We start from the raw sequence: 71,621 nt of genomic DNA on the forward strand, positions 1-71,621 counted from the left end.
TGTACCCAATGCTGACGTGCTGCCTGCACTCTCCAGAAGGAGCTGGCCGCAGCAGTATGAAATCTGCAATAATGATCACAGATCCCCTGAAGTGAGCCGCATGCCGCCGCGTCCATGCGATAAGTTACAGGTGCCCAGACAGAAAGCGGGTCCTCCTCAGACACACTAATTTTTGCATATTCGCTGCCTGACCCATAAAGGAAAGAGTTTGCTCTGTTTAACAAGAACAGCGCCGCACCCCCGTGGGTAGATGAGCAATGCCCCTGGAATGCAGGGGGTCAAACTTGGGAAGGGAGGAAAATAGCTGGTTACAGTCTCAAGTGATAAGCAGCCTCAGGCTAACCCGGGACCCTTGTTCCCCATGGCTGGATGCATCTAAATGCTGTGACAGGGTCCCTGGATTCTGCAGTGCTCAGGTGTAGCAGGTTGGAAATCAGTCAGCTGCTTCAGTCATGTTTTACTGAATTCAGAATGAAGGGGGGAATGGTGTGATGCTTTTTTAGTGGTAACGTAGAGGCTGGAGCACAGTTCTGCAGTAAGGCGAGGGCAGGGGCTGGAGTCTCTGACTATAGAAGCAGGGAATACACAGGGACCTGGTCATTGCCGTGGTAATCTTGGAGATTTTTCTTTGTCTGGGTAGGGGAGGGGTTGAGATTAATGGGAGCAGGATCTGGCCCAATATTTGTACAGAGTACAAGTTAAAACAATCCTTGTGCCATGGGACCTGTCATCTGTGAAGCCACTTAGAATCATAGAATATTAGGGTTGGAAGAGACCTCAGGAGGTATCTAGTCCAATCCTCTGCTCAAAACAGGACCAACACCAACAAACTCATCCCAGCCAGGGCTTTGTCAAGTCAGGCCTTCAAAACCTCTAAGGATGGAGATTCCACCACCTCCCTAGGTAACCCATTCCAGTGCTTCACCACCATCCTAGTGACACAGCGTTTCCTAATATCCAACCTAGACCTCCCCCACTGCAACTTGAGACCATTGCTCCTTGTTCTGTCATCTGCCACCACTGAGAATAGCCGAGCTCCATCCTCAAACACTGAACTAGCAGAAATCTTTCTGGTTAGGATGCAGAAAGAATGGGATGGTGAATAATACCAAAAAAAAATTATAAATGCTTTTATATACATCCATGCTGCGGCCTCTTCTGGAATATCATTTTCAGTCTGGATCACCTGCTTTCAGAAAGGATATTGTGGGGTTCAGAGAATAGCGATGAGGGAGATCAAGGTCATTGAAAAACTCTACTAGGAAGAGAAATGGAAAAGACTGGGATCGTTTACCTTAGAAAGGTGATTGAACAGGAGGGGACATGTAAAATACTAATTGGTCTAGAGAAGGTAGATTGGAAACTTCTGTTCTCCCTGTCATACAACATGAGAACAAGGGGAGATTCAACTCAATTAGAAGGTGCGAAATTCAAACGGATAAAAGGAAATACTATAACATAATGTGTGGTTAAACTGTGGAACTCACTGCCACAAGAAATCAGTGCGGGCAAGAGCATAGAAAGATTAAAAAAAGGATTGCGTATTTATAGGGACATCAAGAATAGCCAGAGTTATCCGAATTTTATTAAAACACTTGGAAGTGCATAGCCTCAAGTGTAAGACAATCTAATTAATAGAGCAGCATGTGCAAAACAATTAACAAAACCAGTTATAAAAACATGGTCCTTTAGAGAGGCTTCAATCCTGCAAATGCTTAAGCATGTGGTTAACTGTACACTAGGTGACTTCAGCAAGGGGGCCATCTGAACCCACGGAACAGCAATTCACATCAGATATGTTTCCATTTCCTCTTTGACTGACAAGCAGCTGAACTAATTATAGGGAAGAGTTTTTGGCTCTTCTTCTGAGCATCTTTCCTTCAAGGGTTCCATGAGCCTCTTAAGTGATTGCTAGGTAGCACAAAGGGGAATCCTTAGGTGACAGAAATGTTCATCTCATATTTTCCTACAGCTCAGATGCCACTGAGACTGCCTAAGCCATCAGTGATCACCAGGTTCTGTTGCCTTAAAGAGGGGTGTCAGAGAGGAGCTTCTTTATTCTGAACTAGGGTGACCAGACAGCAAGTGTGAAAAATCGGGACAGGGGCTGGGGGGTAATAGGAGCCTATATAAGAAAAAGACCCAAAAATCGGGACTGTCCCTATAAAATCGGGACATCTGGTCACCCTATTCTGAACACCTGTGAACTCCCTTTCCAATTATCCAGCATCCCCTCCCCTCTCTTCCATTCAGTTGAAGGTTTATTTGCAGGTGCAGAATCTAGCAGGCAGGATGGTCAACACGGTGTTTGGGGAATGCCTGGGTAACAGGTGGCTGAGAGCTCCATCTCCAAGGGTACGTTATAACAGCTGATCCTCATCTTGTCCGATTGACAGGAGCTGTGCAAAAAATCAGACTCAGTAAGTTAGAACCTAAAGAATACGCCTACAGTACGTGCATCGCTCTTGTCCAAGTGGTTGCATTAGCTCCGTGCATGGCAGCCAGACAGAAATAAACAGGGCACGTGGGACAGACGCAGCGACAAAGATCATCGGTGCTGTGAAAGGGAGACCTGAGAGATAAAGGCCTTCAGGAACATTTACAAGATGGAGACCTAAACTCTGTGCTTCTAGTTCTGAGATACCCGGATTTAATGTTAGACAGAAACCAGAACAGACAGGCCAAGAAAACAGTCCCAGCCGGGTCTGAAACAGCTTTTCAATCTCAACGCACTGGGACTGGGAAGTTGCCCAGAAGGAAAAGGCAGAAGGACCTAGTGTGTAACTGAAGTTCTGTGGCTGACTCTGCACAGTGACTGCATTGAAGACATTTCACTCACCCCTCTTCTCTGAAATCACGCACTCTGTAATAATCATCACCGCCAAGATTATAACAAGGGCCCCGAGAACCATTCGGGTGACGAAAACAACGTGGGAGGCATTGTATCTGAAATCAAGAAAAACCTGTCAGTGTGGGATGCAGGGATCGAGAGGGACAGACTTGCCTCTAAAGGAGGGACAGAGACTGATGGATAAATAAAGGGATGGCAGAGACCGTTTAAAGATGAAAAACTGTTTCTCCCCCACCCCTTAATTTCCCATCCCCTTCTGTGTAACAGGCAGTTTCCTGGGCCTTCCTTTTTGCCAGCAGGTTCCTCTTCATATGCCAGCTGCTGGGAGCTGTAGGGTCATCAGGCTGGATTCAGCCCTCTGCCTAGGGGAACCTTCCCATGAGGCCAGCCAGCACGCTGACTCTGACGCAGGAGTAGGAAATCCCTAGCAGACCAAGATACTAGAGACCTGGCCAGAGCCCTTACCGAGAGCAACGCTCCCCTAGCTGACCCCATCTATGGTTTCCACCCTAGACTCACAAAAATTCTCCCAATTCCCCTGAGCCCAAGGCTTCATTAACCCTGCGCCTGCCAATCCACAGGATAAATGTGACTAGGCTAGGAGGATGGATCTGTCACTGGGCAGGGACTGGTTCAGTAGGGGAGGAGGGAAACCAGAAACCCTACAAGGTTTATATCTCTTAACATAACAGAATAACAGGAGGATTCTGAATGTACAAATTAGCTAAAGCTCCTTGCCAGTGGTCACCATTACAAAATCAGCATTTACCCCAGTCAGCACGCAGCAGTGCTGAGCCCACACTGCATCTTTAACACAGGATGTTAGGAATCATTAAAAAAGGGATAGAGAATAAGACGGAGAATATCTTATTGCCCTTATATAAATCCATGGTACGCCCACATCTTGAATACTGCATACAGATGTGGTCTTCTCAGCTCAAAAAAGGTATACTTGCATTAGAAAAGGTTCAGAGAAGGGCAACTAAAATGATTAGGGGGTTGGAATGGGTCCCATATGAGGCTAGATTAACACGGCTAGGACTTTTCAGCTTGAAGAGGAGGAGACTAAGGGGGATATGATAGAGGTATATAAAATCATGAGTGACGTGGAGAAAGTGAATAAGGAAAAGTTATTTACTTGTTCCCATAATATAAAAACTAGTGGCCACCAAATGAAATTAATGGGCAGCAGGTTTAAAACAAATAAAAGGAAGTTCTTCTTCACACAGCACACAGTTAGCCTGTTGAACTCCTTGCCTGAGGAGGTTGTGAAAGCTACGACTATAAAAGGGTTTAAAAGAGAACTAGATAAATTCATGGAGGTTAAGTCCATTAATGGCTATTAACCAGGATGGGTAAGGAATGGTGTCCCTAGCCTCTGTTTGTCAGAGGGTGGAGATGGATGGTAGGAGAGAGATCACTTGATCATTACCTGTTAGGTACAGTCCCTCTAGGGCACCTGGCATTGGTCACTGTTGGCCAACAGGATACTGGGCTGGATGGACCTTTGGCTGACCCAGTATGGCCGTGTAGCAGGGTGGACACCCACTCCTGCTCTGAGGGGTTGGAAAAGCCCTGCAGAGGGCTGGGGCAGGGCAAGGTAAAACCCTGGCTGATTGGGGGAAGTGGCTGCAGCTGGGCCACACCCTAATCAGAGCCCAGATGGCCTGTATAGAGAGGCTGGGAGCTAGGAGCTCAGTAGTAGTTTCTTGCTGTCTTCAGAGGGAGAAGGGCCTGGCTGTAAGGAGCTTGGGACAGGGTACCTGAGTGGAGCAGGGCTGGGGAAAGGCTGGGGAGCTCCAGCCTGGATAGCCCCAGGCTGTGGCCTGGTAATAGGCCAAGGGGTACTGGGGGTTGCAGAGGGCAACCCAGGGCTAGGCCAAGACAGCAGGTCCAAACTAAACCTTGCCAATGATGAGTGGCCTATACTGCAGTCTGCCCCAGAGAGTGGCGGCTAGATGGTGACTGGCAGTGGCCTTATCCTGAGGTGAGGTGGGGTTAATGGGTGGGGGTTCCCCTGGGAGGGGAGACCTAGCGTGCGGATACTGCCGGGGGCAGCACCCTGAGCAAGGGGCACCGGGGTCCTGGGAGGGACACGGGGGCCAGTGCAGAGGACAAGGCGGATCACTGCCCTGCAGAGGGCGCTCCAGAGGCTGGTGAGCTAATTCTCTGGACGACCAGCAGGAGGTGCCGTAGGGGTGAGTCTGGACCCCTCTACAGGCCGTTCTTATGTTCTTATGCTTCCTGATGCATGGAACTTGCACCAGATTGCAGCACTAACTACAACCTTCACCACCTCCAGAAAACAGTAATTCTGTTGACAACTGCTGTCAACAAGCATCAGGTTCAGCTGTGGGTGTCGGTTAAATGCATTAAAAAAACCAACTCTAAATGCTCCGCTGCACACACAATTCCCCCTCTTGGGAGAGGATGAGAGAGAGAATGGACCACACCTGGCAGATGTTAGTCACATTGCTTGATGCATGGCTGGAAGCTGCTCAAGCCCAAGATTTTTTAAAGGTATTTACACATTGCAGTGCTGAGTGGAGCAAAGTCTACGTGACTTAGCCGCCTACATTTCATTTTCAAAAGGGACTTAGTGCCCCATTGACTTCCAATGAGAGAGGCTCCCAAGTCACTTAGGCCTTCCAGGGCTGAGTGGAGCAGTGCCTAAATACCTTTGCAAATCTGGGCCTCAGATACTATGATGAAAAGGGCAGTAAAAGAACCGATGTAGAAAAGAGGAACAGATTCTCGAGTGCACCGAGTGTTGCTCCAGACGCCTTTATGCCCGGCCCGGCCCTGCCCAGTCTTTGGGCGCTGTCATAAAGAAGCTCAGAGCTGGGCATAATTTAGAGCAGCTTAAAGGACTCCTGGCCCGTGTTTGTCCCTGGCTCTGTCTCTCAGGCCGGGCTTCACTTGTAGTGAAAGAGGTGCCAGGGCTCAAGCAATTGTTTTTCACATTCATAACTGATGCCGCAAGCCCAGGAGGGCCAGGGCTATGGATTGCCAGGCCTGGCAAGCCCTGGCACAGATTAAGCACTGCTCTCAGCACGGCTTTCCCTGCTCCCGCTCCGTCGCTCTGTGGGGAACTGATAGTATCTGGGTCTCATAGTAGGAAGCACATAGGAGACTGCTGACACTTACTGATGGTCACCTGGGTTCCGGCTCCTGACACAGACAGGTTCCTTGCTGTGATCCCCACCTCACACACGTAGGTTCCTGTATTAGATGAATTCGCATTCTTCAAAGTGAGAGAGGCAAACCCATTGTCCAAATGCAGGGTTGTGATCACATCGCTGTCATTCACCAGCTCTGTCTTTAGTGCCTCCGTCCCATAGTGATACCATCGCACATACATGGTGCTGTGGTTATTGACTGTCTTGAATGTACACTTCATGGTAAGTTCTGAGCCTTCTAGGTCACTGACACTGGCCAGGGCTGCTGAGGGTGGTTCTTTAGTTGTAGGCATAGAGACTTCTCAGGTATTAGTATTGTCCCCTCAGTCCCAGCAGCTCCCTCTGGTATCTCTGAGGTTCCCCCTTAGAGGTCGGTCATCACTCTGAGTCTGAGAGATGGGGGATGATGAACTCACAGATGCTTTGGGTCCTGTACCCCCTGCGGGGGATATACCCAGACACTATGGGTAGGTTTCTGGATGAGACTAAGGAGAAACATGGAGTAGAGGTGGCAGATTGGCTTCCTGACCTTACTCCGTTTTTGTTGTCTGCTCGGGATGAGACATATCCCTGTGTCTGAGTTTGACAGATGGAAGCAGTATAGATTGAAAACACTGATGTCCACAGTGCATGTCTCTTTGACCAATGGAAATGTTGGGAATTAAAGGAAATAGGTGAATTTGGTGGTTTTGTATGAGGTTTGCGGGGGTGGGTTCTATGTGTCTTTTTCTTGCTTTTTCTGATGAGTACTGGTCTGATGGATAATTTTGTATGCAGCTTTCTGAGTATGAATGGGTGCAGAGACATTTAAAACATTTATGGCTCTTTATCCCAGAAAATGGGGGACGTTTCATTTTTTCAAGAGACTCACACAGAGGCTGGCAACTGAACCGATGTCTTGCTGACTGGAGAGGGGAGATTTTTCTGAGTCACGGTTGCACAAGCACGGGGGTCGCCATTCTGTTTGCGGATAGGGTGAAGCCTGATTCGATGGCTGTGCAGGAAGTTGTTTCAGGCTGTTTACTTTAGAGCAATCTCCTCTTTTTTTGATTCATGTCTATTCTCCTACTGTAGGGAAAGACCGGGTGTATTTTTTTCCAGAGCTTGGATGCTCTTTTGACAAATTGTTTGACAAGTGATATTTTAATTTTGGGGGGTGATTTTGATTTTACTCTTAATGAGAGATTCGGTAGGAATCATCTGGAACCACATCCACTGAGTGCTCAGGGATTCTCTGTGGCCTGTTTGGACTGTTTTTCTGGTTTTACTCATCACTTGTTTCATTTGCTGTCTAGTTCTATTGTCCCTACTGGGATTTCAGATCATGGTTTGGTCTGATTTGTGTTCTCTTCCTTCTGTGCCAGACCACTGTCCATACTTACATTTTAACACTCGCCTTTTACAAGATGTGCACTTTTAGCAGCCTGGGTTGCCTCAAAGAATGTTTTCCCTCCTTATAGCAATGGTGGGAGGTGGGTAAAGTTAATATTTAAATGTTTTTGTCAGCAAAACATGCAGCAGACATGTACAGGAACTGAAGAAAAAGTGAGCAGGTGCTTCCATTTGTGCATAAAGGTAGAGGAAACCAGCTGATGTCTCCTAGCAGCCTGTCTAGGGCCTGCCACAGAAACCCCCGCAGTGTGGAAGAAGCAGGGATAGCCTGTGAGGGGGATCGGGGCTGGGGTGTAGAGGGGTGTATGCTCCGGCTGGGGGAGTGGGTGATGGGGTGGGGCTGGGGATGAGAGATTTGGGTTGCACGAGGGTGCTCTGGGCTGGGACTGAGGGGTTTGGAGGGTGGGATGGGGATTGGGGCTGGGGGAAGGGGCTGGGGTGCAGGGGGGTTGAGGTCTCTGGCTGGGGGTGCAGGCTCTGTGGTGGGGTTGGAGACGAGGGGGTTGGAGTGCAGGAGGGTGCTCTGAGCTAGGATTGAGGGGTTTGGAGGGCAGGCGAGGGATCAGAGGGTTGGGACAGTGGGGGGGTGCTCAGGGGTGAAGGCTCCAGGTGGTGCTTACCTCAAGCAGCTCCATGTCCCACTTCATCTCCTAGGCAGAGGTGCGGCCAGGCACCTCGCCCGTTCGCAGGCGCTGCCCCCACAGCTCTCAGAAGCAGCAACATGCCCTCCTCTGGCTTCTACATGGAGTCATAGTTCTGCCTAGGCAGCTCCGCACACTGTCCCATCCGCAGGCAGCGCCCCTGCAGCTCCCATTGGCCGCAGTACCTTGCCAATGGGAGCTGCAGGGGCGGGGTGGCGCTTGGGGCAGAGGCAGCCTGCAGAGTCCCCTGGCTGCCCCTACACGTAGGAGCCAGAGAGAGGAGATGCTGCTACTTCCGGGAGCCATGCGGAAAGCCCCCGATCTCGCTCCTCAGCTGTGAAGTGACTCCAGGGGAGGAACTTTTACAGGCAGATGGAGAATATGCGGATGAGATTCCTCACTCTGAGGAACTTGCAATCTAAGGAATATCCGTGATTTTTTCTCAGTAACAAAGAGATCAACGGGCAGCACTGGCAAGAGCTGCCCCTTTGACAGGAATTATGGGATGGTTTTTAGTTCAGGGCCTCTTAGAATTATAATCCTAGGAAGGACTTAAAGCAGGATTGGAGTGCGCATAAGGCTGGGTGTTAAAGATGAGGGCTCATGCTGGAAAGGGGACTTTTTGGCCTGAGGACCACATCTGGGTATAGAAGTTGTACGGCGGGCCATGAATGCTCACGAAATTGGGGGTTGGGGTATGGGGGATGCTCTGGGCTGGGACTGAGGAGTTCGGAGGGTGGGAGAGAGATCGGGGCTGGGGCAAGGGGCTGGGGTGCGGGGGGGTTGAGGGCTCTGGCTAGGGGTGCAGACTCTGCGGTGGGACTGGGGATGAGGGGTTTGGGGTGCAGGAGGGGGTTCAGGGCTGGGGCAGAGGGTTGGGGCGCAGGGGGTGTGGGATGCAGGTTCTGGGGGGCACTTCCCTCAAGCAGCTCCTGGAAGCAGCAGCATGTCCCTCCTCCGGCTCCTATGCAGAGACATGGCGCTGGCCAGGCGGCTCTGCATGCTGCCCCATCCGCTGGGGCCGCCCTTGCGGCTCCCATTGGCCGCGGTTCCCAGCCAATGGGAGCTCCAGAAGGCAGCACTTGGGGCTGGTGCAGCGTGCGGAGACCCCTGCCTACCCCTACACATAGGAGTTACTAGACAACAGGGGATAGATCACTTGAAATTGCCCTGTACTGTTCTTTCCCTCTGAAGCATCTGGCACTGGTCAAAGACAGGATACTGGGCGAGATGAACCATTGATCTGACCCAGCACGGCCATTCTTATCTATATTTTAAGGCACATGTAGAGTCTTGGTGTAAATGGGTGAAAACCTTAATGACTTCAGCCAGGCTTGAATTTGGTCTCCACCCAGCATATGTGGTGTTCGTGGTGGGTATTTAGTCACCCAATTCTTCTTCTGGAAGGACTGCCTCTGCAGATTTGCGCTGGGTGGATCTGCAGAGGCCATATACCCAATGAACAACAGTTACCACTGAATAACCCATCGTTTGCATTAATGAAACTGATGTGGCTAAAGACCTATCCCACGTAAGGGGACCAAACCCAGTCTTGGTGCAATCACAATGCAATTCGATAGCTGTCTTTTCTTTTGGGAGTTCAGTCTTGAAAACTGGTGATGCCATGTATTAGTTAATAATGAATTGATGCACGTATTAATAATAAGCCGAACATTTTGCAGGTGTTCACATGGTTGCTGTGCTGTCTCTTCTGGTTGTATCCTTATGGCATCCATGAGTTGTGATTCATGAGTTGTGAAGCACTTGAAGGAGAGGAAGGTGATCAGGAACAGTCAACATGGATTCATCAAGGACAAGTCGTGCCTGACCAACCTGATTGCCTTCTATGATGAGATAACTGGCTCTATGGATATGGGGAAAGCGGTGGATGTGATATAGCTTGACTTTAGCAAAGGTTTGATATGGTCTCCCACAGTATTCTTGCCAGCAAGTTAAAGTATGGATTGGAGGAATGGACTATAAGGTGGATAGAAAGCTGGCTAGGTTGTCGGCAGCCAGTATAAAGCGGAGTGCCCCAAGTGTTGGTCTTGGGGCTGGTTTTGTTCAACATGTTTATTAATGATCTGGATGATGGGATGAATTGCACCCTCAGCAAGTTCGCAGATGACACTAAGCTGGGGGGAGAGGTAGATACGCTGGAGAGTAGGGATAGGGTCCAGAGTGACCTAGACAAATAGGAGGATTGGGCCAAAAGAAATCTGATGAGGTTCAACAAGGACAAGTGCAGAGTCCTGCACTTAGGAAGGAAGAATCCCATGCACCAGGCTGGGCACTGACTGGCTAAGCAGCAGTTCTGCAGAAAAGGACCTGGGGATAAACAGTTGACGAAAAGCTGGCTATGAGTCAGCAGTGTGCTCTTGTTGCCAAGAAGGCCAACAGCATATTGGGCTGCATTAGTAGGAGCATTACCAGCAGATCAAAGGAAGTGATGTTGAGGCCACACCTGGAATATTGCATCCAGTTTTGGTCCCCCCCTACAGAAAGGATGTGGACAAATTGGAGAGAGTCCAGCAGAGGGCAATGAAAATAATTAGGGGGCTGGAGCACATGACTTACAAGGAGAGGCTGAGGGAACTGGGGTTATTTAGTCTGCAGAAGAGAAGAGTGTCAGGGTTATCTCCCCATTCCGAACTCTGGGGTACAGATGTGGGGACCTGCATGAAAGACCCCCTAAGCTTATTTCTAGCAGCTTAGGTTAAAAACTTCCCCAAGGCAAAAATTCCCTTTCTTGTCCTGGGACGGTATTGCTCCCACCACCAAGTGATTTAGACAAAAATTCAGGGAAGGGTCATTTGGATCCCTATCCCCCCAAAACATCCCCCAAACCCCATTCACCTTCTTTCCTAGGGAGGCTTGAGAATAATATACCAACCACTTGTCTTTAATGTACGTACAGACCAGGCCCTTTATCTTTAGGACACTAAAATCAATCAGGTTCTTAAAAGAAGAACTTTATTACAAAGAAAAAAGTAAAAGAATCACACCTGCAAAATCAGGATGGAAGGTAACTTTACCGGGTAAATAAAAAGATTTAAAACACAGAGGATTCCCCTCTGACTCTGCTTCCCAGTTACAAAACAGGAATGAAATTACTTCTTAGCATAGGGAAAATTCACAAGCTAAAACAAAAGATAATCTAACGCATTTCCTTGCCTTACTTACTTTTTTTTTTTTTAATCTTAGATGAATCAATTCAGGTATGTTTTCAGGAGATGTTGTTCCTGCCTGGTCTCTCTCTCCGTCCGGAGAGGAAACAAACAAAGAGCCCAAACAAAACCTCCCCCACAGATTTGAAAGTATCTTCTTTTCTTATTGGTCCTTTTGGTCAGGTGCCAACAAGGTTATTTGAGCTTCTTAACCCCTTACAGGTAAAGTGATTTAAAACAGCTTCCCAGGAGGGATTCTATGTTACCCTTATCTCTATGTTTATGACAAAGCATGAGGGGGGATTTGATAGCAGCCTTCAACTACCCGAAGGGGGGTTCCAAAGAGGATGGAGCTCGGCTGTTCTCAGTGGTGGCAGATGACAGAACAAGAAGCAATGGTCTCAAGTTGCCGTGGGGGAGGTCCAGGTTGGATATTAGGAAACACTATTTCACTAGGAGGGTGGTGAAGCACTGGAATGGGTTATCTATAGAGGTGGTGGAATCTCCATCCTTAGAGGTTTTTAAGGCCCGGCTTGACAAATCCCTGGCTGGGATGAGTTAGTTGGTGTTGGTCCTGCTTTGAGAAGGGGGTTGGACTAGATACCTCCTGAGGTCTCTTCCAACCTTGATATTCTGATTCTATCTGCACAGGTTATATCTCATGCATCTGCAGTAGTCAAAAAAATCAATGCATTATGGGGAGACTTTCAAAGGCACTTCTGTTGATCTTTTTGCGTCTCTCCATTTTTGGGAGCCCAACAGCCCCTTTGGGTTATTTTTTCTGGGGGGGTATCTAAAATCATTGGGGATATTTTCAAAAGCACAATCTACTTACACCACTAGAAATGATGCTTTTTAAAAAAATTACACATTTCCTTTTTAAATTTACAGTAAAGCCACACAGACACAAGGGGACAAATCCATTCCTGGTGTAAGTAGGTACAACTCCATTTCAATCAGTGCAATTGCACACACTTAATCCTGGCCTAAACTTGCTGTAAAAGCTTTAGTTAATATTTAAAATCTGCTGGCGAAGCAATTCATATTGTTGTTGTTTGGCTCTTAAGTGGGTGGAATCCAGGGAAGCTGAATTCACTCCCAACAGAGAAGCTGCTTTGTGCTTAGAAAGATTCAACAATCATGTCAGTGTCATTCATGAACGTATGGGACATTGCTCTTGAGCCTTATCAGCATTATTGTACATCCTCCAGTGTAGGGAGCATGGCTCTTCGGACGCTTTTCTTTCCTCATTCAGCACAGTTGGCATCTTCAGTGGAGGACAGCGCTTCCCACAACAAGATGGCAACATTTTCCATACTTGGGTGGCTCAAGGGCTTGGCTCTCGGTCACTTGTTCAAATTCAGTGCTGGTAAATAGCAACTAAAACTTGCTACAATCTGATGGCCGGTGAGTTTGTTAAATGAATTTCTGGTCTCGACTCAGTTCCTAGTGAAACACTGTCCACTGCACAACCCGTTTCCTGGCTGCAATCACAGCACATAGGCCAAGAGTAGATGGGTTAGCAGAACTCTCCGTCTGCCCACAGAATTGGTCTCTCCAGATCAGAGTTGAGGCATGTTGGTGGAGCAGGAAACGAGGGAATCTTGCACTGCTACCTGCTCTGTTCATAACTAGTGGACTTTGATCTCCAAGGACATCTTTTACTAAGAGCTAATTTGTTGTTCTATGGAGACTTGCATTTAATGGACATGTGAAATGCTGGTCACGCCTCTGTTAATTCCCACTCGCTCTTCCCCTAGCGATGACGAGGGTTGACTTTTGCGTAGATGTCATTGTCATCTCTCTGTTTTGGCCGTATCTTCACTTCCGTGTAAACAACCTCTTCCTCTGCGTTTGTGTCCCTTTTGTGGGAGTTCAAGTCAACGTAAGTCACCTCATCAGCTGGTGGAGGAGAAGACTGCAAAGCAAGAGGAAAATGAGTGAAGACTGCTCGTTCCTGTCATGCCCATATCATACTGTTATGATGCTAGACCATCTTCCACTGACACAGGCACTGTAAAAGAGTGTGCTGACTTTTTAGGAAGCTATATTCTGATTATGAAACACCTCTAAAGTTCCTGGAGCGTATGCTGCATTATCCAGTATTTTGAGGTTTCTGGAGCTGCATAAGATTCCCCCGCCTTGAACTTCCCAGTCCCACTGCGTAGAACCAATGCTGCATTCTCTATTATCACTGAAGATCCTGTGCAATCACTAATTTATGTCTCTTTATCTTTGCTCCAAGGCTAATTAAATCTTGATTCCCCTCTGACTTTTTAAATGCCGTACCACCCTGATCCTATCCAGGACTAGTGCTGCATTTTCTGTTACTCTGACATTCTTGGAGCTGCAGTCTGTAAAAGCAGAACTGATTTCTTTATTACCTTGTATTCCTGGAGTTGATGCTCAACACCCAGTTCCCTTATGCTAGAGAGAAAAATTAAATGCGCTCTTATGATAAGCTCTCCAACTCACCGTCTCCATCTGATTCATCTCTGCCTCTGACCTGCTTTGAAGTGGTCCTGGAAAAAAAATGAAGTTGTGGCCAAGCTGGTTATTCTCTGATGACCTTTGGGTCACTTAACTGAAGGAGTTAGTTGTCAGTCTCGTTAGTTCATAGTGGAGCAGTATCTACAGCCCACACGTTCCCACCCAAGCAATTGCCTATAATTGGTGGCTTTGTTGGCAATCCAGCCAAAGGTGGAATAGACGTGGAGACTGAATCCACCTTTCACAGCTTGAGGTGCTTCCTCAGGTCAGTGAGGAGACATAGAATAGTCCTACCATTGCCCAGGCGGTATCTGTGCTTAGGTATGAGACTTCACTAACTAGGGCTGCCAATTCACCACCGCTGCTGTATGTTCGCTGGCAAAAATACCCCAAATTACTCTTTATTCAGCTAAAGGAAGGACACTAAGAAGAATCTATCAGCATCTATTGCCATTTGCCCGGTACCGGGCAAATTAGTCGAAACAATAGTTAAGAATAAAATTGTCAGACATATAGAAAAACAAACTGTTGAGCAATAGTCAACATGGTTTCTGTGAAAGGAAATCGTGTCTTACTAATCTATTAGAGTTCTTTGAAGGGGTCAACAAACATGTGGACAAGGGGGATCCAGTGGACATAGTGTACTTAGATTTCCAGAAAGCCTTTGACAAGGTCCCTCACCAAAGGCTCTCAAGTAAAGTAAGTTGTCATGGGATAAAAGGGAATGTCCTTTCATGGATTGAGAACTGGTTAAAAGACCGGGAACAAAGGGTAGGAATTAATGGTAAATTCTCAGAATGGAGAGGGGTGACTAGTGGTGTTCCCCAAAGGTCAGTCCTAGGACCAATCCTATTCAACTTATTTATAAATGATCTGGAGAAGGAGTAAACAGTGAGGTGGCAAAGTTTGCAGATGATACTAAACTGCTCAAGATAGTTAAGACCAAAGCAGACTCTGATGAACTTCAAAAAGATCTCACAAAACTAAGTGATTGGACAACAAAACGAAATTTAATGTGGAAAAATGTAAAGTAATGCACATTGGAAAAAATAACCCCAACTATACATACACTATGATGGGGGCTAATTTAGCTACAACAAGTCAGGAAAAAGATCTTGGAATCATCGTGGATAGTTCTCTGAAGATGTCCACGCAGTGTGCAGAGGCGGTCAAAAAAGCAAACAGGATGTTAGGGATCATTAAAAAGGGGATAGAGAATAAGACTGAGAATATATTATTGCCCTTATATAAATCGATGGTACACCCACATCTCGAATACTGCGTACAGATGTGGTTTCCTCATCTAAAAAAAGATATACTGGCACTAGAAAAGGTTCAGAAAAGGGCAACTAAAATGATTAGGGGTTTGGAATGGGTCCCATATGAGGAGAGATTAAAGAGGTTAGGACTCTTCAGCTTGGAAAAGGGGAGACTAAGGGGGGATATGATAGAGGTATATAAAATCATGAGTGATGGGATAAGGAAAAGTTATTTACTTATTTACTTATTCCCATAATACAAGAACTAGGGGTCACCAAATGAAATTAATAGGCAGCAGGTTTAAAACAAATACAAGGAAGCTCTTCTTCACGCAGCGCACAATCAACTTGTGGAACTCCTTACCTGAGGAGGTTGTGAAGGCTAGGACTATAACAGCTTTTAAAAGAGAACTGGATAAATTCATGGTGGTTAAGTCCATTAATGGCTATTAGCCAGGATGGGTAAGGAATGGTGTCCCTAGCCTCTGTTTGTCAGAGGATGGAGATGGATGGCAGGAGAGAGATCACTTGATCATTACCTGTTAGGTTCACTCCCTCTGGGGCACCTGGCATTGGCCACTGTCGGTAGACAGGATACTGGGCTGGATGGACCTTTGGTCTGACCCGGTACAGCCTTTCTTATGTTCTTATGTTATCCTATGAGCTCCCCTCATGCAGAAATTGCTTACATTTATTGTCCAAGTAAATCTTACCTTTGGAGCACTGTCTCCATCTCCACAAAAGGATACCGAGCACCAGCAAGAAGAGAAGTGTCCCAGCCACAGCTCCAGGAACAATGTAAGAGCTCATTGGCCTTTGGTCATGTGCTGTTGAAAGAAACCTTAATTAGCTGCTGTCCTACTAGATGGGGCTACAGAGGCAGGGCAAGTTGAGTTATTACACTCCCATCACCACTAGTTCTAGGGAAAGACAACATAAGTTGGGTCAGGCATTACCACCTCTACAGGAGTCCTACTGGATAGGGGAGGGGAAGATGCTGTGAGCTAGGTCACTAGACCCCCACCACCACCTGAGGAGTCCTGCGGCAGAACAGCCGAAGGAGAAAAGGCAAACTGGGTCACTGCTCCACCACTACTGGAAGAATGATAACTGACACCAACCTGGTGGATTCATTTGTCAGAAGATGGTATTTGCAATGGGCTAATCAGTTAGGATAAAGTAAGGAGTAGCTTACACCCTCACCCAGAATCAAACTGGAACCTGTGCTGAGGTTCAACAAGATTTCCCTCATTTAAAAAAAAGACACTATTCTACAGTTATGGTCCAAAACACTGCAGCTTACAATAGTGGTGCTGCCGTGAGTGGGTTTTTAGGGCTGTCCTCTAGACATGTCTTGTTTTTGTCCAAGACTGAAAGCAGAATCAGCAATACACCGAAAGGCATTTCCATCCCGCTCAAAATTGGGAAATACTGGAAATCTTCTTACGCGAGAGCCTGTCATGGTGAAACTGACTGTTTAATACGGGCGAGAAGAGCTTCTGAACCTGGAGGTGCTTCTCCGAACCTCTGAACCCTTTGTGATTCACCCATCACCGAGTGGCTCAGAGAATTCTGGTGGGCAGCAATGCTGTGCTGCTGTCGGCTGGGGGGGGGGGGGGGGGGGGGGGTTGCAAGTACTTGGATGACAAAAAAAAAAAAAAAGATGGGCAGGATCTGGAAAACCACCGGGAATCACTGACTTCTCACTGCAAATCTCTCCATAGCTTTGCCTTCCCCTTCTGTTTGCCAGCAACTCCTGTCCCATCAATATCACCCCATGCAAAGTATTAGCATCAACTCTTCCTTTCCTAGTCCTTATTCTTCCCTAGGAAATAGAGTGAAGATCTGAGAGGACAATGCTGCTGTTTACCATGGATGGTCACTCTGGTTCCATTTCCATCGCCATTTTTACCAAAGTCACATCTGTAAAGCCCGGAGTCGTTCCTATTGATTTTGATCAAGGTGAGAGAGGCCAGGCCCTTTGAGGAATCTAGAGCTGTTGTGACAATGCCTGTTTCATTCTTCAGCTCTTTCTCGTGTCCATCAGCCCCCTTCTTATACCATGTAACACTGTACGTGGTGCTGGAGTCTTTCACCACCTTGAATCTACACTCTACAGTGAGCTTTTCTCCTTCCGATCCATTTATTACAGCAGGTGTCTGATTCACCAGCAGGTCAACAGCTGCAGAGAGAGAAGCACAAGTGACTGTACCTTGGTGCAGGAACATTTCAGTTGACTGGTGTATGTATATATATTAAATGTCATGGATAAAGATGACTGGGCAAGATCTCCAATTGGAGGAAGCAAGATTGCTACTGTGGGTGGAGGGTGTTTCTGCAGGGCTCTGCCAGTAATTTGTTCTTATTTGTTTGCTTTTGGTTCCTCTTTACTCAAGAAGCACGTGGAGATTCTTGGGTGCCTTGTGTTTCGGTCTGGCTAGAATTACAGGTCTTTCGTAGAAAATAGGTTCTTTTTTCCACACTCAGAGGCTCGGGAGGAGTTCTTGCTACAGCCCTCGTACCTGGGGTGGGGGTAATTTTCAGAAACTTTCTGTGACAGCTGCTTTCAGGGTTTCTTCCTATCCCAGTTGTGAAGTTCCAGAGCCTTTACTGGTGTAAATCAGCATCACTCCCTTGGTATCAGCTGAGGATTTGGCTCACGGATCTGATGTGAAGGACACTATTTGCAAGCAGGGCTTGCCAGTGTAGGACATTCATTGAAATGTTCTCGAATGCTCTGGTCCTGCTATTTCAACCCAATTTACTCACCATCATCCAAAACAAACTGCACTATGCTGGAAATTCTTCCCGGTTCTGGTTGTGGATCTAAGTTTTGTTTTAATTTTTAGGCAGAGGGAAGCTTGTCCTCGCAGCTAATGACTCACGTGATCAAAAGAAATCCTGACCCCTTGCTTCCTACAGCATCAAGAGCTCAGAACAAAGGGGAAGATCTGCCAGTGTCCCTCTGGCCCCGTCCCTTCTTGTTCATGCTCTTTACTTAAAAAAAAAATTAGACCTCACGTTTGAATATGGAGCTCTGATATCCATGGAAAAACAATACCTTCCTGCAAGCAAAGAAGGATTGTATTAGGCATTGTAATAAATTCTTCCTCTTAAGATGGCCCCAATGGTTCGTAGACATAGCTCATAATGCCTCATTATGGATCCACTTAGAACAGAAACCCCCGTTCTACTGTGGTGTTTAAGGTCCATGTATCGCAGATATTCACAGGAACGATCACTGGAAATTGATGCTACCCAAAGAATCTAGCAGCCAGACTAAAATGTCGTCCATTGACATATGAAGAGTCAATACTCTTGGGCATTTCAGCCCTGCTAATTGGAGTCAAATCAATGATGGGGAAGCAGGGGATAGAGAAGAGTCCTCTGTTCCCATACCAAGTTCCTCCCCCCACCCCCATGATCATTTTAAAACCTTTAAGGAGCTGCAGGGTTGGCAATTCCTCCAGATGAGACATTGGTTAGTCAATAGCAACCCAATGCAGAAGAAGCCCTGGTATATGCAGACTTATAAGAGTAATAGGGCAGCATGCCAAGCCCACGACATCTATACAGCCTTATTTAATGAAAGCCAATTGCAAATATTCAGAAATGCTTCAACAGAGCTGGAGTCAGGAATTCCCCCACCAGCACCACAATGACAAAATTATTATGTAGATTATGGGTCTGTTGAACAGTGACAGGTGAGAAGCCAGAAAATTTAATATTCTAGTAACATGAGAATTCTGAATAGACAGTAATAGAATAAGCTGGTTTCTCATGATCACTATTCAAATGCTAGTACTTACCCATAAGGTGGGTGAGGTAACATCTTTTATTGGGACAACTTGAGAGAGACAAGGTTTCGAACTTACTCAGAGCTCTTCTTCTTCAGCTTTGGGGAAACCTAGCCTTTGTCTACATTACCACTTGTGCTGGTGAAGCTTATGTCAGTCAGGGGGGTGGTTTTTTCATGACTGACAAAAGTTTTACCGGCAAACGTGTTAGTGTGGACAGCACCATGTCCGCAGGAGAGCTTCTCCTGCCGACAGAGCTAACACCGCTCGTTGGCACAGGATAGGGGCTGGAACTAGGAGTGCCTGCTCTGGTATAGAGCGGTGCCCCCAGGACTCTCCCTGGAGACTCTTTGCCTTATCAGTTCTTATTGCCCCAGCTCGGTCACGCCTGCAAGTTCAGTCCCCTTCTGGGGTAACAAAGTCCAGCAAATGGCCCTCTGCGGGGTCCTCAGCCCTTTAAATTCCAGCCCTGTGCTTGGGCGTCTAAATAAACTTCTCCCCTTCTCAGGGCTTTGGCCACCCTGACCCAGGCCCACCCACTATTCCGGGTCCTAAGCCAGGACTCTACAAATAGCAGCCACGTGCTGCTTCCTGTCATAGTTGCTGCTGTTGTTCCCTGGGCTGCTTCCCATGTAGTCCCTTCCTCTTCACCCTTATCTCAGGGCTGAACTTCTTAACTCCTCTTTTTCCTTACCAAATGCCAATGCCACCAGAACCCGTCTTCTGTTCTCCCTTGAGCTTCGTCAAGGAGCACCCTTCCTTACTCCTCTGGTCCCTGCCAGGAACTGACCTGCTCAGGCCCAGCAGTTCCTTTAACTGAGCCTGCTGTGCTCTGATTGGCTGCTACCCTGCAGCCTTTCTAGGCAGGTCTGGAGGACCCACCTTCTCTGCTCCTTTTATGGAGCCTGGTACACACACTCACCCACCTTGTCTCTCTAACATCCAGGGCCCCACATGGCTACAACAACACTCCATAATTTACACACTGCCTATCTCTGAGATAACACTGCATCTCCCTGTCCTAGACTAGGAAGTAGCTGTGGGGTTTCAATGACCATGTGGGAAGTGTGAGTCAGTGGTGACCACAGTGTACTATCCTGACTATGCAGATCAGAGGAGATAATGCTGCTGTTTACCCTGGATCGTCACTCTGGTTCCATTCCCACGGCCATTTTTACCGAAGTCACATCTGTAGAACCCAGAATCACTCACGCTGGCTTTAATCAAGGTGAGAGAAGCCAGGCCCATTGAGAAATCTAGAGTTGTTGTGACTGAGCCCGTTTCGTTTTTCAGCTCCTTCTCGTCTCCATCGGTCCCGTTTTTATACCATCTAACAGAGTACTTGGTGCTGGGTTTCTCCAGGGCCCTGAATCTACATTCTATGGTCAGCGCTTTCCCTTCCTCTTCCTTGACACAGGCAGGGCTCTGATTCACCAGCAGGTCAACAGCTGCAGAGAGAGAAATACAAGTGACTTCACCTTGATGCAGAAACATGTCAATCAGCTGAATGGGAGAATGGCAATGAGGAAATTAAAACTGGTTGACGTTGGAAAGATGCTCAAGGACAGTTACTGAGCCTGGAGTGTGGGATGGGATTCGGGTCCTTGGAACTTTGAGGTTTGTGCACTCTATCAGCTGCTTCAGTAGAACAGAGGAGACAAAGGAACTGCGCATTGAGAACCCAACTCCATTTCTTTTGTGTTAGAGTTTCAGACAAATTGTCCTCAGACTAATGTGTCTGGAAACAACCTCAAATTTGCATGTACAAACAAATCATCTCATTTCTGTTCATGCATTAAACCTGCCCCATGCTGACATTTCCAGCTGTGACTCAGAACTATCACAGGTGAATATTGGCATGCCGGGCGTCAGAGCATTTACCAGGCACACCCTGATCTTGTGCTAGACAAGACAGACAGAAGCTGGGAGAGGAAATATTATCTCCTTTTAGGAGGCACAGGGAGACGAAATGACTTGCCTGAGGTCATACAGGCAGTCTGTGACGGTCAGAAATAAAATGAAAACCTCCTAAGGGTACGTCTATACCCAGCCGCTAGTTCGGCGGCTGGCAATCAAACTTCTGGGTTCGACTTATCGTGTCTTGTCTGGACGCGATAAGTCGAACCCGGAAGTGCTTGCCGTCGACTGCGGTACTCCAGCTCGGCGAGAGGAGTACCGCGGAGTCAACGGGGGAGCCTGCCTGCCGCGTGTGGACCGAGGTAAGATCGAACTAAGGTACTTCGAACTTCAGCTACATTATTCACGTAGCTGAAGTTGCGTACCTTAGTTCGATTTGGGGGGTTAGTGTAGACCAAGCCTAACTCCCAGTCTCCACCTCTAACCACTACCATATACTGCCTTTCTGCACTGCCTCTGCTGTTCCCATCTGCCACAGGGTGGCCTGCCCCCTGGGCTGGAGAGCCTGGGCTAAGCTAACCCTGATTACAGGATAAGTCCCACCGGAGAGGAATCAGGTGCTTCCACTACAAAAGAAGCAGGAAGCTGCTGAGAAGGGGGCAAGCCCATGAAATTGTGGCCACGTGTGTGGATACTGCAGCGAGTGAGACGACTCCTGCAGGGTTCTGAGCCAGCAGGGGAGAAGCTCAAGAAGCAGGAGAAAGCGAGGAAAGCTCTCCAGGCGGGGAGGCCTGGGAGAGACTGCCCAGGCTCAGTGGGAAAGGCCTGTGGAGGAGGACAACACCAGGTAGGAGGTGCTGGGAAGCAGGAAGACAGTCCCTCGGGGAGGTAGGGCTGTGCCCAGCTGAAACTGGGATGAAGACTGGTGAGTTTGTGTTCTGTTTTTGAAAGAGTCTGCGTTTTGGATTATCAGGAGCGAGATGCTGCACTGGGGCCTAGAGGGCCAATATGCCCCTGGGGACTCGATTTATTGGACTACAGGTGGTGATGGTTTGAATTACCTTTAAACCGAGTGAGTTGTTAAAGGGCCCTGACGGGGGGAAACAGGCTTGAGCCCCGCTGCCCATGGCTGAAGCCCTCGGGCTTTGGTCCCAGGCCCCAGCAAGTCTAGGCCAGCCCTAGCAACTCCATGAAAATGGGGTCGTGACCCACTTTGGGGTCCTCTACCACAGTTTGAGAACCACTAAACCAGGGGTCTCAAAGTCCCGGCCCGCAGTCCATCTGCAGCCTGAGAATCTCCCCACTGCGGCCGGTCCATGGAGGAGAGACGTAGGCAGACACGCTGCCAGTAATGTCTGCTGTCAGCACTGCTCCCCATGGCTCCCATTGGCTGGGGGAGAGACCATCATTAGTTGCCGGGCAGAGTCAGCCATGGAGGCAGCATCATTTTTTCCACAACGAATATAAACAAGTCAATATACCGAACACAACTATCTGATGCCCACCTTGCTCCAATCCTGAAGGTTTCAACTGCTCAGTCACTGAGGCCAAACATCAACAAACTGACTGAACTGAAGCATTGCCAGGTGTCTGGCAAACACTAAAAACTCTCTGGCAGGTGAAATATTGTATAAAGTTGTTTGACAGTTTTAATATTTCTAAGAAATTCAAATAAAAAAATACAATATAAAAGTTTACTTTTCTGAACACCATCTTCAGTGACATTATTGGCCTGCTGGGAAGATTTGAGGACTGGCCCTGGCCCTAAGGTAAATTGAATTTGAGACCTCTGCACTAAACCATCCAAGACCGATCCTCTCCAGCCTCCTTTTGAAAACCTCCAGTGAAGGAGCTTCCACAACCTCCCGAGGTGTCTGTTCCATGCTCAGAATTAGGAAGTTTTTTCTGAGATTTAATCTAAATCTGCTGTGCTGTAGTTTGAACCTATTGCCTCTTGTCCTGCCCTCTGTGGCAAGAGAGAACAACTTTTCTCCATCTTTTTTGTGGCACCGTTCAAGGATTTGAAGATCGCTACCATGTCCCCCGCCTTAATCTTCTCTTTTTCCAGCCATTGCTCATATGGCTGCATTCCATCCCTTTGATCATCTTTGTCGCTCGCCTCTGGATCCATTCCAGCTTTTCTACATACTTTCCATACAGGGATGTACTTGATGATGGATGAAGATGTTCTCACAGAAAAAGAAGCAACTCTTTAGCCATAAGATCGGTTTAGCTCCGGGTGCAGATGGACATTGGGGGCTGCTTCTTATCCCATCCAGTGCAGTGGTGAGTTAGGTTCATCACCCTCCTTAATGTTCTTATGACAGGTCTGAGTCCTGGGAGATTCTGAACACCCCTCTTCAGGGGCATTTGGGGGCAATTTTCAAAAGTGCCTACGTGACTTAGGAGCCTAAGTCCTGTTGGCAAAAGTGACTGATTTCAATGGCAGTTAGGTGCTGAGGTGCTTTTGAAAATCCCAACTACAACTTTTGGTGCCTAAATTCCTTTAAAAATCTGGCCCTGAATGCCTAAATTCCCTTTGAAAATCGGAGGCTCCTAAATCACTTGGGTACTTTGAACTATATTCCCTTCAGTTCCTCACAGGCTGGAGCCATATTTTTATGGGATCTATACTGTACACACCTGAGAATTCATACCTGCTTTTGCCAGCTACAGTCGTTCATTCTCTGACCTTTAGGCTGCCATTCATTCTCTCTCACACCATGAAGAGCGGATAGGAAAATACTGGTACTTACGAGTGATGGTCACTTGGGTTCCGGCTCCTGACGCAGACCAGTTCCTCGTTGTGCTCCCCACCTCACACACGTAGGTTCCTGTATCGGTTACATTCACGTTCTTCAGAGTGAACAAAGCAAAACCCTTTTCCAAAGCCAGGGCTGCTGGGCCCCCGCCTCTTTCGCTCATCAGCTCCTTCTTCGTTCCCCCAGTTCCGCTATGTTTATACCATTTCACATACAAGGTCTTGTGGTTTTTCAATACCGTGAATCTACACTCCATGGTGAGATCTGACCCTTCTGACGCATGGATATCGGCTGGGGTGTGAGTCACCATCAGCTTGGGAATTTCTGCAGGAGAGAAACAGAGACGATTGTACCTTGATGCAGGAGAATTTCAGTGGCAATGGCTGGTGACTGGGGATGTATTAAAAGAAATGTCTCCCCCTCCAGTATTTTGTGTTCTTTTCCCAGCCTGGCCATTTAACATCCCCTGCTTCTCAGAGGTTAAAGAGTAGCAGCCGTGTTAGTCTGTATCCGCAAAAAGAAGAACAGGAGTACTTGTGGCACCTTAGAGACTAACAAGTTTATTAGAGCATAAGCTTTCGTGGACTACAGCCCACTTCTTCGGATGCATATATGCATCCGAAGTTTAGTTGAGTTTAGTACTTGTGGGCAGGCGTGGAGCACCCTCAGCTCCCACTGAAGGTGGAGCTGAAGACACTCAATACCTTCCAGGAGATGTGAGCTCTTGTTCTCACTCGCTCGCCCCCATTTCCCCAAGAAGATCAGGTAGGAAACTCTCAGGCACTTACTCTCAATGGTCACTTCGGTTCCTAGTCCATTCCCAGAGAGGTTCCTTGCTGTGATCCCCACCTCACACACGTAGGTTCCTGTATTAGATGAATTCGTATTCTTCAAAGTGAGAGAGGCAAACCCATTGTCCAAATGCAGGGTTCTGATCACATCGCTGTCATTCACCAGCTCTTTCTTTAGTCCCTCAGTCCCATAGTTATACCATCGCACATACATGGTGCTGTGGTTACTGACTGTCTTGAATGTACAATTCATGGTAAGTTCTGTGCCTTCTAAACCACTGACACTGGTTGGGGTTTGATTCACCATCAGGTCGGTAATTTCTGCAAAAAGAGAAACACAGATGATGGCACCTTCATTGAGAAATAGTTCAATGTGCCACCAGACAAGGCCAGATGTATAAAATGAATCTCTCCAGTCCTGTCGTTTAGTGTCCTTTTCCAAACCTGCCTATTATAGTTTCCCCTGCTTGTTAAGAGTTTAAACTGATCTTTCGTTTGGCCCCATATAGAGCTGTTTCGTGCATGTCAAGACTTTTCTGCTCTGTTTAATGAACAGGTAACCCCAGAAGCTTCAGTCTAGACAAACCCCCTCCAGCAATGTGACTTCTTACCCGAACCTTGTGTATGCCTGACACGCCTGCCAAATTCCTTACATTCAAACCCTTCTTGAGACCTATTTCCCTCCACCAGCCCAATGCAGGGCAAGAGAGAGGGTGGCCAATTCTCCTTTGTTACAGAAAAATGGGATTCCCTGAAGGACATGCAATGGGCAGTTCTGAGAAGTGATGCACTTCTGCTGGCAATGGCAGGGGAGTGAGGATCAGGGTGCAACCGTTATTCTGGGCAGGGCTGTGCTTACAGCATAGCGAGAGAGTGTCAGCAAGTCTTTAGCACTGGTTTTACTGGTGGAAATTTCAGCAGCTCCAGGGCTAAGCGGCAGCTGAGCAGGGGTTTTGAGGATCTCCATGGCCCCCAGATGTTGGATTTAAGGGCCTAAAGCCCTGTGTGGATTTAGTCCTTTAATCTCTCTGTGTCTCACTTCCCAATCTACTGTTAGGACGTCTGCCCGTTCTCCCCCTTTTGTCTGTCTTGTCTGTTTAGAGTGTAAATTCTTTGGCTCAGGGGCTCTCGCACTATGTCCATGTACAGTAGAGCTGATTGCAAATGTTCTGGCAAAACTTACCTTAGACTGAAAATGCCAATGCGCTGAAGAGAACTGATTCACCAAATCTACTACAGATTTGACTCCACTTTCGTCAAAACACACACCGGTTTCTGTTGGTGTTCCAAGATCCACAAGGTTCAAAAAAGAACTAGATAAGTGCCTGGAGGATGGTCCATCAATGGCTATTAGCCAGGATGGGCAGGGATGGGGATGCCAGAGGCTGGGAATGAGCGACAGGGGATGGATCACTGGATGATGCCTGTTCCGTTCATTCCCTCTGGGGCACCTGGCACTGGCCACTGTCAGAAGACAGGATACTGGGCTAGATGGACCTTTGGTCTCACCCAGTCTGGCCGTTCTTATGTTCTTGTGTCCCGCGAGCCCCAGCTCGGGGAGTCGGGAGTCGAGTCTTGGGGCTCTTGTTGTCTGCTTGGCTCCCTGCTCAAGCCAGGGCTCTTGGCGCTTCCAGTGTCCCTGCCATGGAGCTGGAAGCCTGGAAGTTCCAGGACCAGCTCCCAAGGGTGCAGCTCTGGGGTAGCTTCGCCATGCAGACTGCCCCAGGCTGGAGATCCCAGGTCCTCTAGAGTTCTGGGCCAGTGACTCCCCAGGTTGCTCTACTTGTAACTAGCCTCTTGGACTCTGGATTTTTCACACCCCTGAGCAACGTAGTTATGCCGACATAGATCTGTAGTGTAGACCAGTTCTATGTTTCCAGGAGCTGAAGAAGAGCTCTGCATAAGCTTGAAAGCTTGTCTCTCTCACCGACAGAAGTTGGTCCAATAGAAGATATTCCCTCACCCACCTTGTCTCTCAAGTTGCGTGTGAGGGCTCACAGGCTTAGCCAATTAGAAACCTCCCCTCACATCCCATCTCAAAACAGTTTTTGAATATCTGGGGCTTGACCCTGCATTCCTTGTGCAGACAAAACCCCCACAGAAATCAGTGGAATGCAGGATCAGGACCATTGTACGTACCACAGAATGTCCCCCAGTTTTCCCCACAGCTCTGCCCTTTACACTGTGTGCTGCTCCATCTCCCCCAGCACCACCAGCCCCAGCTCTCTGGAACCAGGGTCGGCTCTGGCTTTTTGGCAGCCCCCAGCAAAAAAAAAAAAAAAACCTGCGGCACGGCCGGAGCGCGGGTGCAGGGGACCCGGCTAGTGGGGCGGGGAGGGAGCGGGCGGGAGAGAGAGAGAAGGGGGGCGCTGCCACGTGGCCCCTCCCGTCGCAGCCTGCCGGGAGGGCTCCGCTCCAGTCGGCGGGGAGGGAAGGATGAGGACTGCCCTGCCTGGCTTGCTGCAGGGCGCTCCCGTCCCCCACGCCGCCGCCCCCTACAGGGCGGCTGGAGCGGAACAACAACATCAACAAAAAGCGGCCATGCCGCCCTAGGATTGGGCAGAATGCTGCCTCGTTCAATCTGCCGCCCCAAGCACCAGCTTGCTCAGCTGGTGCCTGGAGCCAGCCCTGTCTGGAACCAGCCAGTGTCCTGAGCTCCCCCGGAAGGGTTTTGTAGAACAGAGAAGGAAATGCTGGTACTTACCATCGATGGTCACTTGGGTTCCAGTCCCAGGAGATGTCCCATATTTGCTCCCAACCCCACATATGTAGGTTCCAGAATCCATGACATCGGCTTTCTTCACAGTGAGGGAAAGAGACCTCTTTTCTGTATCTGCTGATAATATGGTTCGATCTATTACATTGTTCACCTTTGCTGTTACATTTTTTCTGGTTTTACTCCAATCACCAAACCACTTGATAGAGTTATTGCTTGAGTTGAATGTACACTCGATGGTGAACTCTGACCCTTCCATTGCACGGATAGAAGGGGGTGTCTGATTCACCACAATGACAGCAGCAGTATTTTCTGCAGCTCCTGAAACACAAAGTTCAGTGTCACTATTTGAAATTATTGCAATGGAGGAAGAATTAAATCAAACAAAATTGTTTGCAAATGATCCACTGCAGAATGTTTCCATTTCTCTACAAGGAAGCCAAGTGCCCGAGCAGGAACTCTCTGCTGAAGGTCACGGTATGAAGTTCAGAGCGGTGAGTGTGGAGGGCTCAGACTGGGCAATTTGCACAGGCCCTATGGCATTGTTAGCCGGCCTGTCCCACTGGCTCCAGCCTGCCATACGGGCTCCAGGGGGCCTCTCCCTAAGTGCCAGCAAGAGCACTGCCTGGCTCCTAGGGCTCTAGAGAGAAGCCCAGATGCAGGGAATTGGGCCTCATGGTGGAACATCTGCTTCCGGGAGGCAAATCTCAACAGCAATGGGCCAAACAGAGACTCAGGGGGGTGGGGGGATTCAAAGAAGGGAGATAGAGATGGAGACATGAGACAAAAGGAATGTGGAGAGGGGAGAAGAGAGGAAAAGAGAGAGCTGGGAGTGGAAAAGAAAGGATGGGAGAGAGGGAAAGAGAGTGTGTGCAAAGCAGAGGAGAGGGATAGAAATATGTAAGGGGCCTAAGGAAAGAGGAAGTAAAATAGACAAAGAAAAAGGAAATGAGGTGAGGAAGAAAGTCTGAGATGGAAGGAAAGGACATTTCACATTATTATTTATTCCCTTTGCACCCAGAATCCTCAACCACTCGTAGAGCCCCACTGTTTTAGGCCCAGTACATACATACTGTAAGAGACCGTCCCTGCCTGAGGAGCTCACTGTCTAAACAAGGAGTGGGAGAAGAAAGACACAGAGGGGGAGTCTACATAGTCCCTATGCACGGGGGCGCCACCAGCCTGTTCCTGGTGTGGGGGCTGTGGGGGGGCCAGACAGAAAATTGGGGGACTGTGCCCCCCCCCCCCGCCACAAGGCCCTGTCCCTCTCGTTGGCCCTGCCTCCTGGCCAGGTCAGAGGCAGGAATTGGGCAGTGTGGGGCGCTGGCTGTTCGCAGCCAGTAAGAGCTGCCCAGGTGGGGGATCTGACTCCAGGGCCAGCAGAGTCCTTGGGGAGCAGCGACTGTGGGGCCGGGGCCCAGGACCCTGGGCTGGAGCAGGTCAGTCTGGTCTGCTGAGGGGAGCTCCGAACCCTCCCCCTGCCCTGGGCAGTGTGCCCTGGCGAGCAAGGACACGGCCAGGGGCTGCTCTCAGGCCCCCCGGTCCCTCACTCAGGCTTACTTCTCTTCTGCTGCTGGAGCTGGGTGCCTGGCCAGCAGCCACTGCTCTCTCCACTCTGCCTTCAGAGCTGGGCAGCTGGAAAGCAGCAGAAGCCACAGGGGAACTAAGGCACTTTTCGAGGTGGCTACAGCCCCTGAAACACCCCCTCAGTGCAGCCCCTGCCTATGCATTAGACCACACTGCTTCCCCCTAATTATTATTATTTATTATTAGGCAGTACTGCTAACGAGCACAGCACTCTGCAGAACAAAGACCAGGACGATGCATTCTTGTCTTGTAGTGCTGATTAAATACTCCGCCTCTTCCCCAGGGCCCCCACTCCTACTCCGCCCCAACCCCGCCTCTTCCCACCTCAGCCCCACCCCCACTCCCCTGAAGACTCCAGAAGCAGTCAGGCCTGCACTCACTGGTAAGTGGAGTGACCCGGCCCCAGCCTGCTCCGCTCCCCTGGCTCCCAGCCGCACCACCGGTGAGTGCTGGGGGCGGTTCCCCACTGCAACCCCAGTACCCTTTCCGGCCTTTAACAAGACTTGCAGCCTGGGGGGTTTCTAGGCCAGAGCTCCCCATGGGGGTCCTGCATGCGGCCCCACTCGCAGCCCTGGTGTGGGTCCACTCCTAGCCTCATCCCCAGCCGCAGCCCCAGAGTCAGCCCCCAACTCCCAGCCCTGCTCCTGGCTGCGGCCCCGGTCCGAGCCATGGGTCCACTCCCAGCCACGGCCCCAGCCATAGCTCTGACCCTGGCCTCAGCTCCCAGCCCCGACTGCAGCTCGGCTCTCTGCTCCCAGCTGCGGCTCCCAACCACGGTTCCTGGAGAGGGTGCAGACACGTTCCATTACGGGTAAGGGTGGGAATGATGGAAAAAGTTTGGGGACCCGCCTAAGGGCACTGGCAGGGGAAGTGGGATGGGAACCCTGGAGTTAGCTGCAAAAGGGGGCTGGGCAAGGTGGAATCGTTCACAATGGGGCTACTCAGCACGAGCGGGGGGGGGGGGCAGAATCTAGGGTGATCATAAAATAGCTTCTTTACCAGCTTTGTGGCCAAAATCTCCACAGACTTGTTCCCACAGACGTCAGTGGAGTTCTGCCAGCCGTGAATTCAGATCAGTCCATTGTTTTTAATCTATGGCCAGGTCTGTGCTAGAAAAGCTTTGCTACTCTAACTACACCGGCAAACCCTCCTAGAGGAGACACCGCTCATAGCAGGGGGCAAAGTGCTCTTGCTAGTACAGCTTCCACCAGCTCCTTCAGCAAAATAAGCTACACTGGCCACAGTACTTTCTGGTTGGTAGAGCATCTACACTGGGCCTTTTGCTGATACAGAACGTCTTCATAAAAATCACACCTCTCAGTGACAGTGCTGTACCGGCAGGAGTTTCGAGTGTGCACCTGGCATAAGAAGAAAATGCTGTAAATTCATTTTCAATGATGATGCTCTGATCAAAACCAACAACACAGTCGTTACCTCTCTACGCCCTTTAATTCCACAGAAAGATTTGTTCCAGTTCCTCCCGTCTGCCCCCGAAACACTCGCTTCTCTGAAAGAGCCAAACCCCACAAACTCACCCAGCCACGGAGACAGGAGAAGTGGCCAAAGCAGAGAGAGCCTTTCCAGCCGGGTTCTCATGTTCCTTCGAGAACCTTTCCGTGGCAGCGCTGTCAGGGGCCCTAATTGAGGAGGTGTCAGATCTGCTGCTAAAACAGCCGGTGCTCTTAGTTCTTGCAGCTCATTGACTGAGATAACCCCAGAGCCATTGTTGCACTCTCTCTCCAGGTCCCCTTTCCGCGCTGTCCCTTACAAACTCTCCTCTGCTCGATGGTATTTTTATCTGCTGATTCATTGTTCCACATGTCAGTTTCCTGCCAGCATCCCCTGCCCACTTCCCTAGGGTTTTCTCACATTCTGTCTCCCTGAATGTTCTCAGATCACACAGTGAATTTAAAATTATTGCCGTTGAATTAATTTTTAAAACTTCCTCTCTTCTCTATCAAACTCTACACTAACCCGGCCTTCTCAGAGTTTGAAAGTATCAGACCAGCAATGTCCATGGCCCTGAATCTCCCTTGGCAAGGTCTGAGTCATTTCTATTCCAGTTGTATCCTCTCAGAGGGGGCGTGGATCAGGGTCCAGAATAACAATTATACTATGTAAAATACAGGTGTCATTCCCAAAGAGCGGTGCAGTGGGGTTGTAGTGCAAAGAGTGAGCAAAATGGAGGGGCCGTTTTAACTTTGCTTTGGAAAATCTCATCAGGTTCTATTCCCTTCTGCAAAACTAAACCCAAACCCAGCCATGGGTCACACCTGAGTCCTATTTTATCTGAGCCCCCCCAGATCAGGAAGGGTTTGGGTGGGCAGTTCTGCTGTTGGCCCTTCAGTCCCTCACACTGACATGCTGCCTGCATATGGAAGGCCTGGGTAGCTGCAGAATTAAATCCATGGTTAAGAATGAAAATCCCTGATACATGCCGCCACATCTAGGAGATGTTAGACCCAGGTGCACAGATGTCCCTTCACACAAAATGATGCAACTTAACTCTGCACAGGAAATGACACACACCTGGCAATCTAAGTTTAAAAAGAAGAGTGTGTTTTACTTAACCAGAAGAGCAGTGCAGTGTCCATTGGTAATAAGCAATGCCCCAATGGAGGGTAAGCAAAGCATGGGGTCACCCCTGTGAAGGGAGGAGGAGAGCAGCTGTACCTGGTGTAATAAGGAATGTCCCTGGCGATCATGTTTGGGAAGAAGGCAACACCATTGGCCATACATGTCTAGGTGTGAGCAATGCAACAGGTCTCAGCTGTCACAATGGAGGCAATGAAGTATGTCACACCTGCCAAGAGGAAGGCAATGCAGATGGGCAAAAGGAAATATCACGGTACTTCAGACAAACTAAGGCGAGATCTACACTAGTGGCTGTATTCCGTGTCTAGGCGTGTGGTTGAGGCATCACCCGCCATTGTCCCCCCAGAAGCAAGTGTGCGCAGGCAAACAGAGAGTGAGGGAGCTAGGCCACCTGAGGGGTGCGGTGGTCATGCCTCCTGCTGTGGCCAGGCCCCGTTCCCATGCCAACTGGCAGCATGGACGGGGGTAAAGGGAGTATACCAGGTCTTGAGTCTCTTGAGTTTCAATAGTCCTCCAGTCCCACAATGCACTGAATCCTTTTCTGCCTGGTCCTTCCCCAATCTATAAAGGGCCATGTCACCCGTTTTCACCAGTAGGCATGAACTGCTCTGACCACATCAGAACAGCTTTCTGCTGCACTCTTACTATCCACTTACAAAGAGGAGCTGCACAGAACAGGGGTGGAGTTTGGGGGTTAGGTCCAGGAAGGGGAAGTGGACACTAGTTATCTGAGGAAAAAGTTAGTCCCAGCAGTCCGCTCTCCCTTGGAAGATGACAAAATTCTCCTCTCCCTGTCCCTGGGGTCTGGCTTCTCCCCGCACTGAGCCATGCTGCACAAGGACGGAAATGAGGGTGCGTAAGGAAGCCGGTCTGGCAGCTGGATAAACACAGTGCGATGTCCCTTTGCTATGGACAGGTGAGGGGCTCATGGTGCTGTTCTGAATCGCCAGGGAACCAAATAAAGGGGCCATGTCTCATGTTGTTAGGCAGGCACAGAAGCAGGATTTTCTGGTGATGCTGGGGCAGAGGGTGGTCATAGTTCACATTTTCCTTTGAACGGCAAGTCCATGTGCTTGATGAGGATATAGTCAATTTCCAGTCAAATTGCCTCCCAGGCCTGTAAGCACATTTCAACAAATTTGTGGTGTTGCAGCAGCTGAAGCTGGGTCTTGATGATCACGGGCAGAACATATCTGCTTAGTCCACCTTCACAGCCGCTCAAACCCCTCCATTCAGCGACAGGTACAGGGGTGACCATTTGCAGAAACATCTCTCTGGCATAGAGTGCTGGATCTCCTCCACAGGACTGGAAAGCCATGTCCCTGTTCCATGCTGGTACATTGACAACCTCTATTTTCTCCAAATGTTGGCCAGCCTTTAAAGAAGAAATTGTAAGCTGGTAGCGTTGCCCCTGGAATGTATTGCCACTCCCCGGCCTTCTGAGAGTCTATGAAAATTCTAAATTTTTAAAACCTTAGTACACATATCTTAGTGTCAGTAGCCTCTGCTCCTTCCTCATGGGCTGCAAAAGCTGTCTGGGATCCAAGGATGGTCTAACAGTCACATTCCTGGAATGCTGAAAAGTATCAATATTGTGGCCTCCTTCAGCAAATTATGATAAGGAGGAAGATTTCTTGGCTTTTGCAACATGAAAAAACATATAATGCTACCCTTGTCTTTGAAATGGCAGGACCTTCGGCTCCCGGGAGGGAAACCATTCTGCTAGAAGGACAGGAGCGGCACCCCAGAGACAGCAGAGGCAGACGGAGTAGGACTCTGTAGCACCTGGTTATTGGCATGGACAGGAGGAATCGGGAGCAATTTGAGTTCCTCAGGACATGGGAGGATCCGACACTTCAGCAGCAAAACACACCATGTGATGGGTTGGACTAGGCCCAGAGGCCACTTGTTGAAGGCCTCGATGTCCTGCCACATCCATCCCAGGAAGGAGCAGTAAAGGAGACCTCCAAGCAGCCTAGAGTGGCTGCAGGTGAAGCAGCCAATCAGGGCCCAGGAGGGCCCTATAAAAAGGAGCTGCAGAGGCAGGGACAGTCAGTTCCTTGCTGGAGCTAGAGGAGTGCACGTGTTGTTCCTGGCTGGCCAAAGGGAACTGCAGCACCATAGAGAGCTCAGTGCTGGCAGGGACTCGGGGAGCAAAAAGGGCTCCTGGCTGGCTGCTGGGCCTGAACTTAGATGAGCCCTCAGGTGAGGGTGAAGCTTTGGCAGAGGCTGGGGCCATGGGAAAGTGGCCCAGGGAACTGAAAGCCATGTAGTTAAAGGGACACGGTGGCATGTGGCTGCTATTCTTAAGATCCCTGGACTGGGACCCGGAGTAGTGGGTGGGCCTGGATCTCCCCCACTCCTCCAATAGGCCAGTGAGGAACCCCCAGAAGGGGAACTGAGCTACTTCGTGGCCCAGCTGGGGCCAAAGTAGACCAAGCGGGCGAAACCTTTGCCTCCAGGGAGGAAGCCTTGGGGGTATGGCCTGATACCAGTGCTGGGACTATTTAAAGATTGCAGACACACCCAACCAGAAGGGGGTGCCCATGAGAGGTGGTTGCCATGCCGTTACACACCGATGAACCCGTTCTTGGAGCAGAAGGCACACCATAGGGAAGGGGGCTTCCCTAATGGAGAGACTGATAGAGCTGGTGGCTCAACAAGTTTGGGGTGCATCTGCCACCGTGGCCACTGCACCTGTCTGAACCACCCCCTACTTTGGCCACTGCCCCAGGTGCTGCTGAGACAGAGGACCCAATCACACCCAGAGTGACCAGGCAGGGTCTGCAGGACTCCCAGGACCACAGGGAGATGCCCTCAGCCAAGGGGTCCGGCAGGCCAGATTTGGGGGGGATCGTAACCCCAATGGGGTGTGGGTGACGCTGGGAAGAAGGGTCCTGCCACCTAGAGCCTGAGAGCGTGTAGCCACCACCAGAGCAAGTGTCCGACCCGCAGCCCAGCCAGGGCTGGGCAGGAGGCCTGGGACGTGTGAGGAACAGACTGAACTTCCCTGATGTCCCCGTGCCACACAACGGGGTGACGGGTTTTCCTTTCACCTTTCCCATGTTTTCCTTATTTTTTTTAATTGGTTGCTGTTTAATAAATTGTATTTGCTTTGAACTGTATGTAATGATCAGTGGGTCAGGGAAGCGTCCAGTGCAGAGAAAGCACCCCGGAGCATAGGCGCCAACTTTTCCTGGTGCCGGTGGGTGCTCGCACCCCCCGTCCCCGCCCCGCCCTTGCCTCGCCCCCATTCCAACCCCTTCCCCAAAGTCCCTGCCCCAACTCCACCCCCTTCCTGCCCCTATTAGACCCCTTCCCCAAATCCCCGCCCTGGCTCCGCCTCTTCCCCCGAGCGCACAGCCTTCCCCCTCCTTCCCCCTCCCTCCCAGTGCTTGCCGCCACGAAAGCGCTGGGAGCTAGGGGGAGAAGCGGCACACTCAGGGGTGGAGGCGGAGCGGAAGTGGAGGTGCCCTGGGGCAGGGGGACGGGGCACCCAGGGAGTCAGCGCCTATGCCCTGGAATGGGGACACCCCAGCCCCTGCCCGAAGTGACCACGACAAGGGGGGGGGTCGAACCTCCCAGGAATCCTGGGCCCAGCCTTGTTGGGGTTACGAGGACTCTGCCACACGGGAGAGTGGAAGGAGAGTCCTCGAGGTCAGGCAGGGCTCTGGGTAAAGGAAGTGGGAGCAAGGACTCAGATCCTTTCACTAGCCCATTTCACCGGGTCAGTGTCTAAGCCAGGAAAGTTCTCCACAATAGCGGGACCATTCCCCTGCTTACACATACATTCTTGCAGGAATAGTCAGTGTGTTACCTGATCTGTGAGTTGCCCCACTGCTCAGTCTGCCTGGGCTTTTTAAAAAGTATTTCTTCAAGACTCAAATAAAGACAGATTGAAAAGGATATCTGTGAGATGCACTAGTTTCATCTCCTTCCAATACACGGAAGTAACAAGCCTTTCAAAATGAATTCACTTAAACTGTTTTTACTCTCAAGTCATGAGTGGAAAGTGGTGGCTTACATAATCACCCAAATAGGTTTTAAAGGAGAACTGAAAGCGCCTACACCCTGCTCAGGGTAGAGTTCGGCGCGCTGGGTTTCTCCTGCATGTTCTACTGCCCTGCCCCGGCCACCAACAGTCTGTGGATGGGAGGTGCTTTAACACTTAAACCGATAAGAGTTTTCTCACATCTCACTTAATTGGTCATATCCTCCACGTAGCCACGGTTCTGGTGGCATGTTAAACCCTCCAGTGCCGTGGCTAAGCCCCCTATTATAGTTAATGCTGGGGGCTAGGTCCTCGGCTGGTATAAAGCAGGGTAGCTCTATTGAATAGAATGAAGTCATATCAGTTTACGCCTGAAGAGAATCTGACCCCTTGTGTCTTAATTTTACTGACCTAATGGTTTCTCCACCCTTAAAAAAAAAAAAAATGATTTAAATAGCAAGGACACTGAAAATAGCCGGCAGAGCCCTGGGAAAGGCTAAGGGCCTCGTATGTGACTGTGTGTTTGGGGTTGATACAGGAAGAGACCAAAATAGGACACAAACCAATGCAGACGTGAACAAGCCCCTGCCTCTCAGGCTGGAGCTTCTAGGCAGTGTGCTCCACGGTGCAGAGATGGAGGTGAAGGGTAATCACCGGTTACACTCAGCTCTATTAAAGGGATTTGCGGCTGTGGCTAGACAGAGCTCTGGGCACAAGACTGCAGACCACACACTCAGTAATGTGCTCGGAGGGGAAAAAGGGGAAGCGAGAGTTTAGAAGCTGTAAAAGCTGAACAAACAAAAGACTCCATCTATGTCTACCCGGCGGCCTATGTCAGCCTAACTTATGTCGCTCAGGGATGTGAATAAACCACCCCTTTGAGTGACATCAGTTACACCAACATAAGCCTTCATGTGCACAGTCACCGCGCTGTGTCAGTGGGAGAGCTTCTCCCACCAACGTCGCTTCTGCTGTTCACGGAGGTGGTTTTTTCATGCCGACAGGAGAGCTCTCTCCCATCGGCCCAGAGGGTCTTCACCAGGTGTGCAGCACCACCGCAGTTACATCGGTACAGCTGTGCCGCTGCAGCGCTGTATGTGTAGACGTGGCCTCGGTCTCATGTCAAGGTGCTGACGAGAGAGCCAGTGATAGCAGCAGTGAGGGTGGGAATTGGAAAAAGGGCACGTCTTTCTTAAGGGCACTTCTTTGTGTGTGCACAGGTAAGAGCTCTGCTCCATTTGCCTCTTCACTGCAGTCCTGGGCCTGGGGTCGTGCTGTTTTAAGAGGCGAAATTCTCTCCTCTGAGTCATGTGACACATGGGAAAGGAACACCAAGATTTATTAATGTCAAAGGCTTACAACACTCCACACTAAAAAGACACTAAACTAGGACTCAGGAGATCTGGATTCAATTCTCTGTTCGCTGTGTGACCTTGGGCGAATTATTTTGGTGGAGGTGAACTAATTTTAATGTGAGCTGCGTGTCTAAATCTGCTAGCTACCTTTGAACATCTCAACCTTCATCTCTCTCTCTCAGATTTCGCAAAGAGATAGGAGGCACAATTAGATTTCTTTTTCCTTCCAGGTGTCTGTCTTATTTCTCTAGATGTACTGTAAGCTCTTTGAAGGCAGAGATGGATTGTTACTATATGTTTATACAGTGTCTAGAATAAGATGTCCCAGTTCTTGGTAGAAAGGCATAGGTGTACTGTAATGGTAATATTAATCTATTGCAAAGCTGGTCAAAAACCACACACATTTTTGTTTCTATTTTGCAAGGTTCCAAGTTTCTGCAACACTTTTATCCATATTTTTTTAAAATTTAGGCCAAATGTTTGAATTTGTTGGCAAACTCTGTACTGAACATGGCTTTTTTCATATACACAAATGAAAGATTTTTAACTTGAGTTCACTGAAATTTGATTTCAAGAAATAGACAAAAATGTTGCAAAAACTGGAAAAAAAATTTTTTTGAAATGTCAAAAATTATCAGAGTTTTCTTTTCAAAAAAGCCCCCCCCCCCCACACACACACACGCGCTTTTAAAAAGGCAGAAAAAAAATGTGTGCAAAAAAATGTGATTGGGTCTAACAAATAATAATCGATAACACTGGGCAGCAGGGGATGCAGTCACACGCAAGTGTCACAATGACCCTCCCTGGGAGTGGAAAATAGTTTTCAGTTGCACAGTGTGGAAAACCGCACAGTGCCCTGTTTTGTTTTTAAACTAAGCTCCCACCCCAGCCCTATTTAATCTCTGGAGAAAGTCCAGAGAAGAACAACAAAAATGATTAAAGATCTAGAAAAACACGACCTATGGAGAAAGATTGAAAACATTGGGTTGTTTAATCTGGAGAAGAGAAGACTGAGGGGGGGACACGATAACAGTTTTCAAGTACATAAAAGGTTGTTATAGGGAGGAGGGAGAAAAATTGTTCTCCTTACCTCTGAGGATAGGACGCTGTAGATAGGCCCAGTGAGAAAGGCCATTTTTGTACAGTTACCTTTTAAGCTTAGAATTGCACATTGTTAGATTTCAAAGTGATCCAAGCCACTCCCAGTCCCTATTCCAGCCCAAATGAATGGTGTTAAGTTTGCAAATGAATTGTAGCTTTGCAGTTTCTCTTTGAAGTCTGTTTTTGAAGTTTTTTTGTTGAAGGATGGCTACTTTTAAATCTGTTATTGAATGTCCAGGGAGATTGAAGTGTTCTCCTACTGGCTTTTGTATGTTACCATTCCGGATGTCTGATTTGTGTTTATAACGCAGGTGCTGTATGGCTGTCTGTGAGTTCTGTTTTCTCATACCAGGCCCATCTGCATGGCACGAGCCCTTGTGTTAGACACCACCACTATATGATATTGTTTAACATTTACACTGTGGTAGCAGTTAAAGACCTCAGTCGGGTTGAGCCCCATTGTACAAACATATAATAAAGCGCAGTCCCTGCCCCAAAGAGTCCTAAACACCAGTGCACCAAGAGGGAGGGTGGAATTTCTGCCAGCCAACATGCAAGGTTCCCCTCACATCCTTACCTCACCAAAACCCCAAAGACACACTGAAAACCTTTACTGAAAGGAACACTGGAAAAAACACTGCTGGGGAAGAAAGACCAGTATCTAAGCGCATGCTCTGGTTCAGGGAGGAACTGAAAGACAAAATGAGTAGTGAACAAACCGGACTGTCTAAACAGAAGGCGTGTATGATAAAGATACTTGGAAACGCCTCCCTGTCACAGACTTGCTGTCACTGTTAAGTCTCATAATACAGAGTTTGTTGCTCATGGTAAACCTGATGAGAGAGAATTTGGTACTGCTGGTAAATCCCATGAAAAGGTATAACATGCATGATTTTTGGGAAAAGCTTTTAAACATGCTAGGAGTAGTATCAAGGAAGCCCTAGAAGGATACCGCTTCTCAGCTAATACCTGTAAATAGGCTTAGAGCTTGGCACCACAGGGCAACCATAACAAACCTAGCCTTCTGGGTGGAAAGGGAAACTGAGGCACACTGCCTCATAGCATCGGAGGCTAAATGCCAAGACACCTACACTCTAAAACTGCGGTTCTCAAATTTAGCAACCCAAGGACCCCCATTTTGTTTTAATTTTTTTCCACAGACCCCCAAGCCTCCTGCTCAGCCCCAGGCCCTGCCCCCACTCCTCCCCTTTCCCCAAGGTCCCACCCCACCTCTTCCTGCCCCGCTCCACCCCAGCCCCTCCTCTTCCCCACCTCTTTCCGCCCCCTCCCCCATCCCCGCTCCTCCCCTTCCCTCTCAGTGCCTCCTGCAAGCCGCGGATCAGCTGTTCCCAGGCATGCAGGAGGCACTGGGAGGGAGGGGGAGCAGTTGATCAGTGGGGCCCGTGGCCCCGAACATGATTCGGCCTCCACCCCCTAGCACACTCCATCCCCGCTCCTCTCCCTCCCTCCCAGCGCCTCCTGCACACTGCTGAACAGCTGTTCCCCAGTATGCAGGAGGTGCTGGGAGGGAGAGGGAGGAATTGAGGGAGGGGGAGGAGTTGATCAGCAGGGCCCGCGGCCTCCCTGGAGTACTCTCGCAGACCCCCAGGGGTTCATGGACCCCAGTTTGAGAAACGCTGCTCTAAAAGAGTTGGATATCTGCATTATGTTAACAATGTTACACAGAAGAATGCTTTCGGGCAACATGGAAAAAGAAAGACAGAACTTTGCAAGAACACCTGTGAGTGACACTACAATGTTTGGTAACACTTGGAAGTTGTAAAGCCAAACCCTGAAGAGAACCTTGGGCACACAGCCTCTGCATTAATCAGTGACTAACCCTCTGGCAGTAAACTAAGGGGGGAGGCGTGACACTGCACCCCATATTCTTCATGGTGGATTATGATATGATTATGGCATGACTATGATGCATTTTGTACAAAATGGGTCATGTAAGGTGTCCCACTTAACAAATGATCATATCCCCCACATACAACACCCAGGCCATAAGGAGAGGGTCATGTTATGACCCTTGGCCCTTAGCCTTGGCTAAAGACACTTAAAGTCTTGTTCCAGATCCTCATCTGCTGTAAATTGGTGTAGCTCTGTTGAACCCAATGGAGTTGTATCAGTTTACACCCAAGGAGGCTCTGGCTCCGTGGCTCTTCATTTTACTGACCAAATGGCTTCGCCCAATACAGTCTCAAAAAGACTTAGACTAACAGGGATATCTGAATGGAGCCAGACAGAGCCCTGGGAAAGCCTCTGTAAGAGACCACGATCTGGAGCAACACAGGCAGATACCAAGACAGGAAACAAACCACGGCAAATGAGAACAAGCCCCTTTCTCTTAGGCGATGTGTTACATGGTAGCTCTGCAGAGATCGATGTGAAAGAGAACTCACCACTTACACACCGAGAACTATTTAAGGGATTTCCGGGTGTGGCTAAACAGAGTTCTGACTACAGGCAGCGAGTTCACACACGGTGTCACGCACTCGGAGGGGGAAAGTGGAAGTGAGCACTCAGAAGCTGTAAAGCTGAACAAGAGAAAATCTCCCACTCATGTCACCGCTCTGAAGAGACTGAGTCAGCGACAGTGGCGGCAGCGAGGGTGGGAAAGGGGCACTTCAGCCATGGAGAGAACATTGTTCTTAACAGCACNATTGTCACCTGGAGGTGGTGAATGGTATCCCTGAGAAAACTCACGCCCCAGGGACTCAAGTTTCTTCCAGTTTGCTCACACTCTATCAGGAATCCAAAAATTAACAATTTCTTTCCATCTTTTATGTTTCAATGGCAACATCTGTAGACATTATTATTCTGCTTCTCAGAAGCGTCGCTGGAGCGGTGCTCTTATTGACTCTAGTGCTTGCGGTCATCATCGTCCACTTCAAGTCAGGTAGAGTTCAATCGGCTCATGTTCTCATCCATCCATCCACCAAAACTGTGTCTGCTTCCTCTCCTCTGACTCTATGGTCACAGGTGGGGAAGTATATTTTAAAACATTTGACTTGTGGCTCAAGGAAAGATCAACCGGATGTGTGGACAGGACCTTAGATAACAGTTTTCACAACTATAGAATTGCTTCACTCTGAGGGGTTAACACAGCTGCATTCATTGTCCTTGTTCGATATAAGTTAAAGAAACTGGGAGGATCAAAGTTCTGAGGGAAAGTGTGGCTAGAAGACTGGTAGCCAGCAATCCTGGGTTCTCTTACTGACCTGCCACTGACTAGCTGTGAGACTTTGGGTAAGTCACTTCTCCATGTGCCTTGGTATCCCCATGAGCAAAACATGGATAGTGACATCTACCTACCTCACAGGGGGTTGGAGAGGATCTGGTTTTCTCAAGAGCACTGGACTCCTTGGATAATGCTCTGTTACAGAGCACTGCTTATGACAATGGGCGAGGCATTGCCTTTAGTAAAGGCTCTGTAACTCCTTAGAGGAAGAGCAGTCCCCAGCCAGCGAGCGAACCACCAAGGGGAAGTACTGTGTCTCCCTCACCTCTTCTTCACAACCTGGGGGGAGAGTTGTGGTTTCCAGAGCACTGAGCTAGGGGGAGCTGGCCTGCACTGTAACGGGGTAACCAGATTAATGACATTGCTTATAAAGGTAGTCTGCATGAAAACTGGAACTCAGCCGCCGAATCTCACCCAGACAGGCAGTTCGGAGACAGGCTGGGGCCCTTGACTGATGCCTGAGACAGGCAGAGGTGCTGGAACTAGGGGTGCTGCAGCACCCCCTGTCTGGAAGTGGTTTCCATTATATGCAGGGTTTACAGTTTGGGTCAATGGCTCTCATCACCCCCATTGGACACATTGTTCCAGCCCCCCTGGAGACAGGTGATGAGCAAGATCGGTATGAAGGGGAGGAACTGGTGCAGAGTGGATCGCACTCGCTGGTGATCCAGAACGGGGTTCATTTGATGCACATTTCCCTTGGTTTTCAGGTCCTACCGGAGACTCAGAATAACCCAACCTGCTGGAAGGATGAGGACACCAAAAGGAACAAACTCTCCTTGCTTTGCTCTGCTGCCCCCAAAATCATCTGTGCCCTGGACAGTATTGAACTGCCAATCTTGTCCCATTAAGAAGAAAGGAAGACACCCCAACTACCCAACAGCTCCTGGCCATTCACCAGTTTCTCCTAGACTACAGCTACAACTTCCCTCAGGGGAAGACTTCATCAGCACCAGATTCCACTGAGACTCCAACTGAAGTTAGAGTAGCTCCGAGCTCCTCCTGGCATCCATTCACATTTTCAAGGCACTGCACGAATATGCACTATGACTTAATTACCGAAAATAAGGACTAATGGACAATTAACCTGACCAAACCACGTCAACAACAGACACAAGTTACAAACGCTTGCCCTCCTGAGTTAGATGTAAGTGGAGTGCATCTTCGCCCACCTTACCACCCCTGCAGCTACCGGAGCTGGGGAAGGTGTTGATTGGTCAGCCCCACCTGTGTCTGGAAAGCGCCTGTCTCCTTTCCGTCCCCATCGTGTACATGTGATCAGATATCGTTTGTGTTTCGGAGACTGTTCAGAATGTAGTGACTCGTGTGAAATTGCAGGAAGGGGGGTAGATAGTAGAATCTTACAAACAGAATTCCAGCGGGTTTGAAATCCTGTCAGTGCCCCCGGTGAAGGAAATGAGAAATAAGTATGCACCGACATAGCCACAAGAGGGAGCCCACACAGCAGAAACAGTGTCAGAGGCCGGTGAAACATTTAGGCTTTGTCTACACTAGCCCTTTTGTCAGCAAAACTTTTGTCCGGGAGGGGTGTGAAAAAAAACACACCCCCACTGACCGACATCAGTTTCACCACCAAAAGTGCCAGCGTGGACAGCACGGTGTCAGCAGGCGAGCTCGTTGGGGGTAGTTCAGTTAGGCCAGCCGGAGAGCTCTCTCCTGCCGGTGCAGAGCGGCTCCACAGAAGACCTTACAGTGGTGCAGCTGTGCTGTTGTATGGTCCGTAGTGTAGACGTAGCCTAAGCAGAAAAAGAAAGTTTCTTTTCTAACGCCTTGCAAAGCAAGAACAATGTAAATCTGACTCCATTCCAGTCAGGAGACGACCCATTTAATGGCTGCGCATTATGAAAATCCCCACTTATTAGCCTGCACTATAGTGAGAGGGCCTGGCACACAGGGTGACGTTCCAGTATTTGGAGAAAAACCCAGATTTTACTATCAGATTTGCTCTAGTNGCCCTGAGGGACTCTGGGGTGTTTGAAAACTGGATGCAATGTAACTTTAAGCTTAATGTTAAGGCTCATACAACTGGCCAGCTCTCTCCTCCAGGGTCCAATCCCGAGGTGAAAGTAAGCCGGTACGCCCCGATACGGCGTACTGGCAAGACCCAGTTTGCCGTACCGGGGCAGCCCGGCTTCCCCAGGGGGCAATTTAAAAGGCCTGGGGCTCCCCAGAGCCCCACTGCTGGAGCCCTGGGGTAGCAGCAGCGGGGCTCAGGGGGCTATTTAAAAAGTCCGGGGCTCCCGCTGCTTCTACCACCCCGGCCCTTTAAATAGCCATCGGAGCCCCGCTGCCACTTCTCCAAGGCTCCGGCGCCTATTTACAGGGCCAGGGTGGTAGAAGCAGGGGAGTCCCGGGCCCTTTAAATAGCCCCCGGAGCCCCGTACTGCTGCTGCTACCCCAGTGGGCTGGGGCTGGCTCTGACTCCCTCAGCCACACCCCTTCCGCCCTAGGCCCTGCCCCCTCCGAGGGCCAGAGCTGGCCCCAGCATACCGGTAAGTAACTGGACTTACTTTCACCCCTGGTCCAATCCCAGCTCTGCCTTCTTGCGCCGAAGGTAAGTACAACAAGCAGCCAAGAAGAGGAACAGGTCTGTTGATGGCAGTCAAGGAGAGGAATGTACCTGCCACACAGGGAGCCAGAAGAAGACAATGTGCAGCGGGTGCTGGGGTGGGAGGACAGGGAGCGGGTTACCTTTTCGATGGTAAAAGCATCCAGCAGTGTTTGCCCGCTCAAAGCCCTGCATGCACCATTGCTCCCTTGCCGGAGCAGTTAGATACATAACCCATGTCAGGCCTGATCCCAGATGCACTGAGCACCTGAACCCCCCCACTGACTCCAGTAGCAATTGCTGGGCTACGGCTCCTCTCAGAAGCAGCCCGGGGGGGGCCCAGATGCACGTTTCACGCAGACAAACCCAGGTGCCGGTCAATATTTGCAGAAGCATTTTGAGGGCCCAGGAAAATGTTGGCTGTAAAGAAGAACATTTTCTAAAAAGCAAAGTTTGTTTTTTTTAAATGGTGACGAAGGAAGAAGATTTAACGAAAGGAATTAAGCAACAGGGGAACAGGGTCGGAGAAACAAGTTAGTAACTGTAATGATTAAAGACCGACACTCGAGTCCTGCGGCGTAACTCAGTAATTAGTTGATATTAAAATCTCATTTTGGTAACAGTGCATAGTGAATATTCATAGATCCCCTATTAATAATGCATTTTAATGGCGCAAGAAGGGTTATGTTAACTATAAATATACAGAGTAACTAGCTTTCACACTAAAGATCTTGCCTGCTGAATAAATCCCCGAGGCTGATTCAGAATGAGCTAATTTGCCTCTGTTTCGTGGATCAGAGTCTAACTAAGAAGACACTGAGCATCAAACAAGCTTGATAAGTGATCTGTGTTCCACCGTAGAACTTAGGGACCTAAAAGGCATCTACTCAGAAGATCCAGACACAGAAAGGGGTATGAGAAAGCGGGATGAAGTGGTTAGAGCAGGAAGTCAAGGCTTAGGGTTAGGGTTGTAATAAAGGTGCCAGACATGAGAGTGCTGGGGGGAGAGCGTGGGGGAGGGAGTCCCAGTCACCTGACTTGGGTCAGGGTTACAAAAGGGTAATACCACCATGACATGGCAAAACTCAATATCCAGTAACTCCAGGTGTCTCTCTCCTTCTTGGGTCTCCAACCGAATGGTCTCACCTGGTTCATTGAAATGACAATGGGCCTTTTCCAAGTGACGTTGCCTGGGTCACGGCACGCCGGACATTTCTGCAGGCCTAGCTAGCCATTTGCAGTGCCCTTGCCCCCCCGGGACATATTGTCGATCACCAGTGACTCCAGGCCTGGGGCAGTCTGGATGCTTTGCCCCTCTCGGATTTCTCTACCGTGACCCTTGCCTCCAGGAGAGTCTGGAACGCTGCGGCCCCCTGCTCAGCTCTCTGCCGGGTTCCCTTCCGGACTGGGATTCAGGAGCCTCATTTGTTCCATTTTTGCTCCGAGGTGCAGTTTTCTCCTGGCACCGTGTCATAAAGGAGTGCCCGTAAGGGACTGGTCTTTATTTCCTGGCCGCAGTCACGTGACACGAATGTTCACGTCGGTTACGGTCTTCGCTGGCTGCCGTGGCTGCTGTTACACGGATTGCTCTTCGGACTCTGGGCTCCCCAGCCCCAGCGAGGTGCAGAGCTCATTCTGTACACCCACCGCATTGTTGGAGCTGCACCACAAACCACCGTCTCACAAGTGCTCCTCCCACGGCTGCATAGCACTCGCTCAGACAGAAAGGAAGGTATTTCTTCCTCCTGCGGCCATGCTTCAAGCATTGGAGCTTAGCTCACCATTGCATCTAGTCCGCCGCTTCCCACGGTGCTGTCAGAGTGCAACCTGGTGGTTGCTGGGCTTTCTTCAAACCTCATGCAGCAGGTGTCTTCATCCCACCGGAGGTCACGCCTGTGAGATATTGGCTTCAGACTAAGGGACAGGTCAGCTGCTGGTGTGCGTCAGTAAAACTCTGACAGTTTACACTCGCTGAGGGTCTGTCTCTAAGCCCCTAATTCTCTCCTGTTACACAAAGCCTACACTTGGGTAACCCTGTAGAGTTACCCAGCTGTAAAGCTGGTAACAACACAGCAGAGGATCAGACCTAAATTATTATCTGCCATAAGGTAACAGAGTGTTAAGAGTGTACGAGAAAATAGAGGGGAAATAAGACAAAGGATTCTGGGCCAAATCCTCAGGAAATGTAAACTGGCATGGGTCCATGGCCTCCATGGAGATACATCAGTTCACACTAGCTGAGGATCTGGCCCATGCTCTCAAATGCTGGCATCGAAGGGCTGGGAAACACAGCTCCAGGGCATAGCCCTGGCAGACTCCCCAGAACAGAGTCTGGCAAACTGGACTTGTCCACACTGTAAAATGCCTGGGCTTTGACCCATGTCACGGTGGGACTCGGGCTCTGACCCACCTGTCCTTGCAAGGTCTGCAAGAGTGAGTACAGAGCAGTTCCCCAAGTCAGACTAAGTTCTGGATGGATGGATGGATGGAAACAAGGTTTCAGCTGAAGCCTGCGTCAGAGCCCGGGTTTAGTGTGCTGTGAAGCCAGACCTAAAGAAACCACCTCAGAAAATTCTACATGAGTAATCTGGCACACACTGGTCAGACAAGGGTTCCTGACAGACTATGTTACAATGAAAGGCAAAGGCAAAGGCATGGTCCAGGAGAGATTCCAGGCATGGAATCCTAACGCTGCAGCGGTCATGTGCCTTACAGGCGATGTCAACTTGTCTCCTGCTGAGCCTCAAATCGGACACACGTTAAATCTGTGAACACGTTCAATCGTTGACTGACAAGGCGGTAAATGTGGAGTACTGCCTTCTACTTCAGGAGCGTTACTCCAGCATTATGCCACAACTGAGAGCAGCCTTAACTGCTCCTTTTATAACAGGGGCCTTCAGGCTTTCTGTTCCCAGCATGCAACGTTCCATCTTCACCAGAGTTCTGTTGAGAGGAACATGGAGCACTGCATGCTGGGAATGGTCATCTCTGTAGGCTGCAACTCCACACTGAAGTGTCATTCCAATAACGTGCCTCCTTCAGGCTTCTACCAAGTTGCCCATGTAACCCTCCTGCTGGGCCAACTTCGAGCCTGACCTTGAAGCTATTTGTAGAAGAGCTTCTCTGGCTCATTCTCCATTGACTCACACCCCCACTCCCAGGCAGCATCTGAACCAGGGGGACCTTTCTCTTGCTAGCCCTGTCATGAATCTAAAGGAACAATTTCTTTTAAAAGACTAAAAGCAGTTAGAAGTGAGCTTGCCCGTGTCACCGCATTACAGAGATACTATAAATAATAATAAGGGACAGGTTAGAGTATCATAATGTGCAAAGGTCTGAGCTGTGATCAGGGCCTCTGTTTGTGCTGTCTGCTGGATCACAGCCCAATTCCTTGACCGCAAGCCCAAACTACCTCCTCTTTGCTGCTTCTTGTTAGCAGAGCTCACAGAGGTTCGCTCCTTTAGTGAAGTCTTTGCTCGCCAGATGAGGCGTCTCACGCAGGGAGAGTCTAACAGCCGCCGTACTATTTTGGTTGAGATTGGCCTTGGAGCTATATATAAAGATACACACTCGCGGCTAGATGCACGTGGACAACTGTCACCTTGCTCCTTCATGGCAGAAAGGCAGAGCGAGCCATGCACCAGAACAAGTCACAGCCTTTGAAATAGCTCTGTTGTATTAAGGACACCACAGCCCAGGAGGAGCAAAAAATAATTCTCATCCGATACCGTGGCTGGTTCTCTTAATCCCCAGCCCCAGAGAAAGGAACCGGTGAAGAGAACTGAGAATTTGGGACTGTAAAACTGAAAACTCCTCCAGAACCTTCTTTCAACAGAGAACCTGCTGAGGAGACAGCACAGAGCCAGGATGAGCGAGGTGTCTGTCCTGGAGAGAACAACCTTCCTACTCCTGCTTTGCCTTTGTACAGGTAAGAGGACTGCACTGTTCTCCTTATCGGGACTCTGGATTAGCCATCCCAGTCTAGTTGTAGGGGGTTTGCTCTGGGTCTGACAACTCTGGAGACTGAAATCTTCTGTTTTTCACAGAGCAGGGGACAGCAGTGAAAACTTCCCCACTCCAGCCATGTGCATTAACCCTGCTGTGGAGGGACTCCCCTCTAGCAATGCCAAGGTAGTTTGGCCTCTTCTCCCCATTCGTTCCATGTTCCTCTGCTACCTTTAGCTTTCAGCATCTTCCCTTCCCATCCCTCAGTCACTTTACTGTGAAAGGACCCAGCCACATTTACAGCCCTGGACAGCGCAAAGGCCTTTGATCTCAGCCAGAACCAGGGATGATATTTTAAAGTATCAGTGACCACTAGCTGCTGAGCAATATCAGTGGTGCACACTGTGCAAACGTAGACCCGCTGCTGCAGGGGTGACTTTCCTGAACCTGGACCTCTCACAGCATTGCACTGATGTAGTTGCCTCATGCATTTAATTTTGTGTTCCCATATTTTCCTTCCGCGATGCCCACAACAAGCAGCAGCTCATGAAGTTGCTGTGATGGTCACAGTACTAAAAACAGAGCTAGACTAGAAATCTCTAACTTTCTCTCTCACTCTCCCCGTACCAGTCGCCAGAACAAACTCATCCCATGCTGCAATCAGCGGCAGGCTCGCTAGTGACACACCCACCCCTGCCCCAGTTCGGGGTCCAGCTCCTGAGTTCATAACTAGAATCCGATTTAGAAAAACCTGGGAGGGCTTGGAAGATAAAGTGTTTCAGGACATTATTTTAAAGGATTATTTTCTCTTCCTCTTCTAGGCTCTGCAGATGCTGCTGCCCCAGGCGTGTATCAGTCCCCTCCCTGTATCGTTGCAGCTGTGGGGTCGGAGCCCATTATGGAGTGCAGGTTCCCTCCCATGGAGGCAAGCGAAATAGTTTTTATCTCATGGTACAAAGAGAAGAGGAAACTGAGCCCCTCAGACAGGCACTTCAGGCGGTCTGAAAACCTCACAGCAGGGTCTGGTACTCTCAGGATACCCCGTGTGCAGGCTCAGGATGCTGGAGTCTATACCTGTGAGGTGGGGAATATCACCCACAGCTCTCCCGGGAATGGCACAAAACTGGAAGTTCATGGTAAGCAGGTCCCGGCCTGAGCAGTGAGTGTCCTTTACTCATTTCTCCTTGCCAGCTGATGAGCTGCAGCGTGGGAGTGGAGGGGGCATTGCAGGGAGGTAATGTGGGACGGCCGGCTGGTGGGTGAACTATGGCTGGGGAGAGAGGGGAATATTGAGGGGGTGGGACTGAAGGGTGAGTGGTGGGGGTGAGACAGGCAAGCTAAGGAGAGGCCCTGGCTGAGGGAGCCACCTGTTCGGACAGATGTCACATGACAGTGGTCACGGATCATAGCCCAAACTTCAATCAGTCCATGGTGCCCAGGTGTGGACGTAATAGCAAACCTTATCCCAGCTGAGAGTGTGAACACACTCCGTGGCTGATGCAGCATCATTGTCTGAAGCACAACTGATTGACTGCTCTAGGGTAGACGAGCTCTTAGTGTTGATTCAGTCTCACTTGAGTGATTCGGGGGCGAATAGAGGAGCTGGGGGCACACGGCGGGAGTAGGGCTCATTCTGTGCCAGTTAGGAAGGTTGGAAACGAGACCCGAGCCAATTCCCCTCAGCTGGGAGAAGAGACCCGCCTGCAGATCAAAGGTGAAAACCGCAAACCAGGCTTGAGATCTTAATTCTTTGAATGGGGAAAGGTAATTAAAGCTAATTCCAAATGCGGGCTACTGGGGAGAGCCCCTGAGAGCCAGAGGGGCATGTGTCCCACCTGCTTTTCACATGGTTGTTATGGCCTTATTCTAAACCAAACCCCAGAAGTCCCATCAGAAGCTCTTGTCCCCACTGAGGGCTCTGTCAAGGGCAATGTTTTGATTCTGCAAAACCGGGGCTATTCACACGGGCAGCGAGTCTGAGCTTGACCATGTCAAAAGAAGCCCTTTTATCTGAGGGCCAGAAGAAGCAGCTGAGAGGTGTTGTAGCTGGTGGCAGATACCTTCCTCTCCCCCTAAAGCTCGGGTAAGCCCAGAGCCCACCACTCACTGTTAGGGGCTAGAAAGAAACAACCCTCTGGACAGGTGTGAAGCGGTTTACTCACTGTCCAGCACGCTCCCTTGTGGCCAAGCGTAGTGCAGCAGGCTTTTCACATCTGGTGCCCCATCTTGCAGCTCAGCCCTCCATCCAGGACATGGATAGTCCCATCCCTTCCAGGGTAGTAAAAAGCCCAGCCAAACAAGAGCGTAATGACCTTATGCCAGGCCTTCAGCCCCACCCAGGGCTCAGGGTCCTTGTCCCCTTGTTCCAGAGGGGCTTAGACATCCCTTTCCTTGGGGGGGCAGTAGAAGAATGCAGGCAAGCCCCGGGACCCCGTATTATGCAGCTAAGAGCTGCTGCTACCTCAGACTCACTGCTACTTTCCTGGGCTACTTCCTACCTTCATCTGCCTCCAGGCCTTTCCCAGAGCAGCTCCGACCCCCCCCTTCTAGGGCTGCTTCCAGCCAGTCTGGGACAGTGGCAGAGCCCACCACGATTCCTTTGAAAATCCCAGCATCCAAAGTGAGACTCTCTGTGTTGCTGATTTATGTTCTAGGTTCAGGTCAGAAACCGGAGAATCAAACTGCAGGAGAAGGGTGTGTTCATTTTACTGCGCCCCAGCAAGGTAATCACGGCTGGGGGGGGGGGGGGGGGAAGGATACCTACCCTATTTCATTATCAAAGATGATCAGTTTTAGAAAATTAGAAACAAAATAGTGACACAAACAGATTTTCAGCTATAGGAGGTGTCTAATTTGATCTTGCTCAACCAGATAACTAACTTGTGCACACAATTATCCCTGATAACTGCACACACACACACACACAATCACATGCATGTTTCTCAGGTGCACTTGCACATCAGGCCCTGAGGTTATACTTTTAAAGAGGAGCTGGATTAATTGTATCGAACAAACAACCCTTCACTGAACACAGTTAAACACAGGCCCAGGGTCAGCTCCACAGCTGGTGTAAACTGATGTTGTTCCACTGGCGTTAATAAAGCAACATTAATTTATAGCAGCTGAGAGTCTGGCACGTGAAATCGGTTCCTCCCTCCATCCTTTGAACCCTGAGCTCCTCCACCTCCAGAAACCTGAAATATGCCGCCAAGAGTGAAATGTATGTAGTCAGCTCTGAAAATTCACTCTTCATTAGTATTTGCGCTAGTATTAGTCATTCAGATACCACAAGACCGGATGGATGAACTCTTTCTATAGAATACTCACAGAAAACAAACACAACCAAGGGTGTAATCATAGTCAAAGCAAATTAAAAATGTAAACCTGTATTTGCAGAAATTGTTTTGCAGTATTTACCCAGCTCTTGAAATCACACCCTGTGCACTTAAACTCACTCTGCATTTTGTGTAGTGTTTTTATGCACGGTAAGACAGCTGTTGCATTCCACCTCAGAGGTGGCTGCATTTCAGTCATGTGCAATGCTACTCCTATATTTACAAAAACAATGAGGAGTCCTTGAGGCACCTTGAGACTAACAAATTTATTTGGGCATAAGCTATCGTGGGCTTACTCTGAACTCTGGGGTACAGATGTGGGAACCTGCATGAAAGACTCCCTAAGCTTATATTCTACCAGCTTAGGTTAAAAACTTCCCCAAGGCACAAATTCCTTTCCTTGTCGTTGGACGGTATTGCTGCCACCACCAAGTGATTGAGACAAAAATTCAGGGAAGGGTCACTTGGATCCCTATCCCCCCAAAATATCCCCCAAGCCCCTTCACCTCCTTTCCTGGGGAGGCTTGAGAATAATATACCAACTAATTGCCTTTAACGTATGTACAGACCAGACCCTTTATCTTTAGGGCACTAAAATCAATCAGGTTCTTAAAAGAACTTTATTATAAGAAAAAAGTAAAAGAATCACACCTGCAAAATCAGGATGCCCAAATAAATTTGTTAGTCTCTAGGGTGCCACAAGGACTCCTCGTTGTTTTTGCTGATACAGACTGACACGGCTACCACGCTGAAACCTGTATTTACAGTGTATAATTTGAGCAGTCAGCCAGAAAACCACTTTCAGTTCCATTTGGATGAAAGGTGCTACATAAATGAAAAAGCTTTTAATCCTGTGGAATTTCCCTAGTCAACATGAACCTTAGCGCTAAGCCTGGCCTTGTCTACACTACAAAGTTAGGTTGGCATAAGCCACTTTACGTCAATCTAGTTGTGGATGTATCTGCGTTTAAATTAGTCTCCCACAGATGTAAGTGCCCCATCATGCTGAAATAGCAGCACGACCTGCCCGAGCAGCGTTGAGCCAAGGTCAATGTACAGAGGTTGACGCAGTGCAAGTGTAGACACGGTCTTACTTATGGTGACCCTACCAGTCTTCCAGCAGGTGTCCTACAATGCCTGATCCTGACCGCTCCGGTCACAATTGTCAGCTCCAATGCCCAGGGGACACATAGACTGGAACCCCCTCTCCCCGCTTTAAAGCCCTTGTGAATTTTTGAAGTGACTTTTCCTGGTTGCCTAGAGCTTGGTGGACACACCTCTATCCGCTCTCCGCTGCTGTGTACAACTGACCATGGCAGCTGCACGCTTCAGACACGCTCCTCGCTGGAGTAGACAGGAGGTATTAGGGCTCCTGGGCCTGTAGGGAGAAGAGGCTGTGCAGGCACAGCTCCGAACCTGCTATAGAAACATCAACATCTACCAGCAGATTGCTTGGGGATGCAGGAGGAGGGGTACCACGGGGACCAGCAGCAGTGCAGCGTGAAAGCCAAGGAGCTGCAGCAGGCGTATCAGAAGACCAGAGGCCAACAATCAATCTGATGCCAAGCTGCAGACCCGCTGCTTTTACAACAAGGCGCACGCCATCCTCAGCAGAGACATCCCCCGCACAGCACCAGCTACCTCCAAGGAGCCCAAAGTCACAGGCCTCTGCTGTGAACAGTGGAGGAGGAGGAGGAAGAAGTGGAGGAGGGAAGGACAACTGGGAGATCCAGCTGTGCAGCAAGCCATGACATGTTTTTGACTCCACCACAGTGCAGCCAGTCTAACACAAGGAATCTCGGGTAAGTGTGGAAATAAATTCTCCATTACTGGAAAGCAGTAAAATAGCAGGACACAGCTTTGGACTTTCGTTAATTTACTCCTGCTAGAAGAGGCAGTGGTACATCCAAGAGAGGCAGAGTTGATATCTGCTTTTTGTTCATGTCTAGCGTTACGAGGGGACAGGGTATGCAGAGCAGTTTGTTTACATACACAGGGATGTCCCTGGAACCTCTGAGAGCTTTCCATGAACTTTCCATGGGGGTTCTCTGCTGTCCTCTGCTGAAGGTTTTAGGGATGACTGCCTTATTTCTTCCTCCGTGGCAGGACACCTCCCCACACCCATCCGTGATAACTTTGGCAGGCACTAATGCAGCACGTAGGCTAGCAGCATATGGGCCTGGGGGGCTTTGGGACCCCAGCAGCAGCTGTGCTCTCTGTGCCTTTGTTACTCTCACAAGTGAGATATCAGCTAAAATCACCACCACCTGTGGAAAATGGTGCCAGCCTTCAGTGCCTTTTCCTTGTACTTAGTTTCATGCAACCGAGCAATTTCCTCCTCGTTTCCTTCACCCTTGGCAGGTCAGACTCACCATAGCTGGTGCTGCCAGTGGCACCAGGGTTCAGGAACTCCAAAGCACAAGCGTCAATAAGCTTGTCTTGTTTAACACTTTAGGGGAGCAAGGGAAGGGGGAGGGGGGGGTTCTGAGTCTTAAGTTTCACTTTCCGTTCCTACTCTCCTGACAATGGTACCTCTGTGTGTTTTATGTGGCCTCAAGGGGTTCTCCCTCCACACCAGCGGAACAACCGTCCCAGATAAGGAGGAGAGATTAAAAAAAGAGAACATGGGAGGCCATATTCTGCAAGAGCCTTCAAGCCAGTGCTTTCCAGGAGGCCTGGAGGGTGAATATTGCAGACTGTACAGAGAAGGAAAGGGGGCAGGAGAAAGGCACAGGAGATGCTCCAGGACATAATAGAGCTGGTCTGACAGCAAACTCAGATGCTGCAAGCTTTTGTTGACCTCCGGTTCAACACTCCCGGGCTCAACTCCACTTGCAGTCAGTGGAGAACTGCAGCATAGCTCCCCCCCGCCCCTCAGCTTTTCTCATGGCCTCAGGGCCTACCCCTACCACTCCACACTGGGGGAAAAGCATGGACAGCCACAGCTTCATCTACATTGACCTGTGAGAGCCACAGTTGATGTAGGCGTAGCTACAATGGATAGCAATGCTCCTTCCTCTTGTTCATTTACTAAATTTCCTCAATTTTTTAAAGTTAAAATATATTTGCCTTAAAGTTGGTCGGATTATTTTTAGGAGTTGTTTTTGTTAGTGAATAAAAAGCTTTTGTTTTGAAAGTAATGCATCATTATCAGTTTACACAACAGGGTATATGATGCCTGCTGGCAGTGAAAAGAGTGTCTTGTACACTCACAACCCACTGGGTCAGTACCGAACACTAAAGCTGTCATAAATGTATAGCAGACCCCCCCAACATTAATAGGTACAGGCACTGTTATATGCACAGATGTGCAGTAAGTGCCACACAGTTGCTAACAGGCCCCCAGCCTGCCACGCCAGGTTGAGCAGACTATACCACAGCACATTACTGTGGCTTCCTGTTAATGTGCTCTTTCAAAGCTTCCATAAGTCATATAGCTCCTCGCTGAGCTCGTCTGATAGCCCTTGTGTCTGGCTGTTCAAACACAGCCGACAGCCACTCCACCTTCACTCCTGCAGCAAGTTTTCCCCCTTCGCTTCACAAATATTATGCAGGACACAACAGGCAGCTATAACCATTGGAATATTTTTCACGCTGAGATCCAAATCTGGTGGTCAAACAGCACCAGCACCCTTTCAATCTACCAAGAGCACATTCAACTGTCATTCTGCACCTGCTGAGACTGTAGTTGAATCACGCCTTGCTGCTGTCAAGGTGGCCAGTGTATAGCTTCATGAACCAGGGAAGTGAGAGGTTGGCTGGGTTCCCCAGGTCATTATTGGCATTTTAACATCGCCAATGGTAATCTGCCGGTCGGAAAGAAGGTCCCTGCTTGTAGCTTTAACAGTCCAGTGTTCTTAAAGATGCAACTGTCATGCACCAACAGTGATGTCAGAGAAGCACCCCCAGTGATCCACCAGCACTTGCATATCCATGGAAAAGGTCAGTGCAGTTCTCATTTTGGTGTCCCTGAACTGGAAGAGTAGGGTGAGTTCAGTGGAGAGGATCCAGGAATGTGACTTTGCACATCCAAAAATTCTGCAGCCACTGCTCGTCATTCCAAACGTGCATTATGATGTGCTCATTTCTTGGGCCCAGAAATGGCACTCCACTGTTTGCAGCTGCTCAGTGAGCACCAACAACGACCTTGAATTGGTTCTCGCTATGTCCTACATTAAACTGACTGCCAGGAAATCATTATGTTCCCTGTGATTCTTCTTCTGGCTCTGCAAATACAGGAGGATCCTCCATCTTGTGTTTGCAAAGCTCATGACAACAGTGCAGAGCTGTGCAGGCTCCAGGCTTCTGTCAGAGATGGTGGACAGTGACAGGTCCCACACGGATTCATGGAAAATCGAAAATAGGTGTGGAAATGATGGGATAGAGAAATTAGGGATGGACAACATTGCATTATGGGAAGTTGACCTCTTGCTCCAAGCTACCACTGTGAGAGTCATTTCTGCTCCACCATGCATTCCCAAAAGACTCTGCACTGGATGGGGGGATAGCTACCCATTGTGCACCACACTGTGCATCAACACAAGCACTCCTGGTGAGTACACACTTCACCAATGCAAGGAAACAAGTGTGCACAGTCACAAGCAATGTACTTTCTGTGACAGCTGTATGCCGACTTAACTTGTAGCGACAAAACTTGATAGTGTAGACATGGCCTATTAGTCATTAGTAGAGCTGATCAGAGAGAAATGTAAATAAAATCATTGAAAAATGTTATGATTTTTTCCCCTGTTCTGGGGAGGTTTGGTTGCTTGGTTGGGTTGGGTTTGGTTTAATTTAATTTAATTTAATTTTCACTTTGAAAAGAAATTGACCAAATATAACTAGACCAAAAACGTGAGAGAAAACGTTGGCAAAAATTGTTAAAATATTTTTCCTTTAAGAAAAAGCTGAAAAATTTCAAGCAGTTTTGTTTTATTTTGATGACTATTGTGCGTTATTACAAGCCCAACTATGAAATAATGTTACCTCGTTTAGTTATTTGTTCTCACTTAGTCCATGTGTTCTTGACATGAATACTGTCTCTCATCTCTGCCCGACACAGAACATACGGCTTTGATAGTGTGTCTGCCTCTTCTGTTCCTGCTGACACTGAGTGCGCTCATCATCTCCTACTTCAAACGGCCAAAATGTGAGTTTGCTCCTCCAAGCAAAATGCATCCTAGCCAATGAGAGCAACATGCTCACTTCAGATCATAGAATATCAGGGTAGGAAGGGACCTCAGGAGGTCATCTAGTCCATCCCCCTGCTTAATGCAGGACCAATCCCTTCATCTTAGACCAGGTCCAGAGAGTGTAGGTAACACGGACCACAGACTTTACAGCCAACATCAGAAATTGCTTTGCCAACAAAACTTACAGCAAGAAATCCAGTCTCTGAGCAAACAAAATATGACCCTTACAGAGGACCATACCAGCGAGGGCACTGGGGCTTATTTACACACACAAGTTGCACCGGTTTAACTTAAATCAGTTCATTATTATTCTTATTTATCTGTAGGAATTTGTCGTTGCTATTTTGTGCTCCAGGACACTCAGTCTGCCCGTTGTCTGTTTTTAGGTTTCCCAGCTGAGGAAAGCTTTAGGAGCCAATTGGATATGCACACAGAGACGCCAGCACAACAAGGCAAGAACGCACGAGAAATTGCTCCAATTTTTGTCCTCTTGAGGCCAGAGGAAGTCACTGTGGCCTCTTCTCTAGCTGTGCTCAAGCGGTCAGGCGACACACGTAGGAGTCAGGTATAGAGAATAAACCTGTACTAATGATCCCAGGTGGTCCCTTCCAGCCCTATCGTCAATGATTCCAGACAAAGCCAGTGATCCAAAGAGGCTAAGGACCCGTTTCAGCACATCAGTTCCCTCAGCCCTGGACTCAGGGAGAGTTCAGGGGAGTCACAGGTGCTCAGCTCCTTTGAAAATCAGGCCCTACATCCCTGTTCTACAAGATGCTGAATGCTTCCCAGGCACTCAGGATCCTTCAGGATCAGGCCCTACATTAACCCAGCTCTGTATCTTTGAGGTAGGGGGCAGGGTTTCTTCATGAAAAGGCTACAGTCACCATTCTGTGTAACTTACATACTAATTAGTGTTTCTTTGTTTGTTTTACGAATTAACCACAGAAGTACCCCCTGACTTGTATCACATGCCAAAAAGCACCACTAGACTCGCACAACAGAAGGAAAGACAACTGCAACCTCAGGTACAAAGCTGCTTTTCCCATCCCACCGAGCATTACAACGTCAAGTACCCTGCTCAGTTTCCCGCCCCAAAGCAACTGTCTTGTGATCAAGGCTTTTCGTGATCACTTTCAGGCAGCTGGGATGTAACAGAACCCGTGTTTCAGGAAGAGGAACTGCAAGGGAGTAGGTTGCTCTGGGTTTGCAGTAGGGCTTTGTTAGGTTTAGTTCTTTATTTTCTAACACAGAAACACTCTAACTTGCATTTAAAGGTGGGTTAAAGCTAGAGGGGGCCTAGATCAATCAAAACTAAGTGCTCCCCAAAACTAGGTGAGACGGGCTGGTGGACAAAACTCACCTCAACATTCAAGACGTGGGAGGGGAAACGGAAGGTAGTCCCTATCTTGGGAATGCAAGACATGTGCCTTCAGGGGTGCGGCTTAGACTGACTGATCTACTCCTTGGATAGTTAAGGCCTCTCTGTATTTTCCAAGCGGGAGGGGATTGTATTTATCTTGCTAATGAACAGAGTCTGAAGTGACGTACAAGGGGGGGAGCTGCATATCAGTAAGCAGGGGTGAGTTGCAGGGAGAGGTAAATAACTCATTGAAGGGGTGCTGGAAGATGGTATTAGTCACACTGAGGGCTTGTCTAAACTACTGTGTGGGGTCAATCCAAGATACGCAACTTCAGCTACGTGAATAACGTAGCTGAAGTCGATGTACTTAGATCTATTTACCGCGGTGCCTTCACTGTGGCAAGTCAACAGCTGACGCTCTCCCGTCGACTCCGCTTGCGCTCCTCGTTCTGATTGAGTACCGGAGTCGGCGGGAGAGTGCTCAGCGGTTGATTTATTATGTCTATACCCCCGCTGGATCGATTGCTACCCGCGTAGTTTAGACCAGCCCTGATATATAGACACAGGCTAAATTCTGAATTTTCCTCATGTCCTTAACCCAGTCCAAAATTAACAGTGTGCGAAGCATTCATGCCTCCCATTCTATCCCATCTGAGAAATAATGACAAATAAGTGACTCAAGATCCACCTGAAAGCTAAAACCAGCTCTTAATTCTGGTCAGAGCCCCTGAGAGGACTGCAGCCTGCCAGACATGGAACAGCCGGATTTCGAGCTCAGGTCTCTCTCTCCTGGTTTTGATGGTCTTTCACATACCAAAACCCCAAAGTTACGTTGATTCCCCTTGCACATCTCTTCTGCTAAGAGTCCATTGTAAACAAACCGTATTTAAAAGTCTCCTGCAGGGTTTGGAGTGTATCCATAAAAGCAGAGCTTGGTTCTTTAACCCTTTGAGATTATTCTCAAGAGCACCGGTGATGGCAAAGGCACAGCGAGAGCCATGTCGGCCTAGATGGTTCCCACATTCCCACTGTGCTTCAAAGCTGATCTCGGAGGTAATGCAGTGGGCTTTGTGTTCTGCCCCAAGAGCTGGGAAGGAGCCTCTAATTCAGACATTATGGCTTGGTCCTGAATGAAAGAACCATCAGCTTAATTGAAACACATCCATCGCAGATGGCCACCTCCCTAGTGCTGGATTCTGTACTGGGTTGGAGGCTTCTGCTTCGTTCGTTCCAAATTCCTGATCTGGAACTCCAAGATCAGGTTTCATGGAGTCTTAACTCATTGGGGCTGGAGGAGAAAGGGTGGATTATAAAAAGCAGGTCTCTGTTATTCTTTCCTGGTTCTAGGATAGTGAAGACCGCCATTATCCCACCTTGTTATTCTCAGCTGCCATTTTCCTCTCCTTTATTTCTCCAGCTCCTCCCTGCTAATATTGAGCCACCTTCATTTCAGGGCCCCATCCTGAAAAGTGCTGAGCACCTCCTGCAAGGTGTGGAGCATCCTCAGCTCCCATTGAGGTCAATGGGTGTTCAGTGCCTCTTAAGAGGTGTTGATTTCAATTGATTCCTACTGACTTCCCTGGGAGTCAGGCATCTAAATACCTTTCAGGAGCTGGGCCTGAGCCTGCTTCAGTACTGGGCTCTCCACAACCAACCTGCTTTGGTGCTCAGCTCTTTTTTTAAAGGCCAAGTCGGAGAAACTGCTTTGACCCTTCGAATGTAATACACATCCTTTAAAAAAAGCCGTGGGCGGATTTTGTGTTTGTAGACAGCGTCACACAACTACATAGGCGGGCATGCTGCTTTAGGCACCAGCTAACCCCACATCTGCAGGGACTAGCATCCGTCTATCCCAGCTCCCTCTCTGTGGTAGAAGCAAAGGAAAATGTGCTAAGGGGCAGATTAGAAACTCAAACAGTTACTATTGCCCTTCATCCAGGACCTCGGCCTCTAACAAATCTCATGAGAAAAAGCGTTTCGAGAAGGTTTTTCCTAATGAGATCTGAGGAGACTTTGTCTGGTCAGCACCCCTGTCTAATTAACCTTTGCTTAAAGAACGTTGGTGGAAGACGGACTCAAGAGGCAAAGGCCAGTTCTGTATTTGGGGTCTTCATTCAATGAGATCCTCAGACCACAGTCATGTATGTGTTGTGTTTTGTTTTGAATGTCCCAGACTCCCGCGAACCCAACTGAAGACGGCCTGAATTATAGCTCTCTGTACTTCAGCCAGGAACATCCAGAGGCTGCACAAATGGATGAAGAGAGAACAGAACTATATGCACCAGTGAAGAAAAAGAAAAAGTCAGCCTCTGATGCAGTGTACGAATGACGTTAGACTAATCAGTGTGGTCCGAGTCACGCTGGATGGCTTATCGCATTGGCAGACAAGCCCCAGTTTTGTCCTGTCCGTGCTTCAGATCTCACTTAAAATAAAGTGCTCTGCCTCCTATCAGGCCCAGTTGCAATCCTCTGAGCAGAAACACGGGTTGCAATGGTACTGTTGCCTTTCTCGCTCCGATAATTCGTTGACACCTGGCAGAAGGGTTACATTTTGGGGTTCAGAGAGGTGTGTTCACCTCCCACCCCCGGGGGGGGGGGGCGGTAGGGTGAGGCATCGAGAAATGTCTCTGCAACTAGCTCACAGCTGCCACCGCTTCTCTGCCATCGCTGGCTACTGTCTCTCTGCCACTTCTCTGCTGCTGCCACTGGCCACCGTCTCTCTTCCACCACTACTTCTCTGCCACCACTGCTGTCTCTCTTCCACCACTCCTCTGCCACGGCTGGCCACTGCTGGTCTCCACTGCCACAATGTCATGTTCTGCAGTTCCACTATTTAACCCAGCTCGTCACGATCTGAGCTCTCAATGATTTCAGTAGGGAGTGGGGAACCTCACCGCCAGTGCAATCTCTCAGTTGTCTTTCACTCTTCCCACACAAGGTCAAAGGCTTAGCTCCTAGACCTGCTCAGCAGTGCGGTCAGCTATAGGAATCACAAACCAAAAACAAGGACTCTAATCTGCTCTGTCATTAAACACCAGAGAGGGGAAAGTCAAATGGTGTCTAGGCAGAGTCCACACCACCAGGTAGGAAGCAAAACTTACCAGTGACATCTACTTTCTGAGCAAATGCAAGAAAACAAAACATCATGCCCAGAGCTCTGACCATCTATAATCCTCTGACCACTACATACAATTCCCAATATGCTGAACAGCTCTGCAGAAGGACTTTAGAAAAACTGAGGAACCACTTACTGCACCTCACATACTCCAAGAGGGACCCCCTCAAACAATTATCACATGCTCCCACACACTGGAAGAAAAAAAAATAATCAGAAAAGTTACCTGGAAATCATGGAAGAAATCCAAACCAATGATAAAACATAAACCCTGCTGACAGACATCCACCCCAAAAACAAAAAGGGGAACCAGCTACAACTTCTTCACAACCCATAGAAGACCACCTCCAGGAGAAACCATGGCTCCAGTACCCAACGCATGGTGACTACACGACACCTGATCATCATCAATTCATTAAAACTACCCCTAACTGGAGATGAATTATCTGTACTCGCTAAGGGACAGTGTGACGGGATCCCTGGGGTGCAACCTGTAACTGTGGGACTATTGTGCCCCCTTAACTCACTAATCTGGGCTGTCTCTCACTATGCCTTCGGGTGACAAGCAGCAAACCCTCCAGATGCTGTTACCACTCAGTATAACTGCCTGTGGAGCCCCACACTGAGCTAGATTGCATGAATGCTACCAGAGCCACCCACAAATCACACACAGAAAGGCACCAGACAAATCCCCCCAGCTCCCAGCCTTGTACCTCAGGAATATACTGTCTTGCACTGCTCAAGACCCTTTCTTGAGCAATGCAAGTTTATTAATTGGTTCACCACTTCATCAATGGAAAAATGGACATGCACCAGCCTTTGACTCTGACCTGAGCAGATTTGCCAAGCACTTCAATAAAACTCACCAGTAAAGATAAACAGTAAAAAAAAAAAAACTATTTTTTGTAATCAATAAACTTGTAAGTGATTATAACTGCTAGGTAAAAAGTCAGAGTGGTTACCAAAAAAAAGTAAAATATAAGCACACAATCTAAACTCTCAACCTATAGACTGGGCAATATCTAGAATAAGCAGTTTTTCTCACCCCACTGGATATTAGTCTTTCATATGCAGGCTTTCCCTCTTCGCCTCAGGATCAGTCTCTTCAGCTCCAGCATTCTTGTTGCCTTCAGCGTAGGCGGGAGACAAGAGAAAGGACCAAGCATGGGGCCACTGTGTTCTGTTTTATACCCTTAGTCCATGTGCTTGGAGAACATAAGTCCTGGCATGTCTGGTGGGCATTGCTGAGTCACCAGGCAAGCTTGAGCAATGCCCCTGGTGTGGCCTTGTCCAAGTGAGTCATTGAATTGTAACTCCCTTGCTGGACGATGGCTGTTGATGGTTGTTTGACACCCGCCTGGGCATTGGTTAGCTCCCTTGTTCTTGGCTCTGAGAATCTAATATCTGGGCGATCATAGAATCACAGAATATCAGGGTTGGAAGGGACCTCAGGAGGTCATCTAGTCCAACCCCCTGCTCAAAGCAGGACCAATCCCCAACTAAATCATCCCAGCCAGGGCTTTGTCAAGCCAGGCCTTAAAAACCTCTAATGAAGGAGATTCCAGCACCTCCCTAGATAACCCATTCCAGTGCTTCACCACCCTTCTAGTGAAATAGTGTTTCCTAATATCCAACCTAGACCTCCCCCACTGCAACTCGAGACCATTACTCCTTGTTCTGTCATCTGCCACCACTGAGAACAGCCGAGCTCCATCCTCTGTGGAACCCCCCTTCAGGTAGTTGAAGGCTGCTATCAAATCCCCCCTCACTCTTCTCTTCTGCAGACTAAACAAGCCCAGTTCCCTCAGCCTCTCCTCTCCCAGAGCTCTCTGATCATTTTCATTGCCTTCCGCTGGACTCTCTCCAATTTGTCCACATCCCTTCTGTAGTGGGGGGCCCAAAACTGGACACAATACTCCAGATTCCCCAATTCACAGCATATTTTAGTGACAACCATACTACACAACTCAAATTCATATGTATTAATGATATACATATTTAGATAGAACAATGGCTTTCAGTAGATTGTAACCTTTCCCGTGATACCTTACATGGCATGCTTTATATGAAATATCACAATTATATATAAATAATGAATAGGGGGGTTACAGGGCACTCCTGGAGGTATAGAGCATCACAGACTCAACTTCTGCCCACCACAGAGATCAGGTACCATACTAACTCGTGAAAAGTGAAAAGAATTCTTCCACCGACCCTGCCTCAAGTAATTATTTCACAACTAAGACGACACCACTCACAATTACCACTGACAATCATAAGAAAAAAGAATCATCTAATCCAGGGGTGGGCAAGCTACGGCCCACAGGCCATGTTCAGCCCACCAGCCGATTTAATCCAGCCCTTGAGCTCCCGCTGGGGAATGGGGTCTGGGGCTTGCTCCACTCCTATGCTCCAGCTGAGGAGCAGGGTCAGGGACGGCTCCACGTGGCTCCTGGAAGCAGTGGCATGTCCCCCCTCCAGCTCCTACGTTTAGGGCCAGCCAGGGGTCTCCACACGCTGCCCTTGCCCCAAGCGCCGCCCCCACAGCTCCCATTGGCCGGGACCTGCGGCCAATGAGAGCTGCAGGGGCGGTGCCTGCGGACTGGGCAGCACAAGAGCCGCTGGCCACGCCTCTGCGTAGGAGCCAAAGCGGGACATGCCATTGCTTCCGGGAGCTGCTTGAGATAAGTGTCACCCAGAGCCTACACCTCTGAGCTCCTCCTGTGTCCCAACTCCCTGCCCCAGCCCTGATCCCACTCCCACCCTCCGAACCCCTCAGTCCCAGCCTGGAGCACCCTCCTGCACCCCAAACTCCTCATCCCCAGCCCCATCCCAGAGCCCACACACCTCCAGCTGGAGACGCTTCCCCCCCGCACCCCAACCACCCGTGAGCATTCATGGCCCGCCATACAATTTCCATACCCAGATGTGGCCCTCGGGCTACAAAGTTTGTCCACCCCTGATCTAATCAGACTCCAAAGTGAAGATGAAACCACACTCTTGATCATTACATTGATTGCTTGAGGGGAAAAAATTGTCTGTGAAATCCTCAACAACAACAAAAATCACATCACCCCAATCTCTCCACCACCAAAAGGAGGCGGTACAGTCCCTGAAATCTAACCACCAGATAGTGATCAAACCAGCAGACATACGGGGCACTATGATTGGCCTCATTAACATATGCATCATGGTTGAGGACTATCGACAACTCTCTGACATCACCTACTATAAAGAACTCCAGTTTGTCCAAGAATTTAAGGATATCATCAAATCTTTCCCCAAACCACTCCAAGAGAAACTCCACAAACTCATCCCACACAAACCTCCTCCAGGGATCTTCTACATGTTCCCCAAGATACACAAACAAGGGAACCTAGGCAGACATCATATCTGGCCACAGCACTCTTACAGAAGGAATATTGGGATTCATAGAAACCATCCTCAAACCACTGACCAGGCCAGCTGCTTCCAGGACACAAATGACTTACTCCACAAACTCCACAACATTAACAGCCTCCTTCAAAACACCATCCTCACCACCATGGATGCCACTTCCCTAAACACCAACATCCCTCAAAATGACAGCAAAGCTGCCTGCCTCAAATATTTACACGACAATGAACAACCCTCAGATATCCCACCCCAAACACATCGCTGAACTCATCCATTTCATCCTCACCCATAGCAATTTTACATTCAAACACTTTGTCCAAACCACGGGAACAACCATGGGTATTAGGATGGCTCCCCAATATGCCAGCCTCTTCATGGGCTACCTTGAAGAATTTCTGGGCAAATGCGCCACAAAACCAATGATATACCTGAGATACGTCAATGATATTTTCATCCTCTGGACAGATGACAAACTCCCTCAGATTCTTCACCACAACTTCAACCACCACCACTAGTCTACTAAATTCTCTCTGGAACATTCCCACACTAGCACCAACTTCCTGGACACCATCATCAACTTCACAGTGGAACCCTACAGACAAACCTAGACAAGAAACCCACAGATCACCACACCTACCTTCATAAACCCAGTAACCACCCCAAACAACCAAAGAAAATCTGTTATCTATGGCCAGGCACTCGGATACCACAGAATATGCTCTGAGGAGAAAGTCCGGAATATACACCTTAATACACCCAAAACCTCCTTCACAAGCAAGGACACTCCACTAGAGAGGTAGATCACATCGTGGAATGGGACTCCCAAATATCCAGAGAGAACCCCCCTCTGACAGCACACCACTAGTTGTCACCTACCACCCCGGAACCCATACAGGGTATCTTCAGACTACAATCCATACTCGACAGGGACCCCATTCTGAAAAAAATCTTTCCTTGACCCATTTCTGACCTTCAAACAAGCCCCCAACCTCATCATCCGAAGTAATCTCTCCACAGACCAGGACACACCACCTCAAAACGGCGCCAGACCCTGCTATAAGAACAAATGCAAAACCTGCATCCACTTCTGGACACCATACTTTAGGAAAGATGTGAACAAATGGGATAGAGGATGCGGGAGAGCAACAACGCTGATAAAAGGTTTAGAAAACTTGACCTATGAGGAAAGGTTAGAAAAATGGGGATAGGCTCCCTAGGGCTCTATTAACTCCTTAGAGCCCAGTGTGGGGCACATGCCCCATCAGAGGGTCCTACCAAAGTCACAGTCCATTCTGAGCAATTTCATGGCTCGAGGGTTTTTAATTAGTCAATTTCATATTTTCAGATGTTTACATCTGAAATTTCAGGATGTTGTAACCGTCGGAGTCCCAACCCAAAAGGTACTTGGAGGTGGGCCTGATCTCCCTCCCCCCCACCCCCCTGAGAGCAGCCATGCAGGTAAAGAGGAAGTCCTGTCCCTCCCCAGCCCAGCTGGGACTAGCAGCTAGGAGCCCCCAGCTGGGGAGATCAGACCCATCTTCACCTCTGGGAACCTCCTCCAACTGTAGGAAGCTCCATGGCGACTACTTTCAGAGCCCCTTAGTCATCTCTTTTCCAAGCTGAATGGTCCCTGTCTTTTTAATCTCTCCTCATATGCTGTTACAAACCCTTAATAATTCTTGTTGCCTCTGTACCTTTTCCACTTCAAATAGATCTTTTTTGAGATGGGGCAGCCAGACCTGCCCACAGTATGCAACGTGTGGGTATACCATGGATTTATATAGAGGCACTGTGATATTTACTGTCTTATTATCTCTCTCTTTCCTAATGGCTCCTAACATTGTTAGCTTTGACTGCTGCCGCACATTGAGCGGATGTTTTCAGAGAACTATCCACAATGACTCCAAGATCTCTTTCTTGAGTGTAGCAGCTAATTTAGATCCCATCATTTTGTATGGAGAGTTCGGATGATGTTTTCCAAAGTGCATTACTTTGCATTTATCAACGTTGAATTTCCTCTGCCATTTTGTTGCCCAGTCACCCAGTTTTGCAAGCCCCTTTTATTACTCTTCATAGTCTGCTTTGGACTTAACTATCTTGAGAGACAAGGTGGATAAGGGAATATCTTTCATTGGACCAACTTCTGGTGATGAAAGACACAAGCTTTCGAACTTACACAAAGCTCTTCTTCAGGTCGAAAGCTTCTCTCTCTCACCAACAGAAGTTGGTCCAACAAAAGATATTCCCTCACCCATTGTGTCTCTCTAATGTCCTGGGAGTGACACAGCTACAACAACACTGCAGATGATACAAAATTACTCAAGATAGTTAATGCAAACTTTGCCACCTCACTAGTTACCTCTTTTCCCACATCATTTAACACCTCTCGAGATCCCTTTCAGCCCTACATGTCTATGATTATTGTAGTCACAAAGGCAGGAGCGCCGCCAGCTTTTCTGCCACCCTAGGCGGAAGGTCCCGCCCCGAAATGCCACCCCACCCCCAGAGGTGGCGGAAGGTCCCGCTGCCGAAATACCACTGTGGTCGATGCCCCCCAAATTGTAGTGCCCTAGGCGACCGCCTAGGTCGCCTAATGGGTTGCGCCGGCCCTGCACAAAGGCACAAATGTGCTTTTGTCAGTATAATTTATTTCACTGGGAGAACAGATATAATCTATACCACAGCACAAAAGCACTCTTTCGGCAGAGTAAGCGGTGTCTATACTGGCAAACCTTACTAGTGTAAGCCTGGCTCAAGTCACTTTTGAAAACACCACAAGTTTCAACAGAGGCTTTTGAAAATTTTACCCCAGACCAGAAAATGCCACCAGGGTAGCAAACAATCTAGTTTGTTGTGTTTTTTCCTGTTTATACACCTCCCAACCCCATCACTATTTATTTATTTATTTGTACCTCTCAAACTATCAACATAAATATACAGATATCCTCATTCTATTAGAAAATTCAAGCCCGTTACAAACCTGTCTTTGGTCGATGGCTTAAGCCAGATGTAACCTTTTTAAAACCGGAATACACGCACAGCACGCCATTAACCAGCACACACAAAAACCTATAGCGTTTTATTTATAAACGCAAGGTTTTATTTACACCAGCTTTGGCGACGTGCATTTCAGCTTTTGCTGTAGAACAGTTTAAAAAAACCAAATCAAAAACACCCTAACAGAGCTCTTATTCTCTCTTCAGCCCTCCAAAACAGCTTTATTTAAATACTGCACCGACATTGTAACACGCAAACACCCTGACCCATTACTATTCACACTAGTTGCCTTTAACCATGTATCATTTTTTGATCATCAAGCATTCTTCCACGGAAATATTTTACACGCAGCCAGTCTCCATTTTATTTCTCTGTAAGGCCCCGTTCTCGCACACACAGGCCCATGCATTGCAGCATTGAGGTCTAACTTTGTACAGGCTCTTCATGCTGTAGGGAGGGTGCACACCATTTAAACAACCGCTGGGATACCATCAATATATCAGGGCATGTCCCACCCTGGGATGTTCACGTGACACGTGGTCCTGGCAGTGCCTCTATGCAAAATAAACCAACCATGCCCACCCCCATACGCTTCATACAGCCATTTTCAACTAATATTTGAACACCAGCTTTTACTTTTTCACCTGCAGCTTGGTCCTTTCATAGAATATCAGGGTTGGAAGGGACCTCAGGAGATCATCTAGTCCAACCCCCTGCTCAAAGTAGGACAAATCTCCCCAGCCAATTTTGTTCGTTTGTTTTTAACCCCAGTTCCCTAAATGGCCCCCTCAAGGATTGAACTCACAACACTGAGTTTAGCAGGCCAATGCTCAAACCACTGAGCTATCCTTTATCAGCCGCTAACTCAGTGGTTCTCAACCTATTTACCATTGTGGGTCTCATCTGCAGCACTCTGTGTTATGTGGGTTGCATCCACACAATATATATACTACCTGTGCGGCCCTGAGGATGTCACATGGGCTGTAGCTGTATGCTGATTAGAGCAATGGTTCTCAACCCACAGCCCAACCAAATCCTTTCAATTCTCTTACAAACAGTGCTTTTCTGAAAGAAGGTTTAGTAATTTACTGGCAATGAATCATAGAATACCAGGGTTGGAAAGGACCTCAGGAGGTCATCTAGTCCAACCTTCTGCTCAAAGCAGGACCAATCCCCAACTAAATGAAGATGGACAACATGCAGCATTGAGCATTTACGTGGATTCAGTCCTCGAGTTAAACGTTAGAGTTAAATACAAACTCTGAAACGCACATCCTACGAGGAGCAGCTGTTGGTGTGTCAGAATGTAGCGTGTGACTGCGAACAAAAGGTTGTCCTCCATCTAGGAAGGTGGAGCTCCAGCCTCTAGGGGGCAGATCAGACAATGGCAGGCTCTGATTAGGGTATTACTTGAATAAAAATAATTGTTAAATAGAAGTTGCCATTGCCTTAGTCAGAACTCATACCTCAGTGCAATAAACACTCTGAAAACACTCTCCGTGCAAAAAACTTGGCACAGATATTCCTGACATCATGATTCACATCATCTTAAGTCCCGCTGACAGAGTCATGGCCTGGGTCATCTATGACACACCTTTCACAGTCCTCAAACATCTTCCCCTTTACCCATTGTTTTATGCAGCCATATGTGGAAGCACATACAATTTTAGTTACAGTCTGGCACCTGGGCTCAGCTCAATGTCAAGTGCCTTCTTTAAAGTTAGATTTATCCTTTTCAGCAGAATTAGCACTGCCCTCTCTTGGACCTTGACTACACTACCGGGGAAAGTCAACCTAAGTTACGCTACTCCCGCTACGTGAATAAAGGGCAATAAAAATTATTAGGGGTATGGAACGGCTTCCATATGAGGAGAGACTGATAAGACGGACTTTTCACTTGGAAAAGAGATGACTAAGGGGGGATATGATAGAGGTCTATAAAATCATGACTGGTGTGGAGAAAGTAAATAAGGAAGCGTTATTTACTCCTCATAACACAAGAACCAAATTAAATTAACGTGCAGCAGGTTTAAAACAAACAAAAGGAAGTATTTATTCACACAACGCACAGTCAACCTGAGGAATTGTTTCCCACAGGATGTTGTGAAGGTCAAGACTATAACAGGGTTCAAAAAGATAAGTTCCTGGAGGATACGTCCACTAATGGCTACTAGCCAGGATGCGAAGGCATGGTGCTCCCAGCCTCAGTTCGCCAGAGCCGGGGAATGGGCAACAGGGGATGGATCACTTGATGATTGTCTGTTCTGTTCATTCCCTCTGGGGCACCTGGCATTGACCACTGTCAGACGACAGGATATTGGGCTAGATGGACCTTTGGTCTGACCCAGAATGGTCATTCTTATGTCAACTTACTGTGGCGTCTACACCACATTGCGTCAAGGGGAGATGCTCGCCCGTCGACTTACCTTATCCTCTTGTTCCGGTGGAGTACTGGAGTGCACTCTGTGGTCGAGTTAGGGGTCTTCACTAGACCCACTATTTCGACCCCGCACTGCATCGATCGCAGAAGTGTTGATCCCCAATAAGTGAAGACATGGCCATAGTGTCCTGTTGAGGAATCAGGTCTGAGCGAAAGCAGCACTGGCCCAGTCCATTTGTGTATGCAAGACTGTTGGTGTCCCGATGGTCCAAGGCCCCTGAAGAGCTGTCATGCAGCACGGACAACGCATGGAAGGCGTGGATATCCTCCACAAATGGAAAATGAAATAATCACCGAATTGTGACTGCGGTGAGGTACAAACTACGTGACACATCACAGGCAACTGCCCCATTCCCGCTTACAGTGATGGATAAGGGGGATCCGCCTCGCTACCCCAGAAGCATTAGAATGGCTTTCAAATCTCAAGAGTTAATTATAATCGCAGCCGGTTGCTTTTCAAATGCCGTAGGAAAGAAGATTCAGCTACTACGAGATTTAGAATAGAGAACTCTCATGAATTACGTTGCTTTAGTGTTACGATAGCTGGCTCCAATCACAGGCACCCCAAACACAAACACGTTTTATGCGCAGATTATCTACAGCTCAGCACCCTGCATGCTGACGTTGGGTTAGTTTAATAGCAGCTCCACATGCTCATAGGTGGTCTCCCTTTCCAACGGTTCAGGCAATGGCAGGGTTTCCCCTTCCTCAGTTTCTGGGCCTGCTCCGGGAGAGAAGGCATCATTCTCACTCACTCACATCTCCTGATCGGGTTCTGGAATCTCAAAGGTTGGGACAAGAGGTTGGACTTTCACTCCTCCTCTGAAGAGTTGCTGATGTTTCCAGGGCCCTATCAATGGAAGTGAAGCAAACTCCACATTTCTCACAAGGCATAGAATCCATGTGGTCTCTCAGTTACTTGTTTTCATAAATATGGCTATCAAACAAAGTTATCCCACAAGTGGCTCTACTGAACAGCCAGTAGTTAAGTGGTTGGTTCACTGAGAGGTTTCTCAACTACTACCTGCTCTGAGGTGTTGTGAGGATAACTAGAGTAAAGACTCTGAGGTGCTCCGATACTATTATAATGGGGGGCCAGATAAGTAAATTAAAAACTGCTCCTGAATCCTTCCCAATAGGCATAAATAACCCAACTGGCTTGCACCACTAGATGGGTCTACAAGGCCCCAGATCAAAACTGATGGATGGAGGGAAATATGGGCAGTTGACAGAGATTGCTTTCATTTCTGCCCTAGCCTTTGGTCAGTGTGCCGAAAGGGTGGGTGTACTCCAGGGAGTACCACCCACCACGAGATTGGATTTAGGGGTCAGCAGATAAGAGATGGGATAGCCGGTGCTGACTGGTCTAGGAGCTGGGCTAGAGGGGCTAAGGACAGAGCCTATGGCCTAGGATAGATGCTGATCAGTCGGGGGTGGGACTAGGGAGCCACCATCTATGAAAACAAATCTGCTATGTAGTGTACCCCTCTTCCCTCCAGTAATGCTCCCTGGCACAGTAAACTCCCATTTCTGTGAGCCTCATACACAGCAATAATGGAAAATATGTTTTATAGAAGAAATTGTGATTGTTATAAGATCAACAATGGTTATGTGAACTCAGAGGCCTCTGAAATTACATTTAGCTTTTTAAAAACTGACTAGTTACAGGGGCCCAGTCAATTTAGAATCTAAAGTATCCAAACCCCATATTTTATTTAATCCTGACTGGCTGCCATGTCCACATGGAGACCAGATTCATTTGAGAAACCACCTTTACACCTAGGACTTTTCACATGGAAACATCTGGCATCTAGGCAGATATCCGGGCTCTGAGAGGGACCAGCTAACTCTCAAGCACCAGAAAGCATAAAACTCCCATAACACTCCCAGAAATGCAATATTACTCTGTAGAAAATATTTGATCCTGCCCCAAATCCTGATCAGCTTTATGCCCAGGCTGAAAGCACTTGTGATTTTCAGTCACCTGTGCAAGATGAAGCAATCCAAAAGGCCATTCAAAGAGCTTCTTTCCAGTTTCAAACTATTTTTTATAAGCACTATACTTGTTCAAAGGTACTTTTAGAAACCAAACAAAAAACAGTTGCCAACATGTGAACAGCCCCAGTTATGGATCCCCATGAAAAGGAGCTCTGTTCTCCTTTAAACTCGGAGGATAGGACAAGCAGCAATGGACTTACATTGCAGAAAGGGTGGTTTAGGTTGGACATTGGGAAAAACTTTCTGTTAGGATAATTAAACACTGGACTAAATTACCTCGGGAGGCTGTAGAATCACCATCACTGGAGATTTTAAAGAGCAGGTTAGACAAACACCTGTCAGGGATGGTGTAGGTAATACTTAGTCCTGCCATGAGTGCAGGGGACTGGACCCTCTCAAGGTCGCTTCCAGTCCTATGATTCTAGGAGGAAAAGCCCAGGAGATGCTCCTGCTGAAACACTGTCACTTCAAAAAATACTACTGTCTAGATGAGCAGCAT

General features: G+C 48.6%; 1 protein-coding gene across 2 annotated transcripts; it reads right to left on the reverse strand.

Annotated features, from left to right (window-relative positions):
* Positions 1-12,090: 12,090 nt before the first annotated feature.
* On the reverse strand, positions 12,091-30,275 carry LOC117886712 (titin-like). 2 transcript variants are annotated; one of them, XM_034788744.1, is made up of 9 exons: positions 30,025-30,275; positions 26,891-27,223; positions 24,184-24,507; positions 23,390-23,719; positions 19,913-20,224; positions 16,850-17,161; positions 15,693-15,806; positions 13,706-13,752; positions 12,091-13,148 (listed from the first exon to the last, which is right to left on the reverse strand). In XM_034788744.1, exons 1-9 carry the CDS (start codon positions 30,083-30,085, stop codon positions 12,987-12,989), a joined length of 1,995 nt encoding a protein of 664 aa, XP_034644635.1. In that variant the 5' UTR covers positions 30,086-30,275; the 3' UTR covers positions 12,091-12,986. The 2 variants fall into 2 exon arrangements, with proteins under 2 accessions (XP_034644635.1, XP_034644636.1); XM_034788745.1 differs by lacking the exon at positions 16,850-17,161.
* Between the last annotated feature and the right edge of the window lie 41,346 nt (positions 30,276-71,621).

Source organism: Trachemys scripta, chromosome 13 (assembly GCF_013100865.1).
Source record: "Trachemys scripta elegans isolate TJP31775 chromosome 13, CAS_Tse_1.0, whole genome shotgun sequence".
NCBI classification, from domain to species: Eukaryota; Metazoa; Chordata; order Testudines; family Emydidae; genus Trachemys; species Trachemys scripta.

What these genes read in the sequence shown, in the direction of transcription:
- LOC117886712 (XM_034788744.1), bottom strand. Translation starts at nt 30,085, where the DNA reads ATGAGAACCCGGCTGGAAAGGCTCTCTCTGCTTTGGCCACTTCTCCTG. An exon ending in AACCCAAGTGACCATCGATG is followed by an intron (nt 24,508 to 26,890) that starts GTAAGTACCAGC and finishes CTCTTTTTGCAG; the next exon opens with AAATTACCGACCTGATGGTG. An exon ending in AACCAGAGTGACGATCCAGG is followed by an intron (nt 17,162 to 19,912) that starts GTAAACAGCAGC and finishes CTCTCTCTGCAG; the next exon opens with CTGTTGACCTGCTGGTGAAT.